Here is a 72,089-nt window from a genome sequence, read left to right as displayed (position 1 = left end):
AATCATACCACAATGGTATTTGTGTAATGTTGCACTATGACATTGTGAAAGCTAAGATGTCACTAGAGATAGAAGTTTTTCAACTTCATTATAATTTAATGGGACCACCACTGTGTATGCAGTCTGTGGTTGAATATAATGTTTTTACGTGGTAAATGACTATACAAGCAATCCATTTGTAGGTGGCACTGGACACACCCTCTTAGACTTTTCTAAGAACACTCCTACTACACCATTATTAACTGGATAGTTATGATTGGGTGCATAATAGGCACTTAGTAAATCTGTATTGACTATTAAAGGAAGAGCCTGCACTAGCACACTGACCAGAGTTTAAATTTAATCTCCATGGAAGGAAAATGCAGAAGCCAGCTCTTAAAGTAATTCTGAAATATATACTTCTATATCAAAGTATAAGCTTTGAAGGGAGAGAATTAACTGGTCACTACTATATCCTCAGTCTGCCACATAGTAGATGTTAGGGTGGTGGGTGACGCAGGCAGTGAAAAAATTTACAAAGAGAAGGAAGTGTAGATAGTAAAGTTTTTATTTACTCTCCAAGAAAGGAGAGGGGCATGGTGTAGAGAGGTATACTAGCATTGAGTGGTGGGGGTTTTGAGCTATTATTGGATTATAATTGGAAAAAAAAAGGGTAGGGGTACTGTGGTGTGGCCCCTGGACTGTGGGGTGTTGTAACATGAGGCTGCAGTTTGTTCCAATGCTGTCTCCTGACTGTGGCTGTAGGGAGCAGTTAGTCACTTTCTGCTCCTGCTTTCCAGCAATTTCCAGTCCTGGGGTCATAAGCTCAGAAGAGTAAAATAGGAATCATGTTTAAAAAGGTCATAGGCCTGCTTGGCAAATGGTGCCACAATAGCAAATCTCACTAACTTTACCCTTTCATTAGATACTCAATAAATATCATTTTAAAGTAAATTAATAGTTTTATGTGTTATGTAAAATAACTCATTTTTATAAAATAACCCATTTGTCCTAAAAACAGACAGATGAGGTCAGTTTTACTGTCACCATCTCACAGATTACAAAACTAACATTCAGAGAATTTAAGTAACTTGTCCAAGGCTTCACAGTTGGTAAATGCTGGATCTGGGACTTGAAACCACATGGTCTGACTTTAAAGTTCATGTAAACACACTGTACATCCTCTCAAAACACACCACTCTAGGGGCTCTACAAGGAAACAGATTTACTAAACACTTTACATTGCTCTATTGCTATGCAAATATCCTTTCGTTCATTTTTTTTTAGCAAATATTTATTGAATATGTATAGACACTGGTCTCACATGGTTAAAAAAAAAGTCAGGTGAGGTCCCTTGTCACCTAGTTTTTACATTCTACTGGGGAAAGAGAGAAACAACAAATGCGCCAACTAGGGAATAAATAAGATAATTTTAGAGACTGATACATGTTCTGAGGAAACTTTAAATAGCTCATTCAGGGATGGCTCTTCTGGAGAAGAGGAGCCCTGCTCTGGAAGATTAATGGTAGTCTGTTCCAGGAACAGTATCGAATAGCAAGTGCAAAAGCCCTGAGTGAGAAATAAGCAAGGTCAGCACGTTTGAGGATATCGGGTTGGACAGTGTGCCCGGAGCTAGGGAACCAGAGGGAAAATGGCAGCTAGGCAGAAAGCCCTTCAAAATCCTTTTTATTGGGGAGAATTCTTAAAGCCACCATAGAATAGGTGTTTAGTTCAGGCATATTAGGCTAAGTAATTTATATGATATCCCATTGAGTGACAATTAAAAATAATTAATCCCTTTCTGCAAATATAAGTGTTATTTCAACTTTCACCAATCCCCCCTCTTTTTTTAAGAATATATTGCTATAGTAAACCGAGCCCTATGAACCCAGTGAAAGATGAATTTAAAATAGATCACTAGTGATGTGAGACTGGCTACAGAAAAGGTTGCTTAATACTGGCTTTGGCTTTCAAGAGGAATCATGGAATCTCCTCTCTGGAGATGGCTTAAAATAGGATTAGATATATTCACTCAGTGCAGTCTTGCCTGAAAGCCTCCGCTGACCTCTCAAGGTCTTGCCAGTCCTGTGATTCTGTGATAAATTTAGACTCTTCTATTGGGTGAAAACAACTCAGGATTCACCATGCCAGCTGCAACCTGGAATAATTGGAAGGGACTGATTTTGGAGTAGTATACCTCCTACAGCTGAGACAAGATACAATTAACAGATCCCCAAACTTCTCTTATTTCATGCTGTACTGAATATTCTGCTGGTTCTCTGCCAATAATGGCTAGTATCAGTGATACAAGCAAAGTCAAGTGGTCTGGTCCATGATTAAATAGTAGATGTCTTTGTTAGCTGCTGACCTTGCTTTGAACAGCATGGCTTCAAGACTTGTGTACCTATTAGCTGATTCTTTGATCCTTGAAAAAAGGAAACAGATGAATCCAATAATGCGTTTTTATTTGGCCTCTTTTCTGCATTCTCAAGATGAAATAACTCAAGTTCTGATGCCATGAGCCTTAACCTCATTAAGCAACTCAACTCAACTGTTCAGATACTTAATCATCAGCACTTATCCATTGTATTTTCTCATGTAACAGCCTCTGCTTTGAATAAAAATTCAAGCAAATATTTTTTCCCGTAACATTCTCATTTAGAGGCAACTGGGCAGAGGGATTAGAGCACAAATCTGGAGTGAAGAAGAACTGGGCTTAGTGCCAGCCCCTTCTCCTCAGCAGGTTGTGAACTAGATGTTACCACACTCCTCTGAGACTCAATTCCTTTTTGTGTGCACTAGGCATAGAATTAGTTCCTATCTCATAGACTTGATGTTAGAATTGAATGAGCTAGTATAAAGTAACTGTGTCTCCTCATCTTCCTGTCTCTGGTGTTCGTTTAGCATAAAACACTATCAGATATAATCACACGTATATGTTTACTTGCTTATTGTTCTTGTACTCCTCACCTTCACCCTCTGTCAACACACACACAAGGGCACACATACAAATCCAGATGTGAGCTCCACAAAGACAGACACTGTCTTTGACACATCTACTATGCCTATAAAGAGGCTTTCATAAATATCCCTGGACAAATATTCATGAAATAAAGGAAAGCATGAAAACATCTTGCACTGGGGTGTCTGATATGTGATCGATATTCAGTAAAATGCTAGCTTTTTATTCCTTGGAAACAATGGAGGATTTAGCTACATCTATCAGTTTAACATCTGAAGCAGCCTGTAGTCAAAGGTAGAGTGAGGGAAGCTGGCATGAGGGACTCAAGCTTGGTTCTGGCTTTGACAACAGTAAGATAACTTGGAACAAACCATTTTATCTTTGCAGTTTCCTCACATGCAGATTACTTTCTTTCAATAAATATATTTATTTATTGATTTGAGAGAGAGAGAGAAAAACAGTTTTTTTTGTTGTTGTTGTTCCACTTATTTATGCATTTATTGGTGATTCTTGGATGTTCCCTGACTGGGGATTGAATTTACAACCTTGGTGTATTAGACAATGTTCCACCCAACTGAGCTACTCAGCCAGGGTAGAGATTATTTTCATACATGAGATTCTTTGAGATCTATATTCTTATTAAAATTGTTACTGATCGTAGTACAAATAGAGATTATGTTCCTTAATAAAAGTGATGTAACAGACCAAGGAAAACCAGTAGTTATGCTGATAGATGTTCTCAGAACCAGCTCTGATTTCCTGGCATCCCCAATTGCAGGACTGCAACATGACTGTAAAATGAAGATATCAGGAAATAGAAAGGCTAAAATATGAGTGTGCAAAGCCTTCCCAGTGATCTTCACTGCTTCACCCAGCCTCACTCCACAAAACACAAAGGGAGAGGATACCCCTCAGGTTGGCTCAGCTGACAGATCCTGAGCAGCTTGGTGTCTGCCTCTGGATCATATCTTTCTGCCCTGCATGTTTATCTTCCAGAACTTGTGTTTCTTTAGTCTCTTTCATTGAGTTGCCTTTACTTTTTTAGCTTACTTTCTTTACTTATTCACCATATTCATTACATAATTCACAAACTGAATATGGCAAGGTTGGGAAGGAGGGCAGTTGACAGCATGAGGAGCAAACTTCAGCAGGAGGAATAGCAAACCTGGAGGTCAGACTCTAACACAGCTCCTTTCCATGTGAAAGTTAAAATGTCCATGCTGATTCGAGATGAACACGTATATGCTAGTTTGTGTCTCAATAAGTGAATACCTGACAAGCATAAGAGAGTGGGATAAACAATCATGGAAAAAGAAGGAAGGGGCAGGGGAGGCAGAATAAAAACAAGAGCAAATGTGCACAAGGAGGAGAAAGAATAAAAATAATTTTCAAAATCAAAACAGAAAGAAAGAGTATGGATAGGTGAACTAATAACTAGAAAAAGTGGTTTAAGGGCAAGGTTTTAATTTTTTTAAACGTTTCAGAATTTAGCGATTAGATGGTGATTTGATTGGAGAGTTGTTTTGAAAAGGGGAAAAATGAATAGTAGAAATGTCTAAAGATGCTGATTGAGAGGAACAACAAAGCCAGATGGCATAAATGGCATCTTTAGGGATTTTGTGGCATAAGAAGCTATGCTAAAAAGTGTCCCCTCTGTCCTGAAAACGCTGCAGTCACACTGAGCATGCTTGGTGTCCTTAGCTAGCCATGTACACCCACTTCATGTTCTTGACCCTAAAACCTCTAACTTTCAGGCGTCCAGGCTCTCTGTGTTTTTCTGCTGTCTTCAGCACCTCATCAAGCTGATTTTGCTGCCCTTCTGGGCATCTTAATCAGTAAAAGTTGTATTTTTGTGGAATAGTTATGGGATATCCACATGCAAGAATTTCAAGCAGCTATTAAAAAGAATAAGGACATCTCTATGTATTGAAATTAGATTAGGTTAAAACTTAATTGCAGAATAATTTGTACAGTATGAGCCAATTTTGATTACTAACCAAAACATTTATATTATTTATTTTTATAATTCTACAGAAATGTGGGAAAACAGGCATAAACTGTTTTCTTTAGATTTTTTAGAAGGAAGGAGATAATAGCAAAGAGAAATATGGGAGGTTATTTTTTCTTCATACTTCTACATTGTTATACCAATTATGCATAATTTTGTTGTTAATACAGTAACATAAAATTATTTAAAATTTTTCTTATGGTGGGCCCTGGCTGGCGTAGCTCAGTGGATTGAGTGCGGGCTGCGAACCAAAGTGTCGCAGGTTCGATTCCCAGCCAGGGTACATGCTTGGGTTGCAGGCCATAACCCTCAGCAACTGCACATTGATGTTTCTCTCTCTCTCTCTCTCTCTCTGTCTCCCTCCCTTCCCTCTCTAAAAGTGAATAAATAAAAATCTTTTAAAAAAAAGATAATACTCTAAAAAAAATTTTTCTTATGGTTATTGCATAGAACTATTTATTTGTATAGACTAATATTTTAGGTGAATTATTTAGAAGCTTGTTCATATTTGGTCCCCCCAAAATTTTTATATTTGATATTTATTCTACCTGGTTTAAATACTCACAGATATTTCCCTGGCAGTGCGGCTCAGTTGATTGGAGCATCATCCTATAAACAAAGGGTTGCAGGTTTGATTCCCTGCCTGGGCACATGCCTAGGCTGCGGATTCAGTTTCTGCCCTGGGCACGTACAACCCCTAATCTGTGCATGTACAGGAGGCAACCAATCGATGCTTCTCTCTCACCTTGGTGTTTCTCTCCCCCTTCCCTTTTCCCTTCCTCTCTCTCTAAAAGTAATGAAAAAAAGCTGTCTTCAGGTGAGGATTAAAAAAATACCAGCAAACTACTAATTGCTTATCTAGTAACTATTCTCTCTTCTATCTTAATATGAAACCTTGTAACAATAGTAGTGTCAACATAGTCAGCTTAAAAATAAAACAGAACAGAATAAAACTAAACAAAACAAAAAAAAAAACAAAATAGAAACTTCTATCTCCCCAAAGTAAAGGGTGGTCATGAGAATAAAATCCTGTAAAAGTGATATAAGTAGAAGTTAGTGTGTGGGACTTTCAGAAGAACTCCTTTACAAGGAAGACAGGCAGCTTGTGTATACCCTTCTGCCTTTCCCACCTCGCTTATTGTTGCTTCCTGGAATAACGACATGAGAACTGGAGCTCTAGCAGCCACCTTGCATCAAGAGTTGACATTGAGGATGGAAGCTACACACTGAGGACAGTGGGGCAGAAAAAGAAAGAAAGGAAGGTTTTCTAATGACTCCATGGTGCCACTTATCACACCTGGACTCTCTACTTCTAAATTTCTTTTATTTAAAAAATAAATTCTGATGTGTGTGTTTAATCAGTACTATTTTCAGGCTTTGCACTATATACAGATTAATTTGTGCTAATTTGTATAAGCAGATACAGACAGACTCGAGGCATATGGAAAATAATTTTCTTAAGGGAAAATAGAGAATTATGAAATCAGATTCCATATCTTTGCTTTGTAGCACAGGCATATTCTTTTTGCCTTCAAATCTAGAGCAGCTCAGTTATTTAATCATGATCATTCTGGTTGGGTCTATTTTGTTTCAATAGAACATGGCCACTTCTGACGGATAGTCCAGTGTTTGGAGCTGTCAAGAAAGTTTTTAGTCTCTGCCTTTTTCTGCTAACAATAGAAGGTTTTGGTGAATTGATTAAGCAAAAATAAAAGTGCACTGAGGCAAGTGTGTTACAGTCACTTAAACCTGCTTTTAAAAGGTCAAAGTGCTAGCCTGTGAAATTTCAGACAACAAAACATAAACTGTAAATAACAAATCTGAGATAAAGCCTTGTTCAGTAACGTAAGAACAGACTTGAAAGTAAAGCCATCAAATGGATTCTAATTCCAGCTCTGCTATCAAACTGTCACTTGTGCCTGAATGATATCATTTATCTTTTACATGCTTCATTAGTAAAATGGAATAACTGACCCATAGGGGAAGGAGATAATCCATGGTGGAGGGAAGCATGGGTGAGGGAACTTTGTGAGGGCCCACTTTTAATGAAGAAAGTGTATTTCTGAATGCATATATGCCCAGTCATTCAGATAATATACTTACATTTGAAGCATGATTTGATGTCTGGCAAATGGTGTTTCAATGGCTAGAAAAGAACAAGGAAGGTTATAGCATGTGAGGGATTGCGTGCAGGCAGCAATTTTTTCAAAACTCCTCCAAGTTTTTAATAGCCATGACAGTGAGAATCAACTATAGCAATAGCTCATTTTATTACATAAAAAATTGTTTATTCTACCCAATTTAAACAATCCTCTTAAATTTTCTGTGCAATCCAATTTCCTTTGTAAAATTTGATTAAGCAGACAATGGGAACTATTATCCCCATTTTACAGAGGAGATCATTCAAGCTCAGAGGCAAGATATAACTTGACCAAGGTATTTATGGCATAGCTAGAAACAAAACTCAAGTTTCCTTCCTCTAAACCTAGCAGCCTAACACACTATATCCTTGTCTGCATGGGACATAGGGGAGCAGGTTGTAATGTGCGCACTTGATAGGGCATATTTAAATGTGTGTAAGTTATTCTCTCATTCCCTCTAAGCTGTATGCACTCTGGACAAACCAAGTATTTTTAAGTACACACACACACGCACATACATATTCCATGTTTGTAACTTTAAATGGGAAAGAAGAACTAGATCCTGGGCTCCCCGGGGGGAGCATGAGCATTTTTATGATGACTAAAATTGTTTTCTTAATAATTTATTAGTGACCCAAGCTTTTAGCCACTAAGCATGAAATCCTCTAATGAGAACCTGAGATAACAATGGGTCAGAAACTGTGGAGCGCAACAGGAACTTCTGTCCATGCACTCCTGATTGCTCAGGGCTTCGAACAAAGCCAGGTAAGTCATGTGATGTAAAAAAATGGTAGAAGAAAGATGCTTGAAAGTAATTCTTCTACCCATACATCAAGGATCCTTTTGAATGTTGAATACTTTTTGAAACTTTGAGTTCTCCATTAAGTCACTTAGTTTGGGATATATAAAACTTAAAATTTAAGAACTTTGTACAATGACATTCATGACAGTATAAGCATATAAAGGCAGAGAAAGATGACTTTTTTATTTTGTGTTCTTAGGTATATCATATTGCTGGTGAGATTTAATTTTTGCCAAATTCATAAATCAGTGATGCAACTAGGTTCGTTTCCGTGTAAATAATGCCTACAGTAATTTGAAATCTAATGCCTTTGAAGAGTTAATGCTGCTCTTCCAAGAGGTTGACTTTACAAGTGGTAGGACTTTGACAATATCAAGTGCAGCCTCAGTGGGGTCATTTATTTATATAGAATTAAGGAAATCTTAACAGAAAAACAAAATGTATGACGTTGGCCTTCAATTATCATTGGTTGGAGTTTAGACCTAAGGGGGAGAAATGGTCTTTTTTGTAGGTCTAGTCCAAATACACACAAGAATGAAGACCCTTACACTAATTTGGATCATAATTGCCCTAAGTACATGTAAAACAAGAAATTATTTTTATTATTGTTACCACAAGATGTGTTACAAAAATTCCTTAGCTATGGAATGTCCCTTAAGCAGATGGGAAGCCATTTACTTGAATGAGGGCATACTCTTTTTAAGATTTAGATCTGACAGGAGAGCTGCATCAGCGCAAATGAGAGAAATGTGGTGGCCCTCGAGCAATGTCCCTCTGCCAAAAGGACCAAGAATGAATTTCTTTGGGATTCTTACAGGGGAAAAAAAAACCCTGCAAAGCATAAGTGGTAACTCAGATCTTTAGATCATTTCAGCTTCTTCTAAGGAAAGAAAATTTTAAATGAATCCAAAGATATTGGAAAACAATAAAAAATGACCTAGAATGCAATGCTTATTTTGTCTACACATGTCTTTCTCCCCGCTGAGTACAGAGTCGGAGACCTTCACTGGCGAGAGACTCAGACAAAAATAGAGAATGCAATACTTATTAAACCACATATGTTAGAAATAGAAACAACCTTACAACAACATAATTGAACCCGTTATTTGTACATCATGAACTCAGGAGCCAGATAAGAAAAATAAATTGTCCAAGATTACTTTATTAGTACATGGCAGAGACAGAATTAAAATTCAGTTTTAAATTCCCAACCAATTCAATGTAGTAAAATTCTGGTGGTGTTTTATAAATAACTATGCCATATTTCCTAAGGAAGTTGGTAATCTGTCCTATGAAACACAAAATTTTAATTATGAATTTTTAAATTTAACATCATTAATCATGGAAATTCACATTAAATGTACAAAAGAATATACAACACTGCACATCTACTAGAATGAGTAAAATTAGAAATTTGTACCTAGTGTTGGGAAGGATTTTCAGCAACTGGAATTTTTATACGCTGGAATGTAAATTGTTTCAACCACTTTGTAAGATGTTCTGTCAATATCTACCAAAGCTACATAGTAGTCTATAATTCACAGATTACATTGTAAGACATAAACCTAAAAGAAATAAAAACTCAAACATAATTGTCCATGCCAGTTTTATATAATGCCCCAAATTTGAAAAAGCCCAAATGTTCATTAATACTACATTGAATCAGTAAATTATGTTATATTCATACAGAATACTATGCAGCTATGAGAAAACTAAATTGCTACTCCATACAATAATTTGAATGACTCTTACATGTATAATAATGAGAGAATGAACTCAGGTACAACAGACAACTACTATGTGATCCCATTTATGTGATATTCAGAAACAGGCAAAACTAAGCAATGATAACAGAAGTCAAAATAGTGGTCAAAATAGGTGAAAGGTGGGTAGAAGCTGGTATTGACTGTGAAGAGACATAGGGAACCTTCCAGGGTAATAGAAATGTTTTATATCTTGGTCTGGATATCTTAAATGGATCTCCCCATCTCTCTCTATCTCTCTGTCTCTGTCTCTTGGTCTCTCCTCCCTCATCTATGGTGCGTGTGTGGGTGAATGTGTTCATTTGAACACTTGCCAGATATACACCATATATACATTATGGGTATCAATTGATCTATATACTGCAGGCTTATACACATTTCCTCCTTGTTGTATATATTTATACCTCAATTAGAAGTCTGTTTCTAAGGAATTTTTTCTGAAAAAAATGAAAAATATGAATCATTTATATTCTCTATGATCACAAGGGTATAGTACTTTTTTCAATTGAAGTATAATGTTTGAACAATTAGGGTTATTTAATGACATTTTAAGTAGATGGCTATTTATTTATGTTATAGAAACAAAAATACCCATACTTCTGAAACAGTTATAATTACCCATAAAGGGCTACAAAGTTACTCCTTAAAAGTTCCATACTCTTCCATCATTGCTTCATATATTCATAAAACATAAATTGAGATGTAATAATTGAAATGAATAAGTGGACCTTATTTTAAAAAGATCAGTTTGACTCAAAGAACTGAGAACAAACATAGCTATGAGAAGCTGATATATTGTTAGTCAGGATATACTTGTTGTGAGTGGTAGCTTAGGCATGAAGAAAGTATAGTGATATGGCTCAAAGAATAAAAGGAAAGAAAAACTGTGAGACACAGAGCGAGTCTAGAGATTTTAGGGATGGAGATGGAGACGTTTTGTAGCTAACATTGCCATCCTCTCCTGCTGCCTCTCACAATTTTTTAGGCATCCATTGGTATATGGAGAAGAACATGCCCACACGTCTAGGACCACTTTTTAGAGTTCATGAACAAAGTCTAAGGTTTTAATATTTTTAAGGCCAAACATCAGTTTCTCATCCCACTTTTGTCAACAACTTGCTCTACCCATCAGAATAATGAGTTTACACCAAAATAGGACAATAATAACTGTAAGCCAGGAAGCTTTGACAGTTGTCAAGGTCAAGAGCTGTGCCTATATCTTACTGCAGCTCATGTTCTATCCTTTGTAGCTATAAAACCAGTTAGCCCTAGTTTTCAGTTTTCACTGGACTCACTTGTTTAATGCTTGCCTGAATTTCTGATCTTCCCTTAGTGTTTGCTCTTCTACAGAATTTTGACAGCTCTTTGGTCAAATACCTTGGCAAATCATGTTGGCTGACTGGCAAAGTATTTCCTTTTCATATCAAAATATCTCAAAAGACTTCCTTTTAAAGAGTTTTGATGTTCTATAACATCATAAAACTGGTACTACTAATCATAAATATACTTTATTTAAAGAACATTCTGCTGGTAATACTGCTATTTCAGGCTCCTACAAAGGTTACTGAGTCCCCTGTTCCATGGTCAGCCTGCACTGGGTGGTATTTCTTGCAACATAACCATCAGCTTTTTCTTCTTGTGGTCCATAATAATCTTTACACTTAGTGACCTCATCTTTGACTGCTGTCTAGAAGGTCACTGTAAATGCCTCTTTTGAAACTGGTCTAAATAACTGTTATTTTCCACCAAATTTTCACAAAATTTCTACTATCTGTGCCTAAATAATTTTGAGATAGTTTAATAAAGTATTCAGAAAATACTGCCATCAGAATTGCTGCAGTATATAAGCAAACAACTTGAATAATAAGAAGAGCTTAGAAGATGTCTAGTTTGGTTATTTTCTCTTGAACATGGGCCATTTATGACACAGAGAAATTGTGACTTGTCTAAAGCTGCATAGTTTATTGGCAAACAACAATAACACAACAATAAAAACTGAATAAGAGTCAGCATCTCTTGGATGCTCACTATGTGTGAAGCACTATGTTCAATGTTATATGTGAATTATTTCTCTTAATCCTAACAACGAAACTATGAGATAGATTTTATTGTACCTCATACAATAAAATTTGTACCTCCTGTCTGATAGCCAATCTCAGTGTTCTTTCCATCGACCTACAAGATCTCTCATTAATGTTTTTAATTTTTAAATTATATTTTATTGGTTATGCTATTACAGTTGTCCCAATTTTCCCCTTTGCCCTCCTCTTCTTAATGTTGAGAAATGATAATATTATTAATGTTGATATGAATCTTGTCACAGAAATGAAATAATAAAATAATACTAAGCATTATAAATATTAGTTTCTGCCATTTTATAGGTCAATTGAGTGGTAGCCATATTATAATTTAGGCACAGTTATTCTCTTAACTTTATTCTGCTATTATTTTGCTATTATCCTCTGACAATTATGATTTGTTTTTCTATTTTATTCATTAGACTTTAACCCAACCCTGATAGTAAAAGCCAGCAGCTTTCATTAAGTAATTCTGAGATAATCATTGGTTGCATTTTATTTTATGAAATCTGGCTGGTATAGGTTAATCCAGAGGTCTTTGCCAAATGTGCAAAATGACCTGTTTCATGAGCTTGTGATATAAATGAGGTCATTTCTATTTTTAGTATTCAAATTAATCTCTAGAGTCTTCACATGTCGATTAACAGAAACTCAAGTATCTCTCTTGGGACTTCTCCAACTCTGAATATTTCAGAAACTGTGGAGACTTTCTCATTCCAAGGGAATCTGTCCTTCACACTTTGACAGAAAGAACTGGAAAATCTGATCAATTCCATGGCAAAAATTTCCCCGGTTTCTGTGGCAGTCACTGTATTCCCAGCCATATTTGTCATTGCCAAACACACATGGACCAGACAATGGGATGCTGTAGTCATCTGCTTTTCTGACATCACTAGTATCCTGGAGAAACTTTCTTAGCATCTAAACTGCAATAATTTTGTGTTCCAAATAATTCCTTATACCACTGCAAGTATAAGTTCCAGTTCTGAAATTATTTCTAACAACTTGGATCTCAGCCCCAGGAGTAAGATCCTACTGTATCACAGTGCTAGGGACAAACTTGGGATCCTAAAATGTTATAGTGCAAAAATAGTAGACACTGGAGTAAAGTTGCCTTATGTAATCCCTGACTCACCCACTTAATACTTGTGTGATCTTGGTCAAGTCATTTATTCTCCAGTTTTCCTATGGGTAAGCTATGTATCATAGTTATTTTGAGATGACCTATGTAAGACACATAGAAAAATCCCTGCTATATACTACTATTATTTTATTACCATTAAATAATAAATATTGTCTGAAAGCACACAGCATTGAGAGAAGCTACTAGTTTGAGACAAACACCCCCTCCCCACTGTCTTTGTCATCCAACCCACAAACTGAATTTAGTCACCACTTGAGGACCCCCATGTGGTATAAACCCTCTGAAGTGTCCCTGGGAACCTCTTCCACCTGTGGACCTCTATCGTCTAACCACCTCAATCAATCAAAGTGATGAGCTCATTATGATTGAACCTCAAAAGGAAAATGGTGGAGGTTGGCATGTCTTTGGTCCAAAAAGATTTATTGACCCCTATACAAATTTTTCATTGTCTCCTCAATGCTAAACACTTTATATTAAATGGGTATTCAGAGAAGAAATTTCTATGTGTTGGTTCACAAACTTGAATGTTCACCAGGTGAAATCTGAAACTGGCAATCTTACACAAAGTGCAAGGAGACACCAAAGAAAGAGGCAGACCACTCCATATTGGGAGGTAGAGAGCTTAATAAACAAGGGATGAGGCTTGTCTCAGTGACTGCAAGATGAATAAATCTCCACACCGGCCTGCCACAATCTAATGTCACAAGAGAGGGGCTGGGGGCTGGGTGAAAAAAGTAAAGGGATTAAGCAAAGAAAAAAACCTCCTACATAGACAACAGTATGTTGATTGCCAAGGGGAACGAGGTATGGGGGGTTAAGTGGTGAGGAAAGGAGACCTTATTTGGGATGGTGAACACACAATACACTATACAGATGATGGATTATAGAATTGTACACTTGAAACCTATATAATTTTATTAACCACGGTCACTCCAATAAATTCAATATTTAAAAAAAAATTGTATAGAGGCCTTAACTGAATTCAATCTAATACACTGTCCAAATGGTCTCAGCAACACCTTACTCTTATAAGGCTTTGTCCTTAAAATGGCTGAGAAGAGTGGGCAGAATGTACATCCCCAGGACAGGGCAGGGGTTGGAGCCTCCAATCACCTGGGTCCAGCTGCAGAGTCAATAGGCAGTCATACCCTCTTACTGACCTCCTCCAACATAAACGAAAAAGGACATCATGCTATACTCTTTTCCTGGGGCAATAATACACTCTTCTAGTTGTAGAGTTGGCCCTACAGAGACATTCTAAATCCTAAAAATAATCTCCTTGGACCTTTTGGAGAAGCAAGGCAACTTTCTCTTTACATGAAAACAAAAACATGGCTCGTGGCTTCTTAGAACACAGCCATTTGCTTTATATTATTTTAAAAAATAATTAAAGTTCTAACTAAACCATGTGCCATGGTCCCCAAGTATTTCATACCTAATTATATTGACTTGCTTGCTGATATGAGAACACATGAGTGTGCCCAAAGGAAATGAGACTGAGAACACAATAGTATTTTAATAACAACAGAAATAAAATCTATAATAATATTATACAAACATAACACAATTTGCTTCCTGAAATCATATATATTTTCGCCATGCTATTGCTAATTCAGAGAAGGATTATTTAAAATTTTCCAGGCTGGTAAATTGTAGTAGATAGGTCCCCAAAAAGCTGTTTGCATAGTTACATTTCCAGTAACCTAATTGAGCCCTACACAAACATAAAATTTCTTCAACATTGCATCTTTCATTATGTTTGCTTAGCCTAATAATGTACCTAACACTGGGTCTGCACATCTGGTAGGTATTTACAGATTTTATTTGTTTATTTTTAAAGAGAGAGAAAGGGGAGGACAAAGAGAGGGAGAGAAACACTGATCAATTGACTCTCAGACATGCCCTAACCTAAGACCACACCTACAACACAGGCATGTGCCCTGACTGGGAATCGAACCATCAACCTTTTGCTTTGCTAGGCAATGCTCAGCCAACTGAGCCACTTAATCTACTGGTCAGGGCCCAGTAGATACTTAATCTACTCTGTTTATTACATGATATTCTATCCTTATACTATATCCATTTATTGCCAGTGAGTTCTCTATATTTGTGCTGTCTCTTAAATAAAAGAGATCAAGGTTATGAGAACCTCAATATAAATATAAATATTATGCTTTTTAGCATGCTTTACTAAGGACTAAAAAGAAATGATTGTCAATATCAACTTTTAAAAATTCACAAATTATAGCATATAAAAGAATTTATAAAAATAATATTTTGGGGATTTTTTTTGAAGAACCAAGGAATATGTTACACTTTAAAAAGAAACAGGAGAGGGAGAAATACTGAAATTAATAAAAACCATTAGAATTTATATAGAGTACATGAAGTGAGATCTTCTGCCTTGAGAATCTAGGGTTCTCTCATCTAATTACTGGAGAAATGATTATTGTTGGTTTATAAAGTATATTGTGGTCAGGACATTACTTTTAAAGGAAAAACCACATGCTACTTAAGTGTGAAAAGTAGATGTGCATTACTTACAGTCTTTGCTTATGACACAACACAGCATCCATATTACTTTAACTGTCTTTATAGCAACACTGCTATGATGCCATCAAGAGAACCAAACTTTGGTAATCCAAGTTCATGGATACCCTATTATAATGCTATTATGGTAGGAAAATGATTTTAGTGCAAGTTAATGGAAGCCACATTACACTAGTAAGCAATTTTATTATAAGTCTATGAGGACCACATTATGATGGTCAAACAATTTCCCTGTAAGTCTATGAAGACTGCATTAATAATTCCATTATAAGAGCAAAACAATTTCAAATAAACTCTATGGGGACTCATTTCCTTGTCATGATGGTGGCAAAATGATTTCAGTGTATGTTTATGGAGAACCCCTTACAATGCCATTATGACAGCATTATAATAGTAAAAAAAATTATGGGGAGCTCATTATAATGCCATTATAATTCCATTACATTGGTTAAAAGAGTTCAGAGTAGTTCTATAGCAACACCACTACAATGGTAACAATTAGGTCATAGAAGATATCAAAATGCATGATACTTAAAAGGAAAAACAAGGTCTAAGTTTGGAAAGATCAGTGTGAAGTCCAACAAAGAATCATGTCAATTAAGAAAGTTTTACCTTACTGAATTCATTTAATTTCATGAAAATTTCTTTGTCAATAGATTATCCGATCTGCCATCATGGCTGGAGATGTTTGTGATTTCAATTACAAATTTAAACCTTCCTCTATGAGGTAAATTATTTTCAGTGCCTCGAATCTGTTGCCACCTAAAATATGGCTGCTGGAGAATCTGTCCTACTTGTCGTCTAGCTACCAAAATCCATTATGGGAAATTAAACTTTGAAGCCCAATATGGAGTAGTTAATGTCTTGACTTCTTTGTTTCCAAAAGGTTTCTTGACCTTTATACAAATTTGCTCAGTATTTTGTAACTGTGACAGTCATTTAGTTTATAAACATAAAACTATTGCATCATGACCATAGATTGTATCCCTGTCTTCATCCACCTGACTGATACATATGCGCTATTGATAAGAATGTAAAGTTGTGTAAGAAAGATTGTAGGTGGCTCAGTGCAGAGGCTGAATAATGGCCCCTTAAAGATGTTTACAGCCTAATCCCTGGAACCTGTGGCTCTGCTGCTTTACATGATAAAGGCACTTTGCAGATGTTAAATTAAGGATATTGAGATTAGAAAGATTATCCTGGATTTTCTGAGTAGGCCCAAAATCACAAGGGTCCTTCTAGGAGGGAGGCAGGAGGGTCAAAGACAGAGAAAGCAATGCAAAGGCAGAGACACGGGTAGGTGTGATGAGACCGTGAGCCAAAAAATGATGGAAGTCTCTGAAAATTGGAAATGCTAATAAATGAATTTTCTCCTGGAACCTCCAGATGCTTCTGGTAAACAGCCCTGGTAACACTATGCCCCATAAAACTAATTTTGGACTTCTTACCTCCAGAACTATAAGAGAATAAATTTGTGTTGTTTTAAGCCACTAAGTCTATGATAATTTGTTAAAGTAGCACTAAGAAACTAATAGACTCAGTAAAATGTATTTTTCAACCACTATGAAATAAACAAATTAAAACAAAAATGTTCTAATGACAAGACCAGGATTATCACATTATGTTCAGTTTTTACAATAGAGAGAATAAAATCATTTATTTTTAGATAATTCACTTATTAATTTGCATGTCTTTATGTATTATATAATATGTTATAAAGATAACTATATTTTTCACCCTTATTGTGCTTTTTCTCTTGGTTCAAGTCCTTCAAGTAATACCCTTCAAATAAGACATTTGAAAAAAAGAATAGCAAAAACTTTCAAAACATAAAGAATGACACTGTCATCAAAAAACATGTGAAACTTAGATCAATATTTTAAAGGTATCTCTAAAAATATCTCATTTTTCCCCTATAGATCTTTCTCTCTTTCTTTCTCTCTCTCTCTCTTTCTCCCCTGCCCCCTCTCTTTCCTGGCAAGGGAAGAATTATATGCATATGGAAATACTTCAGGGGCTATGAAACAAAAAAAGAAAGAAAAAAAAAAGAACAGAAGATTAATCACCCCAGGGTAGAGTGAGGAGAGAACAAAGTTGACATTGTGTGCAAAAACAGATAGTGCTCAGCAAGGGTCCGTGTGCTTATTCACATTTCTCAGGCTCCTTTGCTGGAGACATAAAAGTGATTCTGGAAGACAGGAATGCAACCAGAACTGATGTGCCACTTCTTGTTCAGAACATTTAGAAGCCAGTGTGCGTCCTGTTCTCTTCCCCTGTTATGATGAATTTGGAAGTCAGATAGTGAAAAGGATGTGACAAAATGGAAGAAACCTGGATCCCAAATTACCAAATAGAAAAAAAGTCCTCTGCTAAACTACATGGGATAACTTTTATGTGTTAAGCTACTGAGAATTTTGGAGTTTCTTATGGAAGCTAACATTAATTACCTTAACTAATAATATGCAAGGAGCAAAAGCAGAGTTAAAAATTCTTTCCCAGAGTTATTCTTACGTTTGGAATAAACTCCACTTTTTCCAGAGGTATCTGCTCTCCAAACAAAAGTTATATAACCCTTAATGGGCATGCCAACATAAGAGAAAGGGCAATAAGAGATGTGACTTACAGACATGATTCCTCAAAAAAGACATGTAGTATAAAGAACTGAAATTCTTGATCCTTATTAATATTATTATGGCAAAATATTACAACAAAACATATTTTATAATTGCTGTTTATTTAATTTTCTTAAAGGAGACTTGGAGAAAGATTCAAGATTAATACAAAAGAAACTTTAAGGAGGTAGAAGAAAGTTTACAAGCAAGGTAAGCATGGGAGTCCTCAAATACCTCAAAGGTGTTTGCATGGAGAAGGGAGAGGAATCTGGTTCCAAGTAACTGTGAGATGAATTACACCAAAGCAACAAGTGGTCCAAAGGAAGATTCAGGTTAAAAAACTAGTGAACTTAGGTCCCAACAAAAGGATCACACTTCATTAATATTCAAGAATATGCCAGCATGACAGATGTCACTGAGCTCTCCCTGCTGCAGGTGCAGTTACTAGCTGACAGTGTCCAGCTGCGGCACCTCTAGACCCACTGTGCCATTTGTGCCAAGTCCACGCTTCTCCAACCGATTATTGAGCATCTGTGGGTACTTTGCCTGGACATTCAGTGATCTAGTGAGCACCCTTTTCTAAGAGATTTCTCATGGGTCGGGCTGAGAATTCCTCAAAACTGCAATGAATCTAAAGCGCTCCTTTTCCAATTCTCCCTCGTTCTACTCACCTTTCACAAATGTCAGGCATGCTTTGTCCTCTTGTATTCCCTACCCCTTCAAACTTAATGGATTTATTCCAGCTTGCCATCCAGTGTTTCTTAAAAGACCTAAGCTGACACAAATTACACTGGAAGTTAGGGTCTAGGACTGGTGCCCTCCTCCCCAGAGAAAAATGAGGTAATCCAGCAGCCTACTTGTAATAAGGAGCATGGTTAGTCCCCAGCAGAAGGTGACTGCTTGTTTTTTTAATACAAATTTTTAATACAAAAAGTATTTATTTGTTTATGTGTGTGTTTATCTATTTATTTTCTTATTGTCCTACTCAAGTGTTTTGTTTAGCTGTCGGGCCATCCAGACTTGCTCTGGGCCAGTGAAGACTGAGGTACAGTAAGGTTTTCACATCAAGACTTCCATACTCAACCTACTTTTCTCATATTCGTTGTAGCCTGAAGAATCAGGGAAATCAGTTTTTATCCCACTCCCAACCCAAGGTTGTCCAGAAAATCACTGCAGCAAGTATATGCACCATATGTAGATCTTTCTTTAACCTTCAAATATTGATCTTGGAAGACTGTTAAAAGAATTGGTCTCATGATCCTCTCATACACAAGGGGAGCAGAACAGGTTGGGATAAGGATCAATAAAGATACTCTGAGTGTCCTTACCTATAATGACATTTGAACATAAAAGTAAGTGAAGTGTAGCTCTGCTTCTCATAGAAGCATCTCTTCCTAGATTCCCATGGTGTATTTAACTGCAATATGTAGTTAATCAAAAAATTCGCACACAATTTGTTGAACATGGCAGGGGTTAGGCGGATGACAGAGGGTAATGAAAGGTATAGAATAGTTGACTGGACAGAATTTATTGAATTTAGAATTTTCTATGAAAAGCTGCACATCCAAGTGCTCAACAGATATTAAGGCTTTTTACATACTCATCTGTAGAGTAAGCATTCAACAAATATTGGCCATCCTTAACAAAATTTGTAAAAGTAACATTACATCCAATGCCAAGAGTGTGCTAAAAGTGTTTCTTAAAAATATAAGCCATAAAGTCCATAAAGAAACTTCTAGAAGTAAAACAAAATGTCAGCATAAATGTAATTAAATAAAGATAGAAGACAAATTACTAAAAGATAGATTGGAAGATAAAACTGAGTCTGTCATGTAAATTAATCTGACTAAAATCTAAATTAGGAAATGTTCAATATCATCAATGTGGGACTATTAAAAGTAACACAGTAAAGGTTCAGGATTGGTTAGACTGCTAACCAAACTTGATCATCCAAAAAAGGTTATGGGCAACCTGTGTGATATACCACAGACTCGTTTGCAGAATACTGTAAGGCCAAAGCTGTGTTTTCTACAAGGATGTATTAATGATTCTCTTGATAATACATAAGCTAACATAAAAAATACACAGAATAGAAAGAAAAGCAGAACATCTTCCTGGAAATGTCAGATTTTACCTTGTCACCACCACTAGTTAATACAAAATTTTCCTCAGTTCTACTTCATATTTAAAAAAGAAGGTATCCTATAGAATTTATGCTCCCATCACCACTTTTCCAAACGAATATGAGAGGGTACACAAACAACCAGAATTTATTTATTAAAAAATGTGTATTTATTCTTATAGGTATAAATTTCAGTCACATTCAAAATTACCCTCCATTTGATGCAATATACCTATTGCATCATTTTTTCACTGCTCAAAACAGTTGTTGAACTTGTTGATCTTGATGTCTTTCAGTTCTTCTGCTATTTTTTGTTTCACCTCTTCCACATCAGCAAAACATCTCCCTTTGAAGACCTTTTTTCATCCAAGGAATCAAAATGAAAGTCACTCCCGGTGAGATCAGGTGAATAGGGAGGGTGGGGAATGGAGGTCAGGCCTTTTTTGGTCAAAAACTGCTGAACACAGTACAGTGTGGGTAGGTGAGCTTTTAAATCACCCATCATGAAACAGGCAAACACGTTGAAAGGGTATTTAAAAAAAATCACTGAAGCTGAATGTGGCCTCCCACAACAAGGCCAGCTGGTGCACTGATACAGATGGGTTCCTAGAACACTCACTTATTGGTAGAAGCCAGTACTACAAGGAGCCAGCCCTCCAGCAGATAATCCCATTTTGGGGGGTTGCCCCTCATATTTTGAATATTTATGGTTTGAAGTTCAAAAATTGTTTAAATCATTTTTCTTTTAGTATTAGCAATTAAGTATAATTTCAGATACTTCAAACTTGTATTTCTAATTCATTTGCAATTAAAATGATTTAAAAATAACTTTTGAAGTTTTTAGAACTTTTTCATCATGAAAAAAGGGAGATCATGCTTTTCTGAGAAGACACGAAGTTGAATACTGAAAAGTTTGTTAGGTTTAAAATTTCAACCACAAGAATATCCACTGGGCACTGAACTTAGAGGAATAAGTTCTCAAATTTTTTGCATCTAAATTTCCCACTGTCATGACATGAATCTTAATCAATAAACTCAAACTTCTATAAAAGTGAAAAGTAATTAGGTTTTGTGAGGGCTCAAAAACTATGTTCTAGATCTACCACTAATCTTGGGGGTGTGGGAGAGCGCAGGATGCACTTCTGAGAAACAGAGCCAAGCACAAAATGTAGCTTCTACAAACCCACTGGGACCACCTGTACTTTCTCGTGAGTTCTGACAAATACTAAGATCTAAGTTCAGATTCATTTCCAAGTCATGTGACCTTCCAGCGGGACATCCTGGGAAGCTAACTCTCCCCTAAACAGTTGAGATTCCACAGAGGGTTATTAAAAGCTAGATGTAGGCACACTTTGTACACTTCTGCTTGATTCAATTGAAGCCAATGTTGGATTGATCTTAGACTATATGAAAAAAGTAAAGGTCAAGTTGATCTCCAGAGAGTTTCTGACATTTTTTTATGAGAGAAACCATTAATACATTTCTGGGAAATCGTCAGATGGACTTCTGCCTTTGAGAGGAAACTGCGTCCAGAGCTAAGCTCCACCAGGAGAGCTCTCCGGCATCTGCACCTTCCCTTCTGCACGGCCTATGTTCCCGTGATTTTTCCAGAGCTGCAGAAGATACCGAAATGGCCCGTTACCCTGGAAACTATGCACAGTGGCCTGCCACAGGACTTTCCTGGCCTGTGTGGGGAGGTGGAGGAACTCTACTTGACTATCGTCATTATTAAATGCAGGAGGAGAAAATAGTAACAGTTAAGTGCTTCACAAAATGTCCCGCTGTTTATACCCACTTCTGCCCTTCCAGTAGCCTTTAAAGATGAGGTGTTGGGACAGAGTCTATCTTTATTTTATGCATAGCAACAACCATCACTGACAAACCAGGGAGAGCAAGGAATGCAGTGGAAAAGACACTGGATTTAAAGCCCTAAGATTTGGTTTTAGCCACAAAACCGTTTTGTGACCTTTAGCAAGTCACATAAATTAAGCAGTTCCCAGTATTCTCTTTTGAAAACAGAAACACAACAACAAAATAACCTTTGGGTTCTTTATGTCTGTATAAAAAAGTACAGTTCTGTTTTCTAAGTGGCAGGTATAAGGGTGTGTGGGAGTTACAGAGCGTCCTTTACTAATACACAGATTATTTTCAGGGAAAGGTCAGGCTGGATTTCTGTCATGCTGAAATTAAAATTTCGTCCAATTTCTTGGTGCTTTAATTCCATCAGAGGGTGGAATTTGTGCTCCTGGGAATGGATAGTCGGGCTGAGTTAGGTCAGCCTGGAAAAATATCCTGTCTGCATTTAATAGTGGCCATACGTGGTAGGGAAATAAAGTTCAGTCGGTTCATCTCATGTCATACTTGAAAGATCATTTGTGCATTTATGCTTAAAAGAGCTGACCTAAGAATGCTGTGACAGCTTTTAACTTAGAATTCTCTTATTTTTCTGGATTTCTGTCTCCCTTTTAATGATATTTTAATGCAGTTTTTGTGTTCAATTATAATAGTGTTGCTAAATACAGTAGGTCTGATTCCACAGAAGAAGAATAGTTTTTTCAAAATCAGCATTTTCCCGCTGATTTGCCAGCTGTTTCAATAAATACTCATCTCCCAACTTCAAAGGCGTATATTGCACTCTTACTAAATATAAATGCTATCCACAGCTACTGTATTCTGGCTTTTGAATTCTTCTTAAAATCAAACAAAATCTGCACTATGAGAGAACCTTCTCTCAACCCTGAGCAGGTGATTTTGCCGACTCAGGTGTCACAGAGAGTAATCAATGTTTTCCCAGTCATTTCTTCCCAGTGTAAATGTCTGGGTATAAGCAAGTGAATTAGCACCTCCTTTTCTAGTTTTTTCATCTCTATTATTTCTATCTCTAAACCACAGAGAACGATTAGCCAGGACAACATAAATAAATAAATAATAATAGTAACTTGTTGATTTCATACCTGTTTTTCAAAAAGACGTTTGGCCTGCCTAGTGGGATAGGATCAAATATGCATTAGGCATCAAGCATGAAGTTTTACTTTTGGACACATTGAGCAATAAGATATCTGAATTCAATGTAAGGGACAGGCATTGCTAAAAAATAAAGTTGTAATATGTAGTATCCTCAATATAGTTTTTGTGCTTTTATACACTAATATAGTAATAACCCTGGATAAGGATCAGCAAGAACATCAGGCTATAGCTTCAGCTGTACACAGTCCTCATTAAATTGTGTGTGTGCACTTTTCTTATTTTTAATCGGCATTGCAAGAAATACAAGCAATTAAGCCTTTTAATATCTCCTAACAATAGTAAAAAGGCAGCTATAGCAATTGCAGTAAGCATATTTGTTGGTGTTTGTATTTAGAAAAATATTAGTTGGTCTTTTATTTGACAGAAACTAAAGCTGGGGAATTGTTACAGAAACAAATGCAATTCAAAAGCAAAGTCACTTCACTTAAAAAATATGCAAGTCTGTGCTTTTGCATAAACATTTTTATTCAATAGCCTAGTCAGGTTAATTAAAAGAAAGTCAAAATTGCAGGGTTCTTAGGTAGCAGCCCCTGCTGGCTGACTCTTGGATTGATAACCAGAGTCTATGGTAGCTCCATCCACAAACAGCAGGTTGACTGTTTTCCAATCAAACTGTTTTTTCCCCACACCTTCGGAAGATGAGAAAATTGTGAGGCCCTAAGGTACTGAGCCTGGCCTACTGCATCCTCAGATACGTGGGTGGCCAAGAGCAAATGGTCAGAAAATGCTCTTATTTGGTAACTTGTTTTTACAAAATGACATTAGTGGCCCACCCTGAATTCTTGATACACAGACTATCTACACATAGCACCAATTTGAGGGGCAAGTGGGCTGAAAGCAAACAACCAGGTATTGACTAGATTTGGCCACTTCTGGTTGTTGGTTTTGTCAAAATAACTGGCCATTTAAATGAATTCAATCATTTTTAAAATCAGTTTGTGGATGCAGGCACAGCCACAGTCTAACATAGTTGACATTCTTTTCCTTGCAGCTGGAATTAGAAATTAGACACTTTTTTAGACTCTCATCCATTCATAGCCCATTTTCTTTGCATACTTTATGGTTTGAGATTTCTAAAATAAATCTTATATGCAAAGTTTGATTTTAAATGTTTTAAGTCAATGTAATTGGAATTGTTTACAGTATTTTCTATGAATTTTATCAGATGATTACCATACTTACACTAAATCATACACATTGGAACATTCTGAAGTGTGATGTGAGATTTACTTACAAAAACATCTAGTTTAGTACATTTTTTACACTTTATCTAGAGGTTTTAGTACTATACAAATGAAATCTGTAGTTTGAAGAAGGGTTGTCTTTATAATTGTTATCAAAAATTACTGATGAGAAATTTCTAAATGACCATACTTTTAATAATTTAGAGTGCACGTTTATTTATTTATTACTCCCATTGGAATGTAAGCTCTCTGAAGGCAGGGACTTTGGTTATATTTTTCATAGTTGTATACTCAATGCCTAGAGCAGTGCTGTCCTGTAGCATATACCACCAAATATATATTGTATGTGGGCATTTTACAAATTTTTATTATGTGCATAATGCATTCCAAATGCCATGGCAGATTATGGAGTATCCAAGCAAAATATTAGCTTTTATTTTAAATAAAAGAGCTAACAGTCTAGTTAAAGAGATGAATATAGTATTTGCTAAATGCCCTGATAGGTATAAACATGGAAAGGTGTGGAGGCACAGGTTTTCCCATAACCTAAAATAGGGGAATCAGGAAATGTACCTATAATAAGTGATGTCTCAATTAAGATTTTAAGGATGCACAGGAACTGACCAAATAAAGGAGCAACAAACCAATGGCTGGGGAAGTATGAATGAACTCAATCAAAAAAATAAAATAAAGATTTAAAAAACAATGTAATTTGAAGGGAACAAATCACTAAAAGTTTATTTTGGGGAACATGGCATAAAAGAGGTGAGTTATAGAAAGAGTATTAACTTCAGTTTAGAGAATGAGTTAGAAGTTAGGAGAACCAAGCCGTAATCCACTTGGGAAAAAATACAGATCTAAAATAAGGCAGTGGTTTTGGAACTAGAATGACTTAAAAGCATTTAAGAGGTATTTAAGAAGAAGGATGGAAAGAATGAAGAGATATAAGTTTAGAGGTGGGGTGAAAGTATTGATAGAGCTCTGAGTAATTCCCAGTGTATGGCTTAGAAGACTGGATGGATGCAGGTGCCAGGAGACAAGATAGAAAATATAGGACAAGGAGAGGTTTACAGGAGATGGCTGTTGGAGGGCATCCAGAAAAGTAATTTGGAGTATGTTGGTCTTAACATGCCAGCATCACCCAGAAGTGGAAGTGCCAGTAGAAAGCAAGATACATGCATGTGATGCTGAGCTAAGTAGAATGACAGAAGGGATTTGGGAGTCACTAACGCAGAGATGAAAGTGAACTCATAAGGGAAGATGAAATTATAAAAGAGAGATGAAGATGAAACCCTGAAAAGCACTAAGAAATAAGAAAAACCAGCAAAAGAGAAGCAACCTAAGTAAGAATTATCCAAAGTATAAGGAAAGAACATATGTAAGAAAACAGTGAGAGAAATAAATTTTAAGGGGATTAGAGTCACTGTCAAAGTGACACTATATCGGGTAAAATGGGGACAGGAAGAAAATGTTGAAAATAAAAATCTATCAGACTTGGCAATTAGGTGGTTATTGGTCAACCACGCTGAAACTGAATACTGCAGTCAGTGGCCTGGAAAATAGAAAGGTTAGGAAGTGAAGGACAGACAGACTCCTTTTTATAGACATGGCTAGAGCCTGAAAGAAATTCAAAAGCTTACAAGGCATAAAAGATTTACAGAGCAGCATTTTAGTTTTATCCCTGATTATTTGTTTACTCATTTATTTGCTCCAATATTGGATAGACTTAAGAGAGAATAATTAAAGGAGTGGGGTCTCTGAGTGGGTGTAAGTCAACAGAAATCAGGTCACAAGGGATGTTATTTGCAACTAGATGGCAAAGAAGCAACATTTTCTGTGGGATGTTAGTGAAGGGATGAGGTGTATGTAGGTACAGATAAGCTGATAGTACAGGAGCAGGGTTGGGGTGCTCCTGGCTTCCAATGGATCTTTGAAGTCAGGATGATGATGGGGTATAAGGCTTTAGGAAGTTCGTGTTACTTTGAGATAGCTCCTGTACAGAATGCAAGAAAGACATTCTGGGAGGCATTTTGCAATATAGCAGCGTAGTTTTATCCTTATGCAACTCCAGGTGTTCCTCCATGTATTTACAAATTAAATATAACCATAATAATATGTTGAATATTCTCAAATATATTCATTTCAGTTTATGCTGATATCCCTGAACTTCAGGGCTATATATCTAAGTACTTCTCAGACATTGCATGTATTCTACCTGCATGTCCCTCAAAACCATCAAGTCAAAAACTAAACTTCTATGAACATTGACCACCTTCCTCTTCATAGCAAACTCTTCTCATATATTACTTTTACAAGAACTGACATAATATTCCATACAGACACTGATTATTAAAAATCTCTCGTTTCTTCACCATTAACTAATCTGTCATAAATTCTGATGGTTGTACTCTTTAAGACCTATTTTTTCTGCTTTAATAATAAGACTGCTTTCATTGAGACTTTCATTTTCCTTTACCTAGACCATTAAAATTTCAATAATTCAGCAAGTTAGATATTGAATATCTATTATGTTATCAGGCAACTGCTGTTGATATTGGGGATACAGATGAAAATTCTTGTCTTTCTTTAGTTTATCTTCCAGTGGAAGGAGGTAATAATATTAAGAGATGATAAAAATGCTCCCTGAGCTCATCACTTTGATCCCTCACCTGCTATGTGACTGTATTTGACTTTCTAAAATAAACCTCACTGTATTAGATACCTACTGTCTCCAAACTCAGATGTCTTAGCAAGGCACTGAAGATTGCTCATGAACCAACTCTGCTTAGATATCAAGCTTCATCCTTTCCCATCTTTTGGCATGTTAAGTCTCATTTTTCGTAAACCATTCACAGTTTCCAAGTTTCACCACAATGTTTCACCTCTTTCCTATGCTATTTAAACAATGAGATTTCAACATTTTTCTCAGAAATTTTTTCTGAGTGGACATACTACAAAATTTAGAGACTCAGCTCATGACAATTCTCTGTGAAGGATTTCAGATACTCGTATCCAGGAAACATTTGAGATGCCATGACCTGCCATGTATCCCAATGATATCCCAGGTCTGCTTCTACTATTCCAGTTATAATATTGTATTAAACTTTTTGTGACAAACTGCCTTTCAAAATTAGTTCTCAATCTCCTTAAATGCAGGGACTATCTTTGTGTTGTCAGTATCTAATCAAGTACTAGTCATAAGGTAGGTACTAGGTCAACATTCCCTAAGTAAATGTATATTGAAGAGTTTAAAATAAGTGGTCACAACTCCATTATAGTCAATGAAAAATTAATCTTCTAAAAATTATTCAGATTACCTTATAGAATATAATAGTCATAGTGTACATTCTTGACCACTTTTTATATAATAGGCACTGTCCTGAGAACTTTATATGTGTTATTCTATTCAATGAGCACAAGAACCACAGGAAGTGGGTGTTACTATTAGTCTTGTTTATGGATGAGGAAACGGAGACACTGAGAGGTTAGGCAATAGTCTACAGCCTCATGTCAGGACTCTGCATCTTTACATTGTAGCATCTTCCCCAAGTAATTACCCATTACATCTCTTCACAGGTGTTCCCCAAATCAAAAAGTATTAAAATGAAATTTAAATTTCATGACTAAAATTAAATTTATAATTGATGATGTTTAAAATTAAAATGAAAGATGAAGACAGGAAATGGGTGAAGGTGATCAAAAGTACAAACTTCCACTTATAAAATAAATGAGTTATGTATAGCATGATGCCTGTAGTTAATAACACTGTATTGTATATTTGAAAGTTGTTGAGAAGGAATAGATCTTAAAAGTTCTCAAACAAGGAAAATACTTATAACCATGTGTGATGATGGATGTTAACTAGATTTATTGTGATGATCAATGCAAAATATATACAAATATTGAATAATCATGATGCACCCCTGAAGCTAATATAATGTTATAGGTCAATTACAGCTCAATAAAATAATAAGAGAATTAAAAGAAATAAAGGTTATCTGAGAACTATTTAAATAACTGACTTACCTCATTGACAGAGGTTACCATATTAGATCAGCATCTTCATACTGCTCCCAATCCTCAACTGAACCTCATCTCAAATTTACTGTGGAGGTTAAAATTGTCATGCTCTATTCCTTTAATTAACACCCTACTTTTATTTATCATTTACATATGGTTTGTCTACAGACATTTATTTTTTTCAAATAGTGTAAGCAAGCATTTTGACATAAGATAACTTTATGTAACCCTACATTTTTAGGTAAAGTATATGTTTCTTATACAGAAACATTGTCTTATAGACATAAAATTATTACTGAATAAGGGTATATGCATGTGTTTAAATATGAAAGTACTTCAGTGTATGGTTTCAAATACATTGAATACTCCTTTTTAAATAGAAATAAATGATTGCACATAAATGCAAACCTGCTATATTATACTCATACTTCTAATTGCAGAAGCTGGAAACAGAATTAATAACTTTTTTAAAAATCAAAACATATTTATGAAAGAATTCACTCAGCTCTTACCTCCACTAACCTCTGCATGAGCCTTAGTTAGGCATAGTCCTGGATATAAGAAGAGAAAAACAATTTCTTTGCATTCTAGTTCTTCTTGCCATGTAAAGCCCTGAGAAAGACTGAAAAAAATGTGAAGATTGTTTTTGCCATCATTATATTGTTCTATTCTCTTCTTGGAGACAGCAAATAAGATTCTACAACAGGATAATTTTATGCATCAGTAAATTGTTAGTGGACATGATATGGAAATCAGATGGGACTTTGGGAGGACATTGACATCTAATCTGAAAACCAACACCTTTTATTCAAAAATAAAAATGGCATGAGTAAAACAGACAGGCAGGAAACCCATAGCATTTGAAAACAGACACAGATGCAAGAGACTGGATCTGCTACATTTGCTTTAAATATGGATCTTGGGAGAATCCTGGTGGCACTGAATAGGAGAATATGGGTACATAAAGCACGTCTGCTCCCCTTAAACTTAAATTCACTTTTAGCATCTTCAATTGTTCCTATCTTTGAAGTTCTATGATTAACTGTTTTCAATGCATCCATGTTTGGTCCCTTTGGCTAAACCATAAACTCTTAAAACCCAGGGTTGTAGCTTACTCATCATTATATCCTAATTATATAGCATAGTGTTTGTGTCATAATACATGCTCCGTTAATGTATATATATATAAAGAAATGAATACTTTTAGTAGTGGGGGTCATTGGTTTTGCTATACTTAAATGTGTTTATCTCCTGAGCATGAGAGTTCTGAATATTGACCTTAGGCGGGTGGATTTTGTGGTAGTGCCTTTTAAAATGACAGCCTTGCCAAATCCTTACCCTTTCCCTGGGCACTGTCTCCCAAGCAGGGTAGGGGAGCTCCTCTCAAGGGTTTGTCACAGGTGATGGGTCTAGGATAGTCACCTTTTGTAACTTGATTCAATCTGATTATCTCTTCCAGAATGCTTGGTAGGTAAAAACCCCAAGCCCAAGCAAGAGTTACTGAGTAAATTCTTAATTAGAATAGCATTCTAGAAAGAAAACCCTACAAACTTCTGCTCCTGTAGTTTGCTTTTTCTCAAGTCAGGATTACTTAGTTATTTTCTTAAATTTTATATGTTAAATTTTCTCTTAAAATAGCCAGAGAGTTTTTACTCTTTTTGAAGTGAAAGAACATAACTGATAAAATATGTGTAAGAAATGTGTCTTAACCTTTTTTCTCTCCCAGTCCTTTTATTTGTGGTTCGTGTGTTATATTTTCTGTTGAGCTTTGTATGTTGTATTCTGTCTCTCTGAGAAGCTCAAATTTTCAGCTCTGTTTCAATGTTCAGGCCAAGTTGCTAATCCATGAATGGCACAGGAGTATTCTTTCTCAAAATTCCAAAATATTGGAAAGGGTGATAAGGCCAAAGATTTAAAAATAGATTAGAGTATTGTTATTAACCAAGAGAAAGTGTTTGACAAGACAGCAGTTTTATTGTTATTTCTATGGTTACCATTTTCATCTCAGAAATTAAAAAAACAGACCAGCTCTTTTGCAAATTTTTTCACTTTTCCCTCAGGGAGAACAATCTGTTTCCTTTTGATTTTCTGTTACCCTTCAAACAGAAAGGGTATCACCCTTCTCTTATACCGTGTTTTGAAGTTTATAAATTCCTCTTTCCCTCACACAAGACCATTCAGACACAGGTAAAGTGCCACAGACCTGTAACTTCAAGCACTGACACAAGTAGGAGAAAAAGATGCAGGTCACAGTCAAGAAATTAAGATATTCTGCTTGCATTAGGAAAAAAATATCATGTTAGATTATTTAAAGTAGAGTGAAGCTTTTGTTTAACAAAATGGCCAAGATGTATTAAATACCACCATTTAACTATTAGACTCAAGATAAGTAAATAGTGCATAATACAAAGATGCTAAACTAATTTTGCATTTTATAATGTGTATTGAAGAAATAACACATCCAGAAATGAACAGAGAATATCTATATATCCATATAGGTTAACTAGACTTTAAATTCCCTGAGAATTTCCTGCACATTTAATTTTAACAGTGATAATTAAAAAACAAACAAACAAGTATTAATACACATTGGTAAAACAGAAATACATTTTTCCTAATTTGCTCTATTCACCCTCCTCAGAGTATTGTGGTGTCCTAGACATTAAAAGAACAACAGGTAACACATGCTTTGAAATGAAAATCATACAACAACCTACTTTATAATTAGTGTCACAAAGATCCTACTATCTAACTTAAAATCTCACACTCTATATGCTGTCTTCCATTTTCATTCAGAATAGTATAAATATTGAAGCTAAACCTTTCATATTTACTAAAATCAAATATTGGCATAAAAATGGCATATACCACAGGTGGCAAACACAAGGCCCAAGGGCCGAATCTGACCCTCCACCTTGTTTTATCTGGCCTGGCACCTTGTTTCTACCCAGGGGCAGCACCAAGCTCTCCCTTAACTGTTAAGGAGTAGTTACATTTACACAGTCCTAAAATTACATTTGGCCCTTTGAAGGCAACTGGGAGGCTGATGTGGCCCCTGGTGAAAATGAATTTAATACCCCTGGCACATACAGATCCCCTTTTAAGTTTATTTTTTATTGTAAAATATTTCAGAGACAAAAATACATGTTTGATTGCAATCTCATTTTTAAACAGAAGACATGATCAAGCCCATGTTCTTAAAATCAGCTTCTTACAATATGATGATCTTATGTTATTGTTATTATTCTTATTACATTATGCTGATTTAACAAATTAACATTCAAGGGTAAAAGTAAGGAGAACAATGATTTCCAAAGTATTTATGGTTTTTTAAATTTTATGAAGTACTTTACTTGAGTACATTTAAGCAGTTAAATTAATTTTAAAACAAAAACATAAACAAACAAAAAAGCAAGCCTGTCTGTTGTTTTGTTAATTTATAGCCATGATTAAAGGTGGTACTCATCTGTTCAATCCAGGACATATTTGAAATGCAACAGTAACTTTAAAGATCAAGGTCTCATGGACCCTGGACTCTATTTTCACTAACCTTAAACCTAGTAGCAAAGTGACCATAATGTAACATAAGGCAGTATATGGGAAAATGCCACAATACTAGTGCAAGCACTGTGCTCTCAGAGTTCAGGAAAGAAAAAATATTTTTATATAATGTTTTAAGTCTATTTTTAGCAGCTATTAAATGCCTCAAATTTGCTTTGCTATTTAAACCCTTAATTTTTCATTACTTTTGGTTTCTTTAAAAAGCCAAAAAGAGTTCTTCAATTAGCTTATGATCAAATGTGAAATCTGGCTCTTTGGTAACTTCACTACCCCCTGTTGGGAACTGCTAAGAATGCTAACTAACATTCCTGCAATTATTATCCTAGTTTCACTATCTCATTAGCACTCACTTCACTAAATACAAAGAAGAGAGTTCAAAGTTAAATGTCATCCTGTGGCTTCTGGTTTTTAAGGACCTAGAGGCACACTAAGAGGGATATCAGCTTCAAGAAGAGTATTGGGTTGATTCAGGATATGCTCCCAGATACCGTGAGGCTGAGGCCATAATTACAATTTTTGCTCCCCCACCCTTGCCCAAGGCAAGGCTTTAAGACCTATTGATGTAATTCTCCCACAGCTCAAGCTGCTCTCAGGCTGTAACTTTACCTACCTTTGGAAGCTGCCTTTCTCAGGTCACATGGGAACTGTTGTATTTAGGTCACTCACAAGCAGGACTTATAAAATAGTACATAATATGATGATTCAGCTTCCCGATGTGTCTCATCTACATGTAAGGTATAGTTCAGGAATAAGAATTCTGATTTTATGTTATGTGCCTTTGGATCTACCAATATGTTGTATAGCCTTTTCCTTTTATTAATTTTTTTCAGTTCCCTTTCTCAATCAAATAATTATAACATTATGTAAAAATATCATAGAAAAGGGGAAGGGTTTACAGGAACAAACATAAAGGACACATGGACAAAAACTAGGGGGGATGGAAATGGGAGGGAGGTGGAGAAGGATGGGTGTGTGGGCTGGAATGGTAGTAAAGGACAGAAAACTACTTGAACAACAATTAAAATAAAATTTTAAAAAATCTCAGAACAGCTAACTACTGTTTATGAGAAATTAAATGTAAATAAGATATGTAATATTTCACTAACAATCTGCAAATGTATGTGTATTTCATTCTCCGAGTGGTAATCAGAGCACTGTTCTGAGCTAGTACTTGCTATGCATTGAAGATGTCTGTAGAATGCCCCAATAGAAAGATTGAGCAAATAACGTTATGTTTATTCACAAAAGGAGCTTTATAAATGTCCACTAAACATATGAAATGCTCTAGTCATATCAGCATTAAAATATTTTATTTATTTTTAGACAAAGGGGAAGGGAGAGAGAAAAGAGGGAGAGAAACCTCAATGTGTGGTTGCTTCTTATGTGCCTCCCACTTAGGATCTGGCCCGTAACCCAGGCATGTGCCCTGACTGGGAATTGAACCAGAGACTCTGGTTTGCAGGCCGGCACTCAATCCACTGAGCCACACCAGCCAGAGCAGTATTAAAATATTTTAGATTAAAGCAACATTATTTTTGCTTAACAAATAGTTTTCAATATTCATCGCTGGCAAGGGTACACTGAAACAAGTACTCTGATGTATTCCTGCTTGGATTATAAATTAGGTTGATTTTTCTGAAACACCAGTTGCCATTTTGTATCAAGAGCCTTTGTAGTCACGTACAAAAGGGAGCAACCTGCCAAAAGCAACCCCTTCTCTTTTCTTCTCTTAGTACTTTGCTATAAGTTGTTCTTACTTGCCTTTTGTAGGGTCTTGTTTTTCATTTAAACAAACTAAAGGAGAAATGAATGTCACTGATGATGAAATCAGAGAAGTACAGCCATGACATGTGGATACAGTGTAGAATGTGATTTTGGATTATTTTCCATTACAGAGGAAGTCCAAGTGTGGGATAGTTGATTATGTTACATGAATGGTATGTTGGAGAGAATTTTAGGCAGCCAAGAATTAGGTTACACAGATATTAGTTGTTAAATAAAATTGAAAGTGGTTTTCTTTTAATTAGTTTATTATTATTATTATTATTACTATTATTATTATTATTTGCCTTGCTTTTTTTGTCTGCTCAGCATCATTTATTTGAAATAAATGTTTCTCTATGGTATAAAGTTCTGATAATTTGGAATCTTCTGGAAGAAATATGATGCAAGTTAGGCCGAATATAGTCTCTCTTCTAGGAACATGAACCTTAAATGGAGTCACACAGAGATAGAAAACATTGGCACTGAGTTCTTTCGTGGCCAACCTGTAAGAAACACTCTATTTATTTCTGTGGCAAGGTCCCAGGGGGTTCCCTTGCTGTTAGGACCTAGAGAACACGATTTACTTTTATGCTGTGAGCTATATACTCTTCTTCTAACAAATATCTTTCCTACTTTAAAAAAAAAGAAGGAAGAAGAGAGAAATGAGGGAAGGAAAAAAGAAGGGAGGGAAGAACTTACCTATAACTATGACCTAATAAGTCCACTCCTAGGATTTTCTTCAGAAAATTATGAGACATTAACCTAAAAGTTTGTATGTTTACATACGAAATAATCACTGCCAGCAATATATACAATGGTGAACATTTTTAAAAAATGAAAAGGACATATAACACTGGAAATCATTATGTTAGCCATGGGAAAAAAATGAAGCAACAAGTAGAATATAAACTATATACTACATAATTTCAGTGAAACAGAGAAATCCACACACAGACAATTATGTAATGTCCTGGAAGAAAATCTGCCCCATGTTGACAGTGGTTGCTTTGGCATGAGAAATTGTCTGACCTACAATGCTACTGAAATGTCATTATTAGTTGAATTACAACAAAATCCCTATAGTTTTTTGTTTCCATATTCCATCTTAATGAAAAATAAAATGGCATTTATTCAGTAAAGAAAAACAAAACTGATTTAGTTTTCACAACTTTCACAGTGAGACTGTGAACTTTTAACACTTTTATTTCCAATTTTTCCAATTCAAAAAACCAAAAATAATTTTCTCTTTTGTGTAGTTGGGCCAGGGATGGAGAGTATTCTCAGTATCTATGAGAATTCCAGGTCTCTGTCTCTGGTCTACCTTTCCAGCTGATCATATGTGCCTCTCAAATCACTTACAACAAATTAATTCCAACCCTTCACACTCTGTATTCTAGACCCTTAGCATCAGTGGTCACCAATTTCCACACTATTCTTTCAGCCTACATGTATCTCCTTTGCCTCAGACATTCAATAAGGGTAACAGTAATATTTTTTTTTGCTTTTTTATTACATAAGTTCAATGTTATTGTAGTAATATTTCTTCTATTTTTTTATTTGTGTGATATACTAAAGAGAACTTTTCTGAAAACTACTATTTATAATAACCTTCCTTTAAAAAAGTCTTTCCATTATAACAATCAACTGAAAAATATAAGCTTTGGGAAAAATAAAGGAAGATGAAAGCTCTTTATATTTGGCTTACATGGCAAATTTTGCACACACACTATGGATTGTAAGTGGTCTTACGCTTTTTGAGTATTTTATCTCCTCAACTGGACTATCTATTCTTTGAGGACAAGGACTGAATTTAATTCCCTATGTTTCCCCTACAAAGTATCTTATATGATATCTTATATACAGTAGTAGCTCAAAACATTTTCTAATCTACTTTATCATTTTTATATACCAGGATCCATATTTTTATAACAACTTTTTTAAAAAGCCATTAAGAGCAGTCCCTGTGGAAACAGTGGTCACTGAAGCAGACCATGGGGTAATCCTTACCTGTTCCCAGTCTGAAAACACTGATTTCCTATGCAGATTGTTTTAGTTTAGTTTGTCCAATAATGAGTTCATCTTGACCTCAAAGTTTTTCTTTTTTAAAATAGAATATTTTAGCATTCAAAACTAAAAATAAGATCAAAATTAAACAAGAGCATGACTTCTAAAACTACATTTATTTGACCTCTTATTTGCAATATGAGTTGCCACTTGATAGGCACCAATTCACTGAAGTGAAAAAGAAAAATATATTCAAGAATCCCTGAATTCATACAGTAAAACTTCTGTTATTCTACCATTCATTTAAAAAAGAGATGGAGAATACAAACTCTCTCTCTTGTTCTCATTATACACATATATAAACAAACATACATATTATATGTTTGTCTTAGAAAACAGAAGAACAAACTTTAAAAAGTTGTAACCTTAACTGGAGAGCAATAGCAGACTGAAAGGGACAGAAATGGAATATAGACATATCCAAAATAAACCTAGTTTTAAATATTGGTCTTCGAATTCATACATATCTTTGAACATTATTTAGAAAGTCAAATTGAAAAAAAAAACACATCAAATATACAAAAATTAAAAGCAAAATAAAACAAATCAACCAAATTGAAAATTGTATTGATGATGCAAATGGAGAGAGTACACAAATATTATTTTAAGTATCTTTAAACAGTGACGAACCTTCCCTGGTAGTATATATCTTAAAGTCAGAAAGTATGGGGAGATTTCTGCCTGATGTGGCTCAGTGGACTGAGCATCAGCCTGAAAACCAAAGGCTCACTGGTTCTATTCCCAGTCAGGGCACACGCCTGGGTTGTGGTCCAGGTCTCTAGTAGTGGATGTGTGGGAGGCAACCACATACTGATGTTTCTCTCCCTCACTTCTCCCTCTCTTCCTGTCTAAAAAAATATGCAATCTTTAAAAAAAAGAACTGGGAGAAAAAGGAAAAACAAAACAAAATTTAAGCCACTTTCAGTAATCATAATTTTTTAAAAAACCACTTTATTCAGATATGATTGACATATAAAAAGCTGTACATGTTTAATGTAGACAACTTGATAAATTTTGGGATAAGTATATACATGTAAAACCATCATCATTATCAAGGCCATGAACATATCCATCACATACTAAAGTGATTTTTCTCCTGTCCCCTTAATTATTACTATTTATTTTTGTGGCAAGAACATTCAACAGAAGATACATCCACCTTGCAAATTTTAAATATACAATACAGCATTGTTAGCTCAAGTCACTATGCTGCATAGTAGATCTCCAGAACTTCTTTATCTGACATAACTGAAGCTTTGTTTCAAAATTAGTTGGTTGAACAGAACACATTTTCTCATAGAAATGACCCAACAATGGTACTGTGCCAGAATGAGGTTTGGCCTTAGGAGGAGCTATGAGATTTGCTACTGGTTATAAAACTTGCAGAGGGCCAAATAATCAGTAAATCAAACTAACCACAAAGACTAGCATATTTTCTGGCTTCATAATGAGATTAGGTTTAAAAATCAGCTGGAGTTATGAAAGAATGTAACTCCAGAAACATTTTGCCACTGTCAGGACCTCACAGATTTATATTTATACTAGTTATAAATTGTAACTAGATAAAACATTTTCTTTATTGATAAATACAAGTGAAGGTCTTCCTCTATAGAGGAACATAGTGCAAAACATTTAATTTTCCCTCGGTCAATCAAAAATTTATTTACAAATAATATTTTAGCAACCCAACTATTTAACCAAGAACTGTATATTTACCAAGTGTGAGTGGTCATTAGGAGTATCTAAGCTAATGTAACTCTGAAAACAAATACCAGTAAACATAAAATAAACTTGAAATATGTAATTTAACTAAATTAAATGTATCTCCATATGCAATGAATCTACTACTGTATAAAATTCATATTGATTACAAAACATTTCTTTTACTTATAAACATATGGCCTTCTTCATCTTCGATACGTGGATAGTATTAACTTCCTCCTAAGCTTGTTAAAAAGATAAAAATATTAGCCAACAAAAGTGGTTACACTAGTGTCTGGGACTTAGTGAATACTCAGTAGGTACTAACTTTAATAACATCCAGACTGACTTTGAGTACAACATGAAGGGACATGTGGAAAAAAGATGCAGTCATTGCTGAGGAAGACTGACCCACTTTTTGCAGGAAGTATATGATGAGGTACTGACTTCAGCTACAATTTCTTTCACCCCCTGGAGCATCTCCTCCTGTTTTAGCCCATCTAATACTTCCCAACTTCTATATAACTTGCATATTAAGTCTCTGGAGGACAACCGCTAATTGTTTAAAGTACCTAAAGAAAAAAAACAAAGCATTTAGAAGTCTTTTTTAGTAGACCCAGATTGAAAATTTATCTACTCAAAGTGTTGCTAACTTGGAATATGATTTTCAAATACATAATAATTTAAAATGGTAATGTTTCATGTATAAATATTTTGTTGATTATTCTTTTATTATACACCAGTCAACTGGAAGAGGAGAGCTAAAAAATAAGTACATGCACTGACTTTCCTAGAATAATACAAAATCTGGATGATAGTTCCTGATCCCTTAAGTTCCTGAATATCTTATCTTACTCGGTTATGTGCTCATATATTTTACATTGGCACATATCACAGGGTGTAAGTGAAATTTGCCGTATGTGATATGTGACCTGGCTTAGCAAACATTTCAAAAGTATGTTTACTGATATAATCATTTACTAAGTATTATTATATTATTTTATTAGATCAGTCCATCTAATTTGTTTTCTGATACTTGTATTTTCAAATCTTCAATTTCAGATGAGTGAGATACTATCATTAAACAAAACCAAAGCAAGAGAGAGAATTGTAGAATTTCTCAAAATCTTTTTCAGGAATCCTCTAATTTGTTTGTATCTGTACTGTTGTTATAGCTCAATTAGAAGACTTGCTTCTTATAATTCCTATAGGAACACTTTTTTTCTAACAGAAAACTACTTTTGAAGATAAATTCATTTCAACTGAACATTAAATAACCTAGAAAGAAAAAACTGAAAAATATGTAATACAGTAGTGCCTTTTCCCAGCACAGGCAAAGCAAGAATTGAGACAGTAGCTGTGGAGAACATATCTAGTGTCACAAGTTCAGAGTGGATTTGACAAAGGAAATTCCCTGAAAAAATACAATTTTAGTGGAAGACTGTGTAGTTCAGTTGATAGAGCATCAGACTTTAATCTATATAATTTTTTGTTAACCATGCAACCCCAATAAATTCGTTAAAATATAAAAAAGAAGGTGACAAAGAGCACTGACTAGTGTGGTTCAGTTGGTTGGAGTATCATCCCATAACCAAAAGATTGTGGGTTCGAATCCTAGTCAGGTCACATACCTACGTTGCGGGTTTAATCCTGTTGAGAACACATATAGGAGGCAACACATTGATGTTTCTCTTTCACATCAGTGTTTCTCTCTCTCCCTTTTTCTCTCTGTAAAAGCAGTTTTAAAAAATGCTGTTGGACAAAGATAAAAAAAGAAAAAAATTGAGAGTATAATTTATAAAATAATTTTTGTGTATTCTGAGGTCTGCTTAAAAACATGGTAGATTGTTTGTTTATAATCATAATGATCTCAAGTATTTGTATAATGCTCCATGGATGTTCATATAAATCTGCACATGAACTGTCAATACATGTTTAGCCTTAAAGTTTGAATTTTTATGTCAGAAACTACCCACACATAGTAAACCATCTTGGGCTATTGTGTATAGAAAAGATCATATCTGATTTGTGTGAAAAAAATTACATTTCTAGTTCTTTAATGAAATAATCTTATAGAATCCATTTCAGAGCAGGTAAAGAAACCTCCCACCACCCTGGAATGCTGTGCAAAGCTCAGATATTATCTGTTACTTTTGTTTTTTTCTCCATGTATATTCCTTTGTAATGAATCTCTCTATGGAACTATATTCTTCCCTCTCTTTAGTTATTCCTTGAATGTAGTCCTTCAACTATTGTAAATGAACCTGGAGACCCACAGCTTTTTTTCCTTCCTTTTAATTGAATTTATTGAGGTGACAATGATTAACAAAATTAACAGGTTTCAGGTGCACAATTGTAGAATACACCATCTGTACACTGTACAGTGTGTTCACCACCTCAAGTCAAGAGTTTATTATATGCAATTAGTTGTGTTGAAAACTAGCTGGAAGTTTTTGGTATCATAACCTCATCTTCCTATAAATTTCTCAAAGTACCCTTTCTAGTTAACTGAGATTGTGTCACTTTTTCCTGAAAAATAAACTTTACAGGATATATACACCAAGTTTTACAAAAATAAATGTTCTCAGGAACTGCCGTATTTTACTATGGAAATATTGGGATCCTGTGTACAAACATACCAAGTGAAATACTTAAGTATTAGTGAATTTTTAATTCAAATACCTAAAAGCAATTTATTCATTTACCTGTTTGGTAACCTAACTAATTCATTCAGAAAACATTAAATGATAACTCTGCTGAATGCAGGTAATAAAGGACTAAGAACAATCTCCATCATGGAGGAGGTGGAGACTTTGATAATTCATTTTTAAAAATCTGTGTTTTCTCTGTAAGTGTCCATGGGTGTGACTGAGGATTTTTGTAGGTAAGACTCTAAGCTAGAGAGGTCAAGGACACAAGCTTTGGTGTCAGATCCTATTACAAGTCCAGCTCTGCCATGACTAGCTGTGTGACTTTGAGGGAGTTGGATAACCCCCAAAGCTCAATTACTTCATTTGTAAAGTGCAGACAATAATGGTATTCTTAGCACCTACTACTAGAAATACAAGCCACTTTCCATGGTTTTATCATTTATGGATCTTTAATATATGATAATGTTAGTGTCAATATATGTAAAGTATTTCAAAATGTATTAGTTAATAACTGGCTTTTTCTTAAGATATAGAAAGCAGAAAGAAATATTGTTTTCACCCTTCTAATAAGAAAAAGACAAAATGGTAACTTTTCTTGCATACAACAGGTTGGTAAAATTGTATGGCAACCAAGTAGCCTGAAATTTAAAGGAAAGAGCTTCCAAGGAGATATGGGTCTCAAACGCTGACTCCCTGGGAGCAGACCAGGGAAGGAGATGATGTGGATAAGGAGTATTCAGCTAAAAATTTTAATGCATTGCCAAAGTCTGGGCTGACATGAGACTAGAGAACCCCTGGGAACTGAAAACAAAGAGGAATCTACATTCTGTCACAGGCTGTTCTACAATTCAAAGACTCTTCCCCAAGAGTCTTCACCAGATCCCACAGAGAGATTGAAAACAGAGAAGGAGACTAGAGAAACCCTCTTTTGCAATACAGATAAGGAAGAGAAGCCTGTCACTATAGAAGACAGAAACCCTGTACAGATCCTTCTTCCACGTGGATCAAGAGCCTAAAGTTGTCAGGAAGACAACCCTTGAACTCCAGGGTACAGGTTTTAGAACCAATGTGACTAGGGGGTGGAAAAAGGAAGAGTTCCTTCATCTGAGGGAGAGTCAAGAAACTGTAGGGGGACCAGATCCTCAGAAGTCTCCTACCATGGAAGAATGGGCAGAATACCAGAGAAAATCTCTTGTCAGGGACAAATGGACTGATACAGTATAAAGACAATAGAGAAGCCTCCTGTGTTTCACCAGTAAGCTAGCAGGCACAGAGTAACAATAGCAGTGCAGCTCTGGGGGCAGGGCAAGAGCATGAAGGGAGGCCTTCTCTGAGGTGCAGGCACAGTGGGAAAGCCTAATATTGATGGAAAAATCATTGAGAAAATCCTCTGGCAAACCAGTTTCACCCTAAGAACAAGGTTATGCTAGAGAAATCTGAAGTCAGTGGGACCTAGCAGGCAATCAAAGCAATGACGAAAGGTAAACCTCTCTAATGTTCTGACCAGATTGACTTGCTCTCTCACTATTAATAGCCGAGAAGGATTAAGCTCATGCCTATTTCTAGACATAAATGTTATTTACAAATCATGCAAAGTATATTCTCTGACCATAACAAAATTTAACTAGAAATTAGTAACAAAAGTAAATATGAAAAATACTCAAATACTTGAAAATAAGCAACATGATTCTATATAACTTATAGATTAAGGATGAAGTCTCAAGAGAGTTTTAAAGTATTCTATATTGAATGGAAATAAAAACAAAATATCTCAAAATTATTGGGATGTAACTAAATCAGTACTTGGAGAAAAATCTACAGTGTTAACTACTAACTTTATAAAAAGTCAGAAATTAAAGTCCCCAGGGTAATATACTAGAAAAAGAAGAATGAATGAAGCAACATGAAATAACAGAAAGAGAAATTAAGAAAACAATCCCATTTGCAATGAAAAGAATAAAATACCTAACAATAAACCTAAGAATATAAAAGACCTGTACTCAAAAAATTATAAGACTCTGAGGAAAGAAATTGATGAAGATACAAGTAAGTGGAAGCACATATTGTGTCCATGAATAGGAAGAATGAATATCATTAAAATGTCCATACTACCCAAAGCCATCTATAGATTCAGTGCAATCCCTACTAAGATTCCAATGATGTATTTCACAGAACTAGAACAAATATTTCAAAAATTTATGTGGAACCACAAAAGACCCTGTATAGCCACAGTGATCCTGAGAAAGAAGAACAAGGAGGAATCACGCTACCTAATATCAAACTATTCTACAAGGTCATAGTAAGCAAAATAGCCTGGTACTGGCATAAAAACAGACACATAGATCAATGGAACAGAATAGGCAACTCAGAAATAAATCAGCATCTTTATAGTCAATCAGTATTCAACAGAGGAAGCAAGCACATACAATGGGCTAAAGGTAGTTTATTTAATAAATGATTTTGGTAAAATTGGACAGATAAGTGTGGACAAATGAAACTAGACCACTTTCTTGCACCACACACAAGAATAAATTCAAAATTTATCAAAGACTTAAATACTAGACCCAAAACTATAAAAATTGTAGAAAATAACATAAGGAGCAAATCTCGGACATTGCTCATATCAACATTTTATAGGATATATCTCCTCAGGCAAGGGAAACATAAGAAAAAATAAACAAATGTGACTATATCAAACTGGAAAGATTTGGCACAGCAAAGGAAATCATCAACAACATAAAAATACAACCCACATAATAGGAGAACATGTTCACTGATATATCTGATAAGGGGTTAATATCCAAAATTTGTAAAGTACTTACAAAACTCAACACCAAAAACCCCCAAAAAAACAATTTAAAAAAATGGGCAAAGACTTCAATAGACACTTCTCTAAGAGGACATACAGATGGCCAATAGATGTATGAAAAGATGCTCAATGTCATTAATCATCAGAGAAATGCAAATTAAAACCACGATGAGATATTGTCTCACACCTGTCAGAATGGCTATCATCAATAAATCAACAAACAACAAGTGTTGGCAAGGATGTGGAAAAAGGGGACCCTTTTGCACTGTTGGTGGGTATGTACACTGGTGCAACCACTGTGGAAAGCAACATGGAGTCACCTTAAGAAATTAAAAATTGATCTGCCTTTTGACCCAATGGTCTCACCTCTTGGAATATATCTGAAGGAACCCAAAATACTAATTCAAAAGCACATAAGCACCCTTATGTTCATTGCAGCATTATTTACAATAGCCAAGATATGGAAGCTGCCCAAGTGTCCATCAGTAGATTAGTGGATAAAACAACTATGACGCATTTATACAATGAAATACTACTTGGCCATAATAAAGAAAAAATTTACCCGTTGCAACAGCATGGATAGACCTGGAGAACATTATGCTAAGCAAAATAAGCCAGTCAGAGATAGACAAATGGCATATGATTTCACTCATATGTGGAATCTAATGAACAAAGTGAACTAACAAGGAAAATGGAATCAGACTCATAGATGGAGAGTGGGATAACAGCTAGTTGGGAGAGGTGAGGAGATGGAGGGTTTGAGCAAAATAGTAAAAGGACTCATGGACGTAGACAATAGCATGGTGATTGCTGAGGGTAGCGGGTATAAGGAGACTAAATGGTAATGGAAAAATACACTAAAATTAAATAAAAGTAAAGAGAAAATAAAATTGATAAATATGGGGAAAAGGAACTGAAAGCAAGTAGAAGGAAAAAATAAAAACAATGTCAACACAAAGAAGACAAAGAAGGAAGTAATAAAGATAAAGGCATAAAACTATGATTTTGAAAATAAAAAGCAATAGAGAAAATTATTAAAACCATAAGCTAGCTCTTTGGGGAAACACAGAGAAAAATGGTAAATCAGACTGAGCAAGAAAAAGAAAAGATATAATTGCAATATCAGCTAAAAGAGAAATGAGGTCACTAAAGAACCCACAGATACAAAAATAATTAAGAAATCCTATAGTGAACTTTATGCTCATAAATTTTGGTAGCCGATGAAATGGATGAATTCCTCAAAAGATGCAAATCACGTAAATTCATTCAAGAAAAGCAAGTAACCTAAACAGTCTTATATCTACCTAACTGATCTAATTTGCAGTTAAAAAATCTTTTAACAAATACCAATTCAATGCAAAAGTTTCCATAAAACTGAAGAGAATATTTCCCAATATATTTTGTGAATCTGTCATTACCTTGAAACCAAAATTGAACAGTGTCATTACAAGAAAACAAACCCAGAATTCAATATCCCCATAAACATATATTGAAAATTTTTCAAAAAACAGAATCCAGCAATATATAAAAATATTAATATATCGTGATAAATCAAAGCAATTCCATCATTACCAACAGAGAAAACAATCATACCCACATCTCCATTAATGCAGAAGAATCATTTGACAAAATGCAATGTCTCTAATAATAAAAACTCTCAGCAAACCAGAAATAAAAAAGAAACTTCCTTAATCTCTCACAGGGCACCTAGAAGAAGAAAACATACTGCTAGCATCATGCTTAATATTTAAAGACAATTAAGTATGAGAAACAAGTGTAAAGTTGGACAGCTCGTATCATCAGACTTTGAGAGTTACTTTTAAAGTAGAGTAATCAAGGTAGTGTTATATTGGAGAAAGAATAGAAACAAAAATCAATTGTGAAGAACAGAAAGTACAGAAATAGACCCACACATATATGGTGAATTGATTTTTGACAAAGCTGTAAAGGCTATGGAGAATGAATGGTCTTTTCAACAAGTGATGCTGGAACTATTGGACATTCATTACCAAAATAGTTAACTTCAACTTATATCTTGTACCATAAACAGAATTATCTAAAAGGTAATCATAGACCTAACCATAAAACCTAAAACTAGAAAACTTTTCAGTAAAGCATAGGAGAAAATCCTTGTGAACTTGAGTTAGGCAAATACTTCTAAAATATAAAACTATAATCAAGAACCATGAAAGAAAGATTATTATAAAATAGACTTAACTAAAGTTTAAAACTTTGCTCCTCAAAAACAATATTAAGAAAATGTACAGACAAGGCACACGTGAAAGGATATATTTTAAAACACTTATCTGATAAAGAACTTGTGCTGAAATCTATAAAAAGCTCTCAAAACTCAATTATAATGAAAGAAACCAATAAAAATGGGCAAGATATTTCAACGGACATTTGATTGAAGAAGAAATAAAGTTAGCAAAGAAGTATTTTAAAAGATGCATAACATCATTAGTCATAGGGAAATGCAAATTAAAATAAAAATGACTCTATATAGGAAGGATTCTTTTTAAATTGAGTTTATTGGTTAATAAATGTTATAGGTTTCAGGAGTACAATTCTATAATACATCATCTGTATATTTTATTGTGTGTTCACTATCCCAAGCCAAGTATCCTTCCATCACCCTTTATCCCCCACCCTCTCTTAATTCCCCCACCCTCTTTCCTCCTGTTAGTCACCATACTGTTGCCTGTCTATGAAATTTTTTAAATTTTTTCTAAGATAACCCTCCCATTACTATGCCCCTCCTCTGCATGAATGTGGGTGGAACGTCCAACAATGATGGAACATTACTCCTATAACTACATTATATTATATGGCAAAGGTGAAGGGATTTTGTTCATATATAAGATCTCACAGCAGTTGAGTTTGTGCTAATGAAAAGGGAGATTATCTTGATGGGCCTGATCTAAACAGATGAACTCTTAAAAGAGCGTGTAGGAATCAGAAAAAAGATGAAGTCGAACAGTCATACTGCTGTTGGCTTCAAGGGAGAGGTAAAATTCCATATTGAAAGAGGGCTGGTACTGGGGGACATCTAGAACTGAGTGTGACCTCAGACCAACAGCCAGTGAGAAAATAGAGACCTCAGCCTAACAATGCAAAAAGCCTAAATTCTGTCAGTGACAAGAATGGGCTTGGAAGAATGGGCTTGAGTCTCAGAGGAAGCTGCAGCCTGACTGACACTTTGATTTCAGTCTGGTGAGACCTTGAGCAGTGGACCCCGCTAACCTGTGCCTAGTCTGACCCAGAGGAACATTGAGATAATAAATTCATATTGATGTGATATGCTAAGTTTGTATCATGTGTCATGCAGCAATAAAAATCCATATGAAATACTACTAACACAGTTTAAAAATTATCAAACAAAAAAATGACCATAACAAGTGTTATTTGCAATGATACAGAGTACCTGGAACTCATACATTACTAACAAAAAAAAAAATTTAGAAAACCAGGGTCCAACACGAATAATGCACCTTTTTTATTACAAAATATTTTATTAAAAATCACACTCATGTAATTCTGTAACACAGCAATATCACACTCAAACACACAATATGACATTTTAAGTGAAATGTTCAAATTAAAACCATAAATTATGACACCCATATTATTACCCTACCAACCATACCCAAGCAGGTATTACTTCTGCCGGACCCTGTGCTTCACAGAACAATTTGGCAGTTTCTTATGAAGCTGTACATAGATGCACTATATGACCCAGTAATCCATGCTTGGCTATTTATCCAAGAGATGTGAAAATGTACGCTCATAAATGAAACTCATAAATGAAAGTTTATAGTGGCTTTATTCATAAATGCCAAAAATCAGAAAGGACTTCAATGTCCTCCTACTGGTAAAAGGTTAAACAAACCGTATTACATTCATAAGAGGAACTCTGACTCACCAATAAAAAGAAATAAACAAATAAACACTGGATTTAAGCAGTAGCATTGATGGATATCAAATGTTTATGTTAAGTGACCCAAAAGTATACATACTATATAGTGCCATTCATTTTAATTTCAGAAAAGGCAAAATTAGAGAGAAATAAGACATCAGTGGTTGCTAGGGATTATAGCAATCAGAAATATTTACTACAAAGGGGCATGAGTCATTGGAAGGTTATTGAAAACTTGCCATATATGTATAATGAAAATGTTTTTCTGAACTCTAATATATATATGTGTGTGTGGGTATACATATATATCAGTTCCAAATTTTTGCTGTGAGACATTTTTTTTTAATTTTATTTTAATCATTGTTCAAATACAGTTTTCTCCCTTTTACTCCCAATCCAGCCCCCCCGATGTGAGACATTTTATACAAGCAATAGTGAGACTGTAATATTAACATATTGCATATTATATTTCTGGATTTATTTGACCAAACTTGATGACATATTAGATTAATCCATTCAAATAGTAAATTAATCACTTGGTTAATAATTGATTATTAACTGATCTACTTTAAAACCAGACTTACTATGCAGCATAAAATTTAAGAAGCAACGACATCCCTCGGAACACAGAAGCTCCTCCTGACAGTGCTTGGTGGTTGTTTCTTCTTCCCCACTCAGCCAGTTTTCCTCTGCAGTATTACTTTTCATCAGAATTAAGTAGAGAATTTTCTTTAATCTTTGTTCCACTGATTAGACTCTCCACAAAACAAATTTTTATAATAATGGCTAAACCCTTCGAAATATTGAGTTCTTCAAATTTACTTTTCTTCATTTTCTTCTTATTTGTACTCTGTAAATAAATAAATATATATATATATATATATATATATTTCAAATTGAGACAGACCTTGAAACATAACGTGTCTTTATATAGCTGTGATACACCCACTCAGAAGAAAACAATTCATGAACATGGAGTTTAAAATATATCATAAAATTCACGCTTCATGCTGTGCCAGTTTAACACAAACATGCCACATCCTCTGCATCAATAACCGTGGATGACGACTGATAGAAGTTCCTAAAATTGCAACTTAAAATCAGCTTATGGATCAGAAAATAATTTGAGTAATGAATATATGGGAGAACCATGTCTGCCTTTATTCACAGATAACCAGAATCTGTAATTGATTTGTTACACGTTTGAGGCAACAGGCAATTATGCTATTTACTTTCTTTTGTCCTTCCAAAAGGACCAGGATGTCCTTTTAAATATTTTTTATTCCATAAGCTTATTAAAACAATAGTTAAGTGATGTTTGTGGAATGAGAAAACAATTTTGTTTAATTCTAATTGCCTACAAAATTCTCTCTTCCATCATCAGTTACTTGTGGACTACTTAAGCCAAGTAAAACATTGATATTTAGAAAACAATGTTAAAATTATGTGATTCTGAAACAAAATCACTTTGTAGATTATGAAATCTGGTCATGCTACTCGCAAACCAATCCTAAAAAAAGAAATTAGATATGGAAAAATAGATTATAATTACCATTTTGTGTAGGTACTATGATATGATCTACCATATAACAACCAAAATATTAAGAGAAACAAAGTATATTTATTTTTATCTCAGTTTCTCTGAATAACTTTCCAATTAAGTCACTAAATATTACTTTGAAGAGTTCATCAGTTTTCAAGGTTTTCCCAAAGTGGAACCCACGAACCAAATGGTTTACCTCTGTGTACTTTATATCAGGAAAATACAATTCTTTTCAGAAGTAAAACAAACCCTATGAAACTTCCAACATCTCTCAAAAACTTGGGCAAAGGCTGCAAAACATACAAGATGCTAGGAGGTACTTGTGAGCATGGAAATAAAGCAACATGGGTGATATCAGCACTGGACGAGAGGAACACAGTCCATAAACTGAACTGATACAGCAGGAACTAGGAGTCAGACAATGTGCAATAATCCCCTAGGAATTCCCTAATTTTCTTGGAAGCACACTGGATTTTCCACAGACGTGAAGAGACAGGCTAATTTTAACTGGAGCTCAGTGATGTGCACTGATGCTGGAGTTACAGGCATAATAAAAAGTAATTCTCTTGACTAGTGCCCAGGCTGCATGGAAACAGCTAAAATGTGAAACTCTTCAATGTTTGTATAGCAGAGCTTCCTGTATATGTAATATTATTCAATAATATAGCACATTTGTAAATTGTTTAGTTGTATCCCACAACTTCTAATTAAAAAAATTAGACTATTATCTTTTTTTCTAGAATCATTTAACTTATGAGAAAAGCACAGAAGAAACTAAGGGAGGATTTTGCAGACAACATTTTAGAAGAGACTGTTTGGGAGAAAACCTAGGATCAGTAGGTGAATATTTTAGAAGACTGATCCCAAGATACTGTATGTGGCCATATTTCCTTTTTCATTATGATATTACTATTGGATTAACACCATCAGCACATTCCATCTGTTTCTTGACTTACCCAATCTTACTGTGCTTCTCACCTGGGCTTCAGGTATGCTCAGAAACTTGCCCACCCAAAAATATTCAGAAGTGTGTTATTGCCTTTTTTCACTCTGCCAGCCCACTGAAATGCCTCTTTCTTCCTAGTGACACTTTCTGTAAAGCCCTTTTTTGATCCTTTATAATTAGAAAATATATATATATATTTCCTAACACTGGTATATTATTTTAGGTATTCAGTGACTATGTGTTGAATGAACATATGAATGAATGTGTACGTGGTGAAACTAATAAATAACAGAGTGAGTGGATATTCTTGGGCTATAGCCTGATTTCCAATTAGAAAGCCACTCTGTTTTCTTTAGCTGCCATATTGTCAGTACTTGTGGCTGTCTCCTGAACACTAATTGGTACACAAGTAATTCCAGCCTTTAAAGTCCATGAAATGATCCATATGGACACTGAACTGTCATCCTTTGATCCTTCACCACTTGCTATTCCACAGTGGCCAAGAGTTCAAAGCCTGGACTGAATGGTGGTTGAACCTTTATACACAGAGAGCTGGTTTGTGTCCTAAAGGCACAAATCTGGCTTCTTGGGCAGAGTGTATTACACACTTAGCTTACAAGATCCCACAACACTGAGTGTAGTAAGTACTAATTATTTTATTTTCTCCCTTGCTTTTATTAGTATTTTAAAAAGTTTTATGGGTTGTTTATGACACATGCCTAAAAATATTGAGACTCATTTTAATAATCTGGTAACATATACAAACTATTTTGCTTCCAAATGCATTCTAATAGCCATGCCAACTTTTAAATGATTATTGTGAGTCAGCCTGTAGTTTAAATCTTTACTTGTATCAACTCAATTACTTATCACCATAACTCTATTATGTAGATTCTATTAATATTCCCACATAACAGATATGGACTGAGAAGGGCAGAAAGATTAAGAAACTTGACCTAGGTCACAAAGCTAGTGCATGGCAGAGTCTCAATTTGAACTTAGAAAACCAGACTCAAAGAACCGGGGAAGCTCTTAATCAAACTAAGATTCTAAACAAACTAAAAAGAAATAAAGCTAAACAAAAATTAGCTTTACTTTTCAGATTAGTCCTATAGGGAGATAACACTTATTCGAATGATTCTGTATTTTCCCCTATCCTTAAGTACACTTCATCTTTAGGAATTGTCTGCAGAAGTGGTTTATTGGTCTCAAAAGCATTCTGATCTATAAACTCTACTATAATACACATTCTCATCATTCTCCATTCCCTCCTTCTGCTTTTCTCAGCTTGGCTCTGCTCCTTTTCTCCTTTTCTTAGCTCTGGTTTTTGGCCAACAGCCAACAGAAGTCCTGAGATTGTGACTGGGCTGTAACTTAGGGCCAGTAGTCTCCCTTCCTTCTATTCTCTCCAGAGGAAGTGATGAAGAGCCACTCTGAGAGCAGAACCTTGGGATACTTGAGCAGAGTCCTTCAGGAAGCAGGCTTAGAAGGCAAAGTTATGTATTGCTCCTTCTCTTTCTATATGTTATAAGTTGATAAGCCTGCAGCAATTGATTAAGTCGTTAAATCAAGTCATGTTACATTGAGAATCACTGTTCTATAGCATTTGTTAAAAGTTGTACTGGATGGGTAATTGTAATATTACCTGTTCAGTATCTTTATCACACATTATAACACATTAATTTTATTTTGGGGACAATGCTTCACCCTCATTTTTCAATTCTTATGTTGTGATGATCTGACCTCTGTAGTTCAGGGTTGCACATGTGACCCAGACTTGACCTGTGAGATTCATATATGAAACTTTTCAGACAATTGTTGGGGGAAGAGCTTGCCAGAGTACAAAACCAGCACAGTGTTCAGAGATGGAAAGAGGCAGATTACTTATGTTATCATCCTACATATAATTGCCCTGGACTTTCCAATTAAATGTATTGATACATTAATGAGGCAAAGTAAAATAGTTTTTACAAACCAAAATAGTTATGACTAGCAAATAATTGATAGCAGACCTATGTCAATCAGGTAATGTTTACTCAAACTGATTATCAATTTGACTAGAGAAACTTTAGCTAAAACTCTTTCCCTAAGTACCTGCCAAACACGTATCAAGCATTCTGTAGGTCATTGCTCTTTGATTTTCAGAAGAATGTTACACAGTGAGAAAGTTCTCATTTATTCATTATAAATACATACTAGATTACTTTTATGAGCTTGCCATTGTATTTGGCAAGAGGATACAATGTTGAACATAATCAATCCCATTTTCTGGCTTCATAATGGCCACAGATTTGTAGCATGGTGACCATCAAGTACATAATCATACAAACAAGTGTAAAATCATAAATGTGCAAGGACTGTCACATAATGATATGATGACTTATAAAAGTAACAGAGGAATTCAATCTTATCAGGGAGGTCAGGAAAACCTTTCCTGGGTAAATGACACCAGGTTCACCCCTTTTATGGGTCAGACATGAGTTCTGCTTTGGCCAGTGGGCAGCCACCCACCACTTCTCTTTTTATCATATTCATGCTCATTTGACACAGCCTCCACCTCCTTCTCCCCCTCTGGAAAGGCACCCTAGTGCCCTCGGGAGAAGGACTTGGAGAAGCCTTCAGCACAGGCCTAGAGAGTGTTCTCAGGCATACTTGGGCAAGAAATTCTGGGGTCTTGAGTACCCGAGGCAGGTCTCCAACTGAGCTAGTCCTCTGAATCAGTCCAATGGACTCTGTCAACCTTGGGAAGGATCAGTGGCAAGAGGGTAATAGTGAGGGCCTGCAAAGAATAGGGCCTAGAGCTGAAGCCATGTTGGATTAAGTCCAAGAGAAGCATGAGCTCTGAAAGCAAAGCCTGTAAGTGAGACAGAAGCAGAGCAAAGACAAGGGGCTAGGTGGGGGGCAGGGAATGAGAAACAGTATGGACTAGTGTTTTAGTGAAAAAAAAAACAAAACATTCTTCATTATTAGCAAGGTAGCCTGTACTTCAGGTTCAGGTTTTTGAATGCCTTAAACTACTTGTTTATGTTTTTAAATGTCATAAATATGAATATAACAATGTAAAAAAGTAATAGCAAATGCCACTCAATGTACATGGATGAAAATTGTTGCACAGTGTAATTTTCACATGAAGGTGCTGTCTCAAAATAACAAAATCACACAAAAAAACAAATATAATCACCCCACCCCACCACCACAAAATCCTTAGTTTGTTTTGAAAGAAATGATATATTCTGTATAGCCCCTAGCTACTTAATCACACTGGGGCTAATTTAGCTAAGTGACAGTCACTGAAGGTGTCCACAGCCTATAGAGTGACAGAAACAATTTACCTGCATTTTTCTTGTTTAATTAAATAGTAATCAGTGAGTGGTGATTTAGACGCCCATATATATGGGTGCATGAGAAAGTATGACAGCATGATTTACTAAACTCTGAGTGTTAATCATATTTAATGCACTGGCTAAAATTTAAGGTTTCAAGGCACATAGGCCCACTGTTGAACTTGAAAGAATTTATAGCTCTATGACATGTATAGAGTTTTTAATATATCTATTAAACCCATAGATATATAGGTGATTCAGTATGTAAAAAAGTACTTTTTTTCTGAGTACTGGGAAATATCTCCACAGTATTGTCTATTTTGGCTTTGAATGTTATAATAGTGGCAAATTGGCTATGAAATGTTTGCCTCCTCTTAACCAATTTTATCAGTTACCATTATTATGAATAAACATCTTTTAAAAACAGTGGAGAGTGAGTATCTGCAGAACACTTTAAAAATAACACCTTAAAACAAGCCTTTTTTTCACTATAAAATAGAGTTTTAACCAGATGAGATTTTATCTGATTTTCTTTTGAAAATGTGTATATTCATCAGCCGATATCATAACATAAAGTTTAGCGAATTTTGTCATTTAAATAATTTTTGTAATAAATTCCAGTTTCCTCTTCTTATGTAAATAGCTTCAAAATTGCTTTGGAGCAGAAGCTCTCCAAATATGGTCTCAGCCTAGAGGTGATTTTTTTTCATTAATGGAAATATTTTTTTTTAGTTATATTAACTCTCCAATGTAAAAATCCATGAAACCCAGTGAAAAGAGAAGTTGAGAAATACTTTCACTTTGATAAATAGGAAATGTTGGAACTTTCAAGTTTAAAATTCTCCCTGGGGCACTGTAAGAAAACTGACAGGAGATAAGTTTTAAAAGAATGTTATAACATTTAAAAGTTATAAATAAATTAAACAACATAGGTCATTGCATAAATGAGTATTAACTATTTCTAACAGGCTTGAAATTTTCATGACCTACATTTCTTCATATTATATTATGAAGTTTATATTCATTCCCAGAGCTTTTTTTTTTTTTGAGAGCTACTAGATCTGTGTAGGAAAGAGGTAAAGCAAGAGAAGGTTAATGAGGGTGAGAGTGAGGCCTCTGTGCCTGCCACCTTCATTCACGACCCATTTCAGGAAAGGGGCTCCTCCTTCCCAGACTGACAGTCAGGTACCTGGCATCACTCAAAAATGAAGCCACATTCGATTAAAGCAAAAATGAGACATTTCATATATGGCAAAGGAGGCCAAATCCTTTGAGGTGTAAAATGCTATTTCTCCATCCTAAGTAATGGTAACAGGGATGGTGCAGTTTCCAGCTACCATCTCACCAAAAATGGCACTGTTTTTCATTTCTTTTATAAGCCTATTTAAAAAGTGATTTTGCTCTGCAAAGTTGTCCATAGTATTCTCCTTCAGATTAGATTCCAATTTGATTTTTTAAAAATTTTAAATTAAGAGCCAGGTAACAGCCAAATAACTCAAATTTCATGTGTCCTGCACTTAACTAAAACATTCCAGGGCAAGCGTGTCTTTAAGCCAGGAAAGCTATACAAATAATGATTATATTTATTTTAATCTCCATGTCCTCCCTTGAGGTGAAAAAGAGCTGGAACATTTTGGACATATATTTGTTGAATAGACGATGGAATAATCGTTGGCTCTTTTCAAAGACAGCAACTAATAAATCCAATGGCAAAGAACAAAGCAGAGCCAAAGTATGCAAAGTGTAAGTGTTCAAAGTTCCAGAATGTCAACTTACTGAAACTTAAATAAGTCATCTGCTAGCTCTCACAGACTGTGCCTTCCCCTCTGCTCCTGGCAACTCCCATCTTCATATCATTGGCAAATTCAATTCGCTTGTTCTTTACTCCTGTCACATAACCAACCCATCTGACCTCCTCTGTCTTTCTGCTCCATTTCACCCTCCTATCCCCACTGGTTCTCCTAGAAACAGGAATACATTTTATAAGTCCAGTTCATCTCTCTTTCCTGTTTTCTCTGCTGTGCTCAAAGGAGAATTATAAGAACACATAGTTAGGTACATTTTGGTAAGTAAATAGAAAATCTCTGGAATAACTTTGTCTTTCTCGATTTATTTCCTAATCTATGCAATACTTTAATAAATTCACATGTGATTAATAATTTTACACAATATTTCTATGAGTATTTATTATGTATCATTATCCATAAATGGCCTACCATTTATAATTGCCATGTGGGAAATTTGATGGTACATGCCTGTGACATCAAATTCGTATTGTGTATCTCAGTGTGCACAGCAAAAATAAATTTGTCTTGGATACTAAGCTACCTGTGTGGTTATAGGCACAAATATTATCATTAAATAAAAAAGTATTTATATGTTGGCATTGACCTTTTAATTAAATGGATATGGCGAGAGTCAATCATCTATTGGCAGGTATTTACATAGCAAGTAATTATAGGGTAAAGAAATTATTTTGGTTACAAAATCAGAGGGCAAGCCATACAAACTTTAGAAATAGAGTTGCCAAGTAATCTGTAAGAACACGTAATTGCTATGTTTTTAACTGGCATTTACCAAGGAAAACTAAATTCTTACTATAAGTAATATTGTCAAGTGACTTATAATTGAAGGTATTAGTATGGTTTTTATTTTCTTAGTGATTAGGAGTTTGAAATGTCTAAAAAGATTTACATTCTTACTAATATGTGAAAGAATTTCATAACATATCAACATAAAGATTTTGTACAACTACTCTGCTCTATTGTTAGGAAGCTAGGGCATTTCAAAGCTGCACAGGCAGGGTGGGTCATCTCATTCTACCCTAATTTTATTCCCAAGGACAGTACTTCATACCTTTAAATGCCCTAGAAATATTTCTTGAGAATTCCATGTCCAGCACTGACAAAAGACAGTGATAAACCTATGAAGAATCATCACAACATAATTACTGACAATTTGAAGTTTTAATACATATACAGGATGGGGCAAAAGTAGGATTACAGTTGTTTCTATGGATAATAACACAATAATCAAAAAATAATATAAGAATAAGCTCTGTTTTTGCATACTCACAACTGTAAACCTACTTTCGCCCCATCCTATATTTTTTAACATATTGTACTTTTATTTGAAGGTAACTGGATCCAGAGATTGGATAAAATCTCAGAAGAGAACACCACTCTCCTCTGTCCACTCCCTCCTTGCCTCTAAACTCACCTAAATAATTAGAAATTGTTATTTTTATATTTTTTTAATTTTTAGAGAGAGAGGGAGAGAAACACTGATTTGTGTTCCAACCATTCATGCATTAATTGGTTGGTTCTTGTATTTGTCCTAACCAGAGACTGAATCTGTGACCTTGATGCAATGCTCCAACCAACTGAGCTACCTGGCCAGGGCACAGTTTATTGTTCAATTTTCCTAGTCTCCAAGTTCAGAACTTCTTATACATACAGGTATAAATTAAGACTTATTGCTATGGATATGATGATTTAAAAAAATTGAATATACATTTGTTGAAGTTACTTACTCATAATTACCCCTCAGTCATTTATGTATTAATGAATGGCTGTTTCCAATGCCCTATTGTTAATTCAAAGTTTCAGTGGACTATGAATTCAGGCTACTGTAGGTCTGCAGTACAGATGGCTTGTGTCAAATGAAGACAAATATTCCAAATTAACACCTTGTTCAGACATAGTTGTTTTTGTCCTAGATACTGCTAAAACTTGAGGGGGCATGTCAACATATCTGGGCATCAAATGAGAAAGTCCTACCCTATTTTATGAGTCAAGTGAACCAGGAGACTGGAAAGATGAGAGCAATACAAATGGAAATGAAAAAGAACCTTCAAACTCAAAACATGCCTTTTTATGCTATCACTAAATGATTGTTAAAGTGGAGGCATAAATACTTGTTGAAATAATGCTAACTTTTACCTGTCGTTTGGAGAGGGAGAAGAATAGCCTTTAGTTAACATAAGTAAAACAAATTCAAATAATATCTCAAAGTGGAAGCATAGTCAATGAGAATTTTAAGGAGAAAACTTACTATGATCGATTTTTTAAGTTTACTGGCTCTTCCAAGAACTAAATAATAGCAACCAGAAGAGATGGATTAAATAATTTTAACTACTTGTTATGTGCTAGGCAAACTTAGAGTACTTCATATCTTTTAACTCATTAACCCTTTTATACAAGTGGGGAAACTAATGCATCAAGATACAATTCTCAGTTCTGGAGTCTAGTATCCTCACACTAAACTTGATTGTGTTTCTGCTTCTAGCATTTCCAGCTTCACAAAGACCAATGACTTTGACCCTTGCCTAGTCTTTTCTTTTTTCATTATGTTTACTCTAGGAAGTCAAACTGCAGGAAAAAACTTTGGTATTAATTTGACTTCATACACTGAGGAAAGGCTGAGAGAAAGTATACATTTAACTATAAAAATATACACACACAATACATTGTTAAAAGTAACAGTGCCCTCCCTTTTTTTCCATCTTCTTTGCTTAAACACTCCTCATAAAAATGGTATTTCTTGGCAAGACAAGCCATTTTTCCTTTATGTCAGAGTCACTGTTAAGTTCACATTTGTGTTTGCAAGTTCTGTTTCCAACTTTCCACTCCAGTCCTATCCCCCACAGCAAGAAGAAAATCACGGAATTTGCATATTGTGCTTATGAAGTAGATTAGCTGTCTCAGACAGAAGCACTGAGGGGTTAGAAATCATGAATATACACACACGTTGTCACAGAATCCTATTCCAACATATTTGTCCTCTGCGTTTATATATTTCTCTGCTTTCAATTAAGACGCCTTATTAAATAGCACTCAAACATGTGAAAGCAAAGACAGAGCCTGACAGAATTTCAACAGGTTCTGTGCATTCATACTGTATGTCACCTCTTAATTAGCAACCAAAATGCAATGAACAGATTGTACAGTTTACCATCCTAGCCCAGCTCCTACACTTGCTATTTGTGCGTATACAGCATATTTAAAGAGACCCCCATCCAGTGGGATTTTCATACTCGCTCCAACCGTGGAACAAGACCACTGTTAACTAAATGCCACTTCATGGATGCTTTAGCCTGCAGCAGCAGCTGGCATTACCAAGCAGTTGAAAGGACATTTTAATCTCCTGTTTAATGCATTTTTTTCCACCTGGGATAAGAAGCCAAAATTGCTGTTAGCAAAAAATGCCTTAGTCATTAACTGAAAGTGCCTTTTTAAAAAGTGTTCCATTACTCCCCTACTGGGAAATTTCAGACTTTATTAGCATTTTTTGAATTTGTATTAGTAGTACCTGAGAGGTAAAATGCTAACGGATGAACACTTAGCTATTTTCCACAGATTTTGCTTTTGGGATCTCCTTGTACAGGAACAAGAAAAGAGAAAAGGGTCAATACATGGTGTACTCTTCTAGCTCTTCAGGATTGAAGTCCATATTCAGAGGAAGTGTTTTAATTTTCCATTATTCTACCCCTGCAGAAGCACAAAAGAATGAATTTATGGACTCTTTTTTACTTAAGAGCAACTAAGAGAATATTAAATGTTTTTTAAATGCAAGTTTTGTGTATTTAAATCACCTGCATGCTGGGCTGGTATTACCCTGCTTTGGCGATAAGACTATATTGAATTCAGTCTGTAAAAAAATACAAATCTTCCCATAGAAAGATTTGCTGTTAATGAAAGGGTTGGTCTCTCCTTTCAGCACAAAATACCTAACTTTGAAATATAAGAGTTATTCAACAATGACTTGAATCAATCATAATTCAGATTGAGATTCATTCACATTTTTTGTTTGTTTTATTTTGTGTCTGCTAAACAGCCACCTAAATTTTAGAAATCATCTAAAATATCAAGTAAGCCTAATGCAGTTATGGTTTGGTTTGGTTCAGTTCAGCTTCTGTAAGGACTGCACTTATTCCTTATGGACTAAAACGAATAAATGTAATATAAACACTTGAACCCTAGATTAAATATATACTGAAATCCACCAAAATACTTGACTGTCTAGTAAAAACTGATGAGGAGAAATAGAAGGTCAAAACATTTTTGAAAATAATGTAGCCAGTATTTAGTTATTGTGTTATTATTATATTCAACCAATTGGACAATATAATGTCACCTTATACAACTGCCCCAGAGACCCTCCTTTTCCTGAACTTTTTACTTCTGCTCTTTCCTGGTTTGGTAACAGAGTAAGCAAACATTCTTTGATATACAGCAACTATGGTTTCCTTAAGGTATGAGTGAAAATGCAGTACCTTTCTAATAAGTGGTGAAGGCAACGGGGATAAAGAAAGACTATTGGACTTAACAGGGATTAAGGCTAATGATGCACAAGTCCTCAAGGGTGGGTTTCTGGAGAAGTATGACTCAATGGGAGAGTAGGCCTCACTTAATGAATACACAGGGAATGCAATGGGAAGAGAAATGATTAGGCATTTTCTAAAATTGCTTCTTATTTTTTAAATACTCAGAATTTATAATTAAAATAACATTGAAAGTCACAAAATAGTAACCTTCCAGTGGGCTGGCATAAATATTCCCTACTGATTAGCTCTGTCCTTATTACATCCCTGCCTTTAAGTAGCTCAGATGTAGTGAACAAAACTGCAAATGCCCAGTTTGGGTGGCTTATTGGGACATGTAGGTATATATGTGGATAGATAGATAGATGTTTGTTTGATTGATTGATTGATAGATGATAGATATTCAGATTCCACTGAGGTGTTAATCTTCCTAAAGCTGTCTCCTGAGTGAATCATCAGCAAATTTTACTACATCTGTTATGCAATATGACTTCATTGGGCATTATTCAAAATTTTAACAGATTAGGATAGATGAAATTATGACTTCTCTTTTATAATCTAATTTAAAAGCCCCTATAGTTAGAAGACCAGAGAAATATGTGGCTTTTAGAGAATTCAATGTGATACTTTCATACACACTCCAAAGGCACCCCCAAATTCTATATTCTGTTTTCCAAGATTTTGACTGATGAATTCCTTTCACAGAAGTACACAATTTTGAGGATCCCTCTTACTTTTAAAAATCCTTTTATAATTTTATGTACTATATATGAAATGTGACAAAAGTATTATTTTAGGGTGATTTTTAAAAATTCATTTTAGTATATTATCAAACAATATGTTATAAAGTTGATTTTCATATTCCAGTAAATTTTATAAAATGCAAGGACAAATTTTAGCTTTTTCCACTTAACAAGTCATTCATAATATTTAATTTAATTTATTTAGTTATAGTATAAAAATCTTGATTTTAAACAAATTTTTTAAATGACATCACATTTGAATTGGGAGCCTGGATTTCTATTAGCATATAGATTGAATTATAATATTTTAAAAATCAAAATTGACAAAAAAACCTTAGCTAAACTATTTTAAATTTTCATGTGTTTCAATTAAAACTTTTAAAAGTATTTTTTTTGTCTTCTTTAGCCTTTGCATTATGATTTGAAAGAGTTTCAGGTGTTTGCAAGCACTTATCTGCAAATGACACATAATGGATAGTCTGCATCTCGGTGGGTACAAATACAAATTAGACATTTATCACTATGTTTTTTAGCTTTTATCATTGGCTTTTGCAGGATTAGAGACATCTTGATTCTGATCAAAATGAAAGCAATTTAGGATCCTGAACATATAAAAGCACCTGAAACATCATCTTTAGACAATTGTGTAGGTTTATGTTCTGCTTACTCATCTTTGTTTCACCATGTTTGTTATGTTTCTGTCTTTTATCAGCATTACATTATAGGTAAAGAAGAAGAAAAAGAGCAGTAACTACAAGAAGGGGAAGAAGAAGGAGGAGGGAGAGGAGGAGGAGGGGGAGGAGGAGAAATAGTATATAACTAAGAATAAAAATTTGGAATTGTATAACAGTCAACCATTATAGCTCCAAGGGATATTTTGGTTGATTAACAAACTAAAAGACTGTGTCTGGACACCACGCATTACTTTAGCTAATAAGCTCTAAGGCCTGCTTAGACCACTTCATTTCAGAGGAAGAAAATATTTAAGTACAGTTGTCAGTTTAAAGCTCTAAATGGAAATAAATATCATTATCACTATTAAAAATGTGTCCTCATATTTGTATTATGCTATTATTCCTGAAAATTTCTGACATCTTAAATTCAAGGAACTTAAAATCCCCCAAGAGATGATAGTGGCTACCAATGCTCTATCTCCCCCGGGGTCACATTCCAAGCAGAAGATAATCCTGGGTGAACCACAGAATTCTCTAACAAGAACACTCTCTAATTCATCTATTCAATGCAGACCTCTTGAGTTCCATTCTTTATTAAGCCAGAGAGCAGGCTAGGATTTGAGGAGAAGAACACAGACTCCTAGTTTTTATGTAATTTATTAGCTAATTAGGGCATCAAAACATAAGAGTAACACTGTTCTGCCAAGTGCTATAATAGAAGTAGAAACTACTGTATAAAGGTGATGAAAGCAAAAGGTATAAAGAAATGGTACATGATGCAAGGGACAGTTAAGAAAATCCTCACAAAAGAAGTTACACTTGAACTATACCTCCAATTGTCAGAAGTTTATTGGGCAACATCAGATGGGGAAAGACATTTCAAGTGACATTCAAGGAGAATGTCACATGCATGGCGGAGTATGGCAAATTCAGAAGTTCTTTGAGTAAGCCTGCAATGCAAGTTCATGTGTAAGAGCAGGAGTAAACAAGTTGGAAGAGGTCATGAAAGATATGATCTACCAATCAAAAAACTTGGCTTTTATATGTAGGTAATGGAGAGATATTGAAAGAATTTTAGCCCTGGAATAAAAGGACTAGCTGTGTTTTAGAAAGATGACTTCCGGCAAGCCGGACTCATTCTACACTTTACGTTTTCATTCCTTCTGATAACTTTCATTGTCATCACCTGAAAAGAAAAGAGTGAAGCTATACGATATTGGTAACATTCAATCTAGGCATGTGGTTATTTGGAGGAAAAAAAATAAAAGGTTTGAAGAAATTTATACACACTCTATTTTAACATATTTTCAGTGACTAATAGGAATATTATTGTAGATTTTTAGTTGTTTAGTCAATATTCTTTTATATAATCTTATTTACTTTTCATCTAACCACAATTCACATTTATCCCCAATATCTTAAAGAAAATAGTTATATTCAACATGTATAATGTTAAGAAATATTCACCATTTTGGAGTTTTCTAAAAACTTATTTATGTAAAATTATAGCCTCAGAAACAAATTACTTTTTTATCATGAATTCACAATATTATAGATATAACAAAAATAAAAAAAGACAATGTATATATTCATTATATATATATGTACTGGATATGTATGTGTATCCCATTTGTAAAAACTTTCAATTCATTCATGTAAATAAACATCGACTTCAGTTTCTGGCCCCGTGTGAGGACATAGTGGGCAATGACACGACAATGGTCACGTTAGCCTGTGTTGAGAACACTTTGGTGTTTGAGGAACCCTGTTTTATAGAAAATCTTAAACTATGAGTCAAGTTCATAGCCAAATATTCAAAACTCTAGGGTTTTCTTCCCTGGTAATGGCCATTTATTGAGTTATAGCCACATGTCAGGAACAGTTGTGTGCATTTCATTCATTATATCTAATCCTCACAACTCATGGAAAGGAGTTATATCCATAAAAATGAAAAAGCTAAGGCTCAGAAAAGTTACACAAATTTTCTAAGTGCTCGTTCTCTCCTGCTCTACCCTCTAGTGAGATTTTTCTGATCAATACTATCTTCCCTTGTCTTCTTGATTGTAATTCCTAATATCCTTGATTTGGTAGCAGCTTCACTTTGCCCAAGTTCCTGCTTTTGACATAACGGTTTGACATTTTGTACCATGCAACCTGATTCTAATCTTCTAGATCATAAAAATTTCAATATTAAAAATAAATATAGAGGAATAGAAATATTTTCTAATCAATATCATAATTACCCAAAGAGAAGGTGGAAGGGGGAAGAGAAAGACAAGAGAGAGATTGGGAGAGAAGAGAAGAGAGTAAGGGTTGCTATAACAAAGTAAAGAGCATAGGCATAGAGGTTTGGAATAAGGCAAACATGGGTTTGAGCTCTGGTTCTTCCCTAATCTCTTAAAGTTCCTTAACCTCTCAAAGACACAGTTTCCCTTAAAACACGATTAGTACAACATACACTATAATAACATGGTTGTTGTTAGATGAGGTAATATGTGTAGAATAAGTAAGAGCAAAATAAACCACTCTTGATTTTATGTTTTAGGTGCTTTAGTTTAAATTAACAATTGTTCTAATCAATAGGAATTCCAATAAGTCTGGCTCACTGCTCTTTCCAGATCTTCATCCTTCCTTTCCATTTAAACTTGCAACCTTTTAACAAGCATAGATGTAAGAGAGCACTGAGAAAAAAATTCTTTGTAATGCAAAGGTAATGACTAGATTATTATTGATTTGTCCAATCAACAAAGATTATTTGATCTTTGAAACAGATTTTTACCAAATCCTACATGATAAGTAATGTCATTGTTGAAGATAAAATACTACTTGTCTAAAATGCCTGAAAAACACTTTAGAAAAATATCAAAATGATCCCCACGGTAGCTCTGCAGAAATTGGGTCCTAGAATGTAACTCACAGAAAGAAAATATTTTAGTGGCTAAAGTGGAAAAATACAGAATTGCTGTGTAGCAGAATTTAAAGTGGCATAGACATGCTTACTGAGTATAGTATGAATGTCATGTCATACATACACACATACAGCACCAGTTGCTGTATTTAACCTTGTAAAACCTTATGGACTACAACAACCAAGAAACTCTTATTCCTCTGTTACAGCTAGGGAATCTTGTGCTTTTCTAAGCAACTTGTATACAGACATGCAACTAGTCACTCGAGGTGCTCTTGATCTAACTAAGCCTGAACCTAAACACATGACATGTAAGAACTTCCCTGTGACATGATGCTGCTTCAATAGATTTGACTAAATAACTGCCATACTTTTATAAGATAATCTTATTAGAAAGAAGCCTCAGATAACATTTTCCTCAGAAGTATTTGATTTGATAATTTATCTATTCTCTTCATTTTTCTATCAAAAATTGTTTCTATTATATTAGCCTTTCAGCACTGTTTCCTCTATAGACAATCAGACCTTATTTTCACTTGCAAATTCTCCAAATGAAATTCTTACTAACCCTTCAAAATATAGCCTTTGAAATACTAGAGATAAAGAATGTAAGATGTGTTTTCTAACAACAAATATTGGTGGCTTTCTAAATAATAAATTCTGTGAGGAAACATCTAATGTAAAGCATTTATAAAAACACTTGATATCAAAAATTTTGGTAACAGAAGTAATATACCAACATTAGCATATTTCCTGCCCAATTGTATTCTTCTTATGTAATCTTTTAAAAAGATTAAACATATTTTATTATTTAATAATCACTACAATTAGAGGTGATAAATTTAAATGTGAATAATTAATTGAAATTTTTTAAAGATTTTATTTATTTACTTTTAGAGAGAGGGGAAGGAAGAGAGAGGGAGAGAAACATCAATGTGTGGTTGCCTCTTGCATACCCCAGGCATGTGCTCTGTAATCAAACCAGAGAACCTTTGGTTCACAGGCCGGCTCTCAATCCACTGAGCCACATCAGGTAGGGCTAGGTTAAATTTTTAATTTAATTTTACTTATTTCATATTCTTTATTTAAAAATAAATAAAATTCTGTTTGGGGAGACAATAGCTATTGTTAAACACATGTCCATATATTCAAAAAGATTTCAAAGAAACCTTAAAATTATCAATAAAAATCTAAATATAAATGGCAAAGAAAAACTATATTAATAGCTACATTTTATCACAATAAATAATGGCTACTCTAAATGTATGGACTTCAATACTTTTTAAGGAGCAAAGGCATACTTTGTTTTTTTTTCACCCTGACTATAAAGTTGTTAATTATATGAGGCTGTTCCTTCTCATTTTCTATGTACTTTTACCATAGCAAAAGTGTTTTTATTCATCATTATGAATATTGCTTTTAAGTCAATAGTACGAGTTGGTAGTCCTTCTCACTAGAGATTGCTTTGTTTTTGAAGAAATCCCCACTAATGTTCCAGTCAGAATTAAAAGGGAAGGGAAATAGCCCAGCTAAATGAAGGGCTCAAAACAATGCCCGTGTACCACACTCGCTCCCAGAACCCATTAACACCTCCCAAGATGACAGAGTATTTTTGCAGGTAGAATAGGGAAGGACAAGTTCTGGCTGTCCTGCCTCTTGACAGAGGAAATAAATCACCCTACACACTGGAGGATACCTTTCCAGACTGCATGCTGGGAACTTCATTACACAAGCTGTGCCACACATTACTATGCATATTGCTGCTGATTGGACATGGACGCAAACCCACAGTCTATTTCTGTCATTGTCTTGTGGAGGAGATAGCCATTTTTCCTCTACAGACAGATACAGGCTTGGGAATGACTCAAAGGCAATGATGTTGTGTTCCCAAAAGATCTTCATCTTTAGCAAAATATGCTGTTAAGTAATGCTTTGTCCAACTTTCCTTAACCTTATTTCTTGGTGCAGAAAATGTGATCACAGTCTGCTTTCATGTTCACATACTCTCATTTGCTCGGAACGTGACTGCTATCAGACACGAGTCTTGTTGCGCCTGGTCTCTGCCTCATTAAGAGGGTAAAGTGTTCACCACAGAAGAATTTTCAGTATCTTGTTCTTTTTGATTGGCAATTTTTGGTTAATTCATAAAAGATAAACTTTATTTACTCAGATGTGCTCAGATGCAATGAATGTAGTTTCATCCAATATGGGCCAGTTGTGATGATAAAAAAAGATTGCAAAGGAAGACATCATCTTAGGCTGGAAGCACAGTGTCATTTTCACAGCCAACAACATGAAATTAATGAACCAAGGTAGATTAAATTAATGAACATTACTATTAGCAAGTTTCCTGTAGTTTGAGAACACTAATGTAATTTTAGTTGTAGATTCCTCATAATTTAGCCTCTTCTTGGAGAATTTTCTGTGGTAAAATGCGTCTGCCACTTTTGCTTTGCTTGAGTAAGTGCACAAAAAAATACATGCAACATTCTCGTTGCTATGTTAAGCATTCTAAAAGTAGAGGGACAGAGATACTTTCCTGACCTTATGCCAAATCAATTTTCTAAATAAAACTATAGTCTCAAAGTACCAAAACAGAAAAAAAATAAACTAACTAAAAAGGGCTTGATGCACCAATTTCTAGGTCTTAAGTGTTGCTTCTGGGTAAAAGTAATAAATAATTTAGATTTTACAATCCTTTGCTACCGGCTAATATGTCATTTAAGGCTGTGTTTGTGATAGTTTAGAGAAATGGTTGCTGTTAAACAATTTCCACTTTGATTAACATCATTACATCTCTCATCAGAGAAATGCTTCCAAAAGTCTGTGAGAATCCAAAGATGAGCTTCTAAGTGGCAGATGTCTAGTAATGCATTCATACAATCAAGTTACTTCTATCAGATAATTTTTGAGTTATAAATATTTGTAATTTACTGAATATTGACATTTTCTGTTGATTGACATTTGGAGCCTGAGCTTACTAGTTTTGGTTTGCTTTTTATACATACCCACTCTCTTTAGTCCCTATAAATAAAAATAATAAATGCAATTCAATCTGAGTTTCTTATTTAGTTCTTTTTGTTACATTAGATGATCTCAAAATGTGAGGCAAAAATCTCCAACAAATTTTTAATAGGGAGACAAGGTAAAACAATCTTGTGTAAGTTGCAGGTGTACGCCACAATGGTTTGATGCATGTATGTGTTGTGAAATAATTACTGCAGTAAGGGCACTTACCACATCAGTCACTTCACATAATTACAATTTATTTTTATGCTGTGAGCCTTTAAGATCTACTCTCTTAGCAACTTTCAAGTATAGGATAGAGTATTGTAACTATAGTTACCATGATGAATAGTAAATCCTCAGAATGTACACATAACTAGAAGTTTGTGCTCTTTGACCATAGATTCTATAGATGGCTTTGGGTAAATTTTTAACATTAATTCTTCCCAACTATGAACATGGATAATTTTCCATTCATTTGTGTCTTGTTTATTTTCTTTCATTTGTGTCATAGTTTTCAGTGTACAGATCTTTCACCAGCTCAGTTAAATTTGTTGCTAAGTATTTTATTGCTTTCAAGCTATTGTAAATGGAATTGTTTGTTTTTTTTCAGATATTTTGTTGTGTAGAGATATCCAACAGACCTCTGTATGTTGATGCTGTATCCTGCAACTTTACCAAATTTATTTATTAGTTCTAACAGTATTTTTGTTTAATCTTTAGAGTTACTTATTTATATGATATCATGCCACAATCTCCTACCTGGATCTCAAAGCTCTCATTAAGTCACTTTTGTTCATATATGATGGTAAATTATTGTTGTTGAGTGAGTTACATGCAAGGGAGGTCTTATTCAGTATTTTGCTAATGTCATTCTTTCTCTCATTATCTTTTTTACTTTTTGCTTGATATGTAAATTAGTGTTTTTAATCAAGCATTATCAACACTTATAATACACACACACAAATAGTTTATAATGTCTAGAATTAATACATAAATTAGACTTACTTTGTATTTCCTAAATGTATTATCCAAAATTATATTTTAGCTGAAAATATAGTATTCTGTTGGTTAAATATACAGCATGTATCTTTAAAAGGCTGTGTCTTTCTATGGTAATATCAATGTGGGGAAAATATACAATTTTTTGGCATATAAATTAACTTCTGTGTTTACTTTCTCTCTATTTATTCAAATGATTTATTTAAAGTAGAATTTTTGAAGATTTGACATTAATGAAGGCATAAAATAATGTTACTAAATACTTTTAATCCACAGACCATCAGCAATGTTAAAATATTTTCTGTCATTTTTCCTTTGGTTGAATTCTGTATGTTTTCTAAATGAAACAGGTGGTAGTAGAATGAAATTAACAATGCAGCAAATGTTGTGGGGTAGTAGGAGGCTTAATGACACTATGGCAAGTGCTTAAACAGCCAGGAAGAAAACATGCCAAAGGACCCAGTCATTCCATTAACCTTGGTCCCTGGAGATTACGATCTGTGGTGATAAAGGTTGACTCATGGTATTTCCGTAGTGAACAATGGCTGACTCATTCAGGTGACAACATAGATGAAGACAAATGGTAACACAGTTCCCTCATCTTATGTAAGATGGTTTTTGAATATTTAGGAAAATCACCAAAACTCAAGTTCACATGACCTTTTAATAGGCTGTATTACTTACTCACTTAGATGTATCAATTTATATCTTGAAATAGCAGGTGCATTCATACCAGTCCTTTTGTGCTCAGGATTTTGATATCATTGTCAGTATGTATGTGTATAAATGTTCTCCCAATTTAGGTGCCATGGGTACTTTTAGGTGCTTGCACAGATTCCTCAGAGGCTACACCTTCTTTTGGGGAGAACAAGAAAATATTCTTATTAGCCTGCTGTCCCTCAGCCATTGTTTAAATTCTTCCAGGCATGCTTTTAGAGGCAGCCAGTACCATTCTGGCTGGGTATGCAGTTGCCACAAGTGGTTGTAGAGGAACCATCATAGCGGTATGTTTTCCAAAGGAGCTTAGAAATATTCCCTGCTCCTAGACACTTATTTGAGTGTCATCTGGTCCCATTATGACAGGATTGTGCCAAGTTATATAACTGTATTAGGCTAGTCAGGCTTTCATAACACAATGTCATTGAGTGGATTAAAAAATGGGAATTTAATTTCTCAAAATTCTGGTAGCTGGAAGTATGGGATCAAGGTGCCAGCATGGCTGGGTTATAGTAAGGTTGCTCTCGCTAGCTTGTAGATGGCCATCTTCTCTCTGCATCTTCATGTGACAGAGGGAGAGCAAATTTTCAGTGGGCAGCAGGGAGATATGTCTCCTCCTATAAGAACACTCCTTCATGACCAACCCTTATGATTTCATCTGAACCTAATAACTTCCCAAAACCCCAATCTCCACACTATCTCATTAAGGGTTAGGACTTCAGCATTTGAATTTTAGGGAACACAATGCAATCCAGTGCAATGACAGTCTTCTTTTCAGTGTTAAGTAATCAAATTATTAATTTTGCAACAGCTTGCAAAATAAATAAATAAATAAATAATCCATTCAGTCTTTCTCAGGGTTTGTGCAAGCAGTGTAAAGGAGAATCTGAGCATTTTAACATGCAATTGTTGACTATTTCCCAGCACACTGCAGTGATAGAGTTTTTATGTAAAAGAAGTGAAAGGGAAGAAATCTGGTTGTCAATGGTGGCTTGAAAACTGGTCTAGAAACTTTAGTGGAGTAGATGAAAAAAATAATGGTAGGGATATTGAATTATTTCTGCTCTTAACGAGAGATAAGAATTATTGGTTTTCTTTTACAACAACTCTTTTCTGACACATATGAAATGAGAGAATCAACCAACACCTGCACAGCGTCCACCATGAGCAGAGCTCCAACAGCTAGACGACAATGTTCGGTCATTGCTGGACTGCCTTCATGTACTTTCCCCAAATCTCCATATTATCTCTACTGTTATTTAGTTAGGATGGTTTTTTAACTACAAAAAATTAAACAACAAAAGTAAAACCATTCAAGTATTGGTTAGAGATGGTTGATTTCTGAAGGTTCTGAGTTTGAAGTCATAATTTCACAAAAAAAATAGTTATTATAGTTATTAGAAAGGTTATAGAGCCAGCACCAAACAGGGGACTCTGTTTTGATGTAAATATGAGGATTTTTTAAAAGTAATATATTTCTTACTATGTGAGTCAAGGTTATTTAAGGACCTAACTGATCACCACATAAAACCATCTTTCATATCACCACTGGTACGCTTCCTTACATTCTAAGAATTACTGATCTAGGTGATCAAAGTGTTTAGGACACAGGATCCATCCCTTTGAAGTTTACAGTAACACCATGCAGACATGACCAGCATAGCCGCAACTAGAGTACACGATATGTCATGAAAAAGATAAGTGACCTGAGGGAAATACACAGTGTTATAGAAGATCAATCAGTGGAAAGAAAGCATCAAAGGATCACTTGTGACTTGGAACCCAAAAATATTTAATGAAAGATATGCTGTTTGATGTAGCATTTAAAGAATTAATAAATATTATTGAATAAATAAAAGACATCCAAGTGAAAACATGATATAAGTAAAGTCCAAAAGTGGGGAGATATCTAGTATATTCAGGAAATGGTATACACTCCAATTAGGATATCAGTGAATGGGAATAGAACAGACTAGGAAGTATGAGGCAGAATGGAAAGTGTATTATACCAACACAAATAATTTGACCCTTTGGGAAAGCAGTACAGGGTCCAAAGATTAATCTGATCATATTGTACAGGATAACTATTGATCAGAGAGACTAAAGATGGAAAGACTATTTCCATCTTTATGGCTGTGACCCAGAAAAGGAGCCATAAGCACCTGACCAGAGTGGTGAAAATAAAAACAACAATGTTAACAAGAGTAACCATGAACTGCATCCTTCCACAGCAGGCTGCTGTGCAAGTGTCTTATGTGAAATAGCATTAATATTTATAACAATTCATTGAGATATGTAAACTTTTCATTCTCATTTTTCAGATGAAGAACTGATCTAAGATCACATGACAAAACAGAGGTTTATATATAGATTACTTAATTCTAGAGGTAAAGCTTTTAACTATAATAGCATAATATGTAGGAATGTACAGAAATAGTTCATTTAGAGTTATTATGGCACCAAAGCAAGATGACTAGTGACTTATTGGATGTGATGGTTAAGGAAGAAATCAAGAGTAATTCTCAAAATTTGAGCATAGACAAATGAACTGATACTGAAAAATTAGAAAAATTAACAAAAAGGCAGTGTTAATGGGACACTCAGGAAGTGACATAAAAATACACTGAAAATGTTAAACACTTGGAGAGAAATCAAGGTGTTAACTTCGTTGGATCTTATTTCTAAGAATCTGACCAAAAGCTATAAAGTTTTCTCTATTCTGTACATCAAATAGCTAAAAAGATAGAATAGAATTTCACTAATTCTTTTCATCTACAACTTTAAGTACATTTCTTTAAAAAGAGATGCCCTATTTTATCTTTTAGGAAGAAGAATTGTATTTTTAATTTATTAGTAAGTTCACTGTTTTTTATAATGTTCTTTATACTTTACAATGGCAATTATACATTCTAGTCCCTGCTCACCTTAATTAATGTCTAGTTTGTTAACAAAAGAAGTGCCTTCAGCTTTACTCTAGGGTAAGGAACAAACTAGCTCCCAACTACTGATGATGGATCAGCCTGGAGACTAATCATTAAGTGTATCTTGGCAGTATGTAAGATTAATTTGCACATAGATTATTTAGATAAAAATCATGTTTGTTCGTCTGTCTCTCTTATAATTTAAGTTCTAAAGTTCCCTCACATGCAATCAAGAAATCATTTGGTGGAGAGTAGGAACCAGAGAGACAGATGTGAGAGAAGGGTTCAGCTTCAGGCCACGTGAATGCTGACAAGAGTCAGCATTTTCAATGTGCCAAGCAATGTTTTAAGTGCTTTTAATATATCAGCTATGTTGATGCTTCTATATTTTTAAAAAATATTGTTATTGTTTGCATTACACACTTGTGAAAAATCTGAAGTGCTAAAGTATTGTTGAACTACTAAGTGGTAGAGCTGAGTTTCAAATCAGGCATGCTTTTCTACTGTCTCTTAGATTTTGTTCTGCTAAATAGCAGTACCTCACCTTAAACCATGTGAGGCTTATTTACACAAAACAAACAAAAAAGTTTTAGTTAAGTACCTATAAAATTCAAGCTTAAAAAGTAAGAAACTGCTGCAGAAGTAAAGTAATATTTTGTTGTGAATTATTCACTTGTTCAATTCAAGAAAATGCTATTCATAAATGAACTACCTTTCTATAGCCCTTTTTTTTAAAGTTGTCCATTTTTCAATCCACTGAAACATGTCAATGGTATGGTTATTATGCTGAGGTAAGTAATGGAGGGAAAGATGGATGGCTTGGGGATCACAGTCTAACTTTCATCAAGATAGGATTCTTTGATTGAAAAGGTACATTTGTTTGCATCAGCTTTGTTTACTTTTTTATCACAGGAGAAATTCTTTGATGTAAGATATTCAAAGTTAAGATATAAGACAGATGAAAGTCTGAAAAGATTATAGGAAAAAGGAAAAATGTATTTTCCTGGAACCAACGTACACAGACAACACTTTCTCCAGGATGAAATAGGAAAAGAGCCCACCTCTTACCTCTCACACTGTTACCTCTAAAACTGTTTTTCCACATGCTTCCATTGGTAAGAGGGGG

The sequence above is a fragment of the Phyllostomus hastatus genome, unplaced genomic scaffold (assembly GCF_019186645.2).
Source record: "Phyllostomus hastatus isolate PE091 unplaced genomic scaffold, TTU_PhHast_1.1 phas_contig_58, whole genome shotgun sequence".
Taxonomy (NCBI): domain Eukaryota; kingdom Metazoa; phylum Chordata; class Mammalia; order Chiroptera; family Phyllostomidae; genus Phyllostomus; species Phyllostomus hastatus.
The sequence above is the reverse complement of the archived record's forward strand: the minus strand, read 5'-3'. Positions refer to the sequence as shown.